Source organism: Nicotiana tomentosiformis, chromosome 5, assembly GCF_000390325.3.
Source record: "Nicotiana tomentosiformis chromosome 5, ASM39032v3, whole genome shotgun sequence".
Lineage (NCBI taxonomy): Eukaryota > Viridiplantae > Streptophyta > Magnoliopsida > Solanales > Solanaceae > Nicotiana > Nicotiana tomentosiformis.
Window position 1 is genome coordinate 131,881,562 of NC_090816.1, and position 72,089 is coordinate 131,953,650.

The 72,089-nt window shown below is 33.3% G+C and overlaps 4 protein-coding genes and 1 pseudogene across 4 annotated transcripts; 2 read left to right on the plus strand and 3 right to left on the minus strand.

The window, feature by feature from the left end:
• The first annotated feature begins 18,695 nt into the window (after positions 1–18,695).
• LOC104087528 (DELLA protein GAI-like) lies at positions 18,696–21,184 on the plus strand. Its single transcript, XM_009592034.4, has one exon. It carries the CDS (start codon positions 19,100–19,102, stop codon positions 20,780–20,782), a length of 1,683 nt encoding a protein of 560 aa, XP_009590329.1. The 5' UTR covers positions 18,696–19,099; the 3' UTR covers positions 20,783–21,184.
• A 14,421-nt stretch (positions 21,185–35,605) lies between these two features.
• Positions 35,606–39,725, plus strand: LOC104112793 (glutathione S-transferase DHAR3, chloroplastic). The gene is made up of 6 exons (XM_009622812.4): positions 35,606–35,925; positions 36,674–36,764; positions 36,887–37,030; positions 37,159–37,276; positions 38,458–38,598; positions 39,455–39,725. Exons 1-6 carry the CDS (start codon positions 35,748–35,750, stop codon positions 39,539–39,541), a joined length of 759 nt encoding a protein of 252 aa, XP_009621107.1. The 5' UTR covers positions 35,606–35,747; the 3' UTR covers positions 39,542–39,725.
• A 1,103-nt stretch (positions 39,726–40,828) lies between these two features.
• LOC104112792 (geranylgeranyl pyrophosphate synthase 7, chloroplastic-like) lies at positions 40,829–42,124 on the minus strand. Its single transcript, XM_009622810.4, has one exon. The coding sequence runs from the start codon at positions 42,063–42,065 to the stop codon at positions 40,968–40,970; it is 1,098 nt and encodes a 365-aa protein (XP_009621105.1). The 5' UTR covers positions 42,066–42,124; the 3' UTR covers positions 40,829–40,967.
• An 822-nt stretch (positions 42,125–42,946) lies between these two features.
• Positions 42,947–45,032, minus strand: LOC138893165 (uncharacterized). Its single transcript, XM_070176940.1, has 2 exons — positions 44,715–45,032; positions 42,947–42,988 (listed from the first exon to the last, which is right to left on the minus strand). Exons 1-2 carry the CDS (start codon positions 45,030–45,032, stop codon positions 42,947–42,949), a joined length of 360 nt encoding a protein of 119 aa, XP_070033041.1.
• Positions 45,033–46,821: 1,789 nt separating this feature from the next.
• LOC104112791 (F-box/FBD/LRR-repeat protein At1g13570-like) lies at positions 46,822–50,506 on the minus strand (annotated as a pseudogene).
• Positions 50,507–72,089: the final 21,583 nt, after the last annotated feature.

Genomic DNA, 72,089 nt, shown 5'->3' on the forward strand with positions numbered 1-72,089 from the left:
GGCTGACGGCTCTACCAGCGCCTTATCATCAGACAGCCGTGAGGAAGAGGCTTTTTCCTTCTGAGGTACAGTTTTGGAAGTTTTCGCCATTGATTTGAAAGGAAAGAGTACAAGGGAAGAAATGGACAGCACCAAAATTATGGTATGAACGGCCCCGTAGCAGCAAAGTAGAGAGGATAAATAGGAAAGTCTGGAGGAAGAGAAGGCGCAAAAATAGTAAAAGTTGTGTGGAAAGATTATTTATAGACTAAGGCCTGACGGTTCGGTATCCGCGGTGGCCGACCACCGTCTGACACACATTAAATACCTAAGTAAAACCGAGCCGATGGGACAGCCATCGCATACGTCGAGATCGGGTTCGATAGAAACGTCGGCATAAATTTGATCGAGCCGCAGGAAAATCATATCGTTCCTCGCCACATCCTTTCTGAGAAACGAGGGGACTATCTGTGTACGGTCAAAACCGATTCTCAGTCATAAAGACCGGTCGAGATAATAACGTTTCAATCGAAGGGTATCCGCATGGCAGCTCGGACAAATTTCGAAGTAGAGACGTCGAGTTTCGAGAAATAAGAATCAACTGCAAAACTCGATATCATTATCGAACCCGTGTCCGGATCGGACTACGGGGTAACGACGACCGATGCGGGCTCCGAATATCGATGCTCCAAGGCAGAACCGAGCTCGAATTAAGACCGGGGATTCGATCTAGCACCAAGCTTGAGTCAGTACCGAGCTCGCAAGACAAGAGCCGTTACAACTGCACCCAGGGAAAGAATCTTGGCGAGAATCGAGAGAGAGACAAATCATCATGGGTTCTCCACTATATGTATTATTTTATGTTGTTACTAATAAAGTAGTGACCCTCTACTATAAAAGCAAAGATAGACTGCAATAGGAGAGGAGCTCAAGATTTCATTGCGCTTGTTCTTCTAATATTTTTCACTTTTTCCTTCCATTATTTTTCATTTACACAGCAAAATACTTGTATTGTCATTTATATCAAAGAAATTTGCATACCCTTAGAATCATATTTAAATTTAACGTTATTCGATTTTTCGGGTAAACAAATATAAAAGTAATTAAACGACAAGCTCATTAGCAACTTAAACTAACCACCTTAGACATTCAATCAACTCTCAAAGTTAGAGCTGCAACTAAACATAAATTTTGCAAACCAGCTTATAGATATCCAATATAACTCATGAGATCGCCAGCAGTACTCTTAATGCTAAAGAAAAGAAAATCAAATATCAATGGAGATATTAAGTTGACCATAATTAAAGCATTAAAATATTTGAATCTACTAACCATTCCTAGATAATTAATGCATGAACCTTAAAAATAAATCAAAGAAAAGATACCAAACAAACACACATACTCAAAGATCGGTATTATTAATTCCCTGTTTGGTAGTATTTTTAACATATGTATAACTAATACATGTATTAGTTGTATTAGTTATACACTATAATCAGTATTATTTTTATACATAACAAACCATGGCATTAGCAATACCATAAATTTTAATACATTGATAAACATCTATAAAGACAGAACAGTCATTTCAAAACCTATTCAGATCCTTTTCCAAACCGGTGGAGGGTATTTTTATAAATAAAAAATTGTAAAAAAAAAATTATGCAATGCATGTTATTTTCAATACACCAAACTAATCAGTCGATAAGAAATAATCCTTGTATAACTAATCCAAGCATTACTAATTCCAACATTATTAATACATCATATTCAGTATTATTTCGACGGGGAGCCTTGGTGTAACTGGTAATGTTGCTCCCATGTGACCAAGAGGTCATGGGTTCGAGCCGTGGAACAACTTCTTGCAAAAATACAAGGTAAAACTGTGTACAATAGATCCTTGTAGTTCGGCCCTTTCCCGAACCCCGCACATACGACGTAGCGGGAGCTTAATACATCAAACTGCCCTTTTTTTTTATTCAGTATTATTTTTATGCATCCTACCAAACCACCCTAAATGATGTGTTGATGATTCTATATGAGATTTGAACATTGGTAAGACCATTATAAAATTCGTTCTGTAAAGTGTAAAAGATTGATAACTTACAAATAATATTACAAATATTTTCTAAAACTAAAGCATCGATATTATCCAACTAGATTAACTCCCCTGAAAAAGGCAGATAATTAAGGGCGGCCTTTCCAAGTGTTTAATTAAAATAAGATCTTTCACTTGAACATAACTTCAAAGCTAACACATTTTTATTAATGGCTCTGAATTTCTCAATGAATTTATTCCCTTGATGATTTTGTATCTAAAAAAACAAAACATTTACATGCACAAATGCACGAGTTTACAAAAAAAAATAACTGAAATTAGAATAGTAACTTTCTTTTTTCTCCCTTTCTTTTTTTCCTTTTTTTTCCAGTTAAAGGTGATAACTGAAAAAGGATAAAGTAGAGAATCTCTATGTCCAATTAGTAAGAAAAAGTTTATCCGTATTCAGTATTTATATCAGACTTCACTAAATTATATAGCTAAGTAATAAATTAAAGTATAAATATATTATTAGTTAATTATGATTAAGTAAAAAAATATATTTAAAAAACGTGTCTTTTAATCATTAATTTAGCGTAAACATCTAACATACATAAAGTTTTTTCCCGTGATAGTTGTTATTTTGTTACATCTTTATCTTCCTTCTCTGTTAAAAACCTGCTACCGCAAGTCAAGTGAAACTATCTACATATGTAGGATTTTAGATATTCCTGTGAGAAAAGTTGATTAGAAAAAACAATTGAGTTAAAATGGGAGTGATTATTCCGCTTCAACATCACCCGGTAGAAATTAATCCTTAAACTCCAAACCTTATGGTTCTTCGTAGCACTTCTCCTCCAGCTCTCTCTTCTATCGTTCATATTCGTTGATTCTTCCAAAAATGATAACGCAACCGTGTCGAATCCTTCAAGATGTGCTATTCGTTAATAATATGACATAAATACAGAGACAGTTTTAAAGGATCCGCGCGAGATCGGTACCGATTATTTTAAGATACAATCAATCCATACCCAAAAAGAAGATTGCATGCCCAGAAAATGGAGAACAATTAATCCCAAATGGAATCACATCGATCCAAATAATCCCAAATTTTGTTGCAAAAACCCTTTCAATTGGAAAAATGAGTCTGACAAGGGAGGTCTTGTCATACAGACTGCAGTCCTTAACCAATTGGGCCCTATTTTCATGGCCCATTTTGTTGTTATCAAAATCTGCTTTTAGATTATGCGTATAAATTGATTGGACATTGTGAGGCTAACATATGAGTCCCGGGAGCTCACTAGCTTTTGTTGAGTCTTTGTTTATATATAAAGAAATTTATTAAATATATATATATATAAAATTTAATTGTGAAGCTAGTTATTAGCTTGATATAGTTAAAAAATCATAAACTTTAAATTATGAATCCGCGTATATAACTTGTGATGAGATTCTCAAAGGAAATTGCGGTGGTTATAACTTAATATGATTCGGTGGTAGCTGATAAAGTGATGTGATATTTTGGTTGGCTTTAACAACAAACAGTGACGATTTCCCCCTCAGACTTTTTGGAATAGTGATAACGATAAGGTTTGGTAGTAGTACTCTTTGGATTATATAACCTTTCTAAAAATAGAAAAAGAAAGAATGACGGTTAACAAGTAAAAGTATATAAATATATAGATCATATGTTTACAAATTTTACCACACATAATAATATAGAGTTCAATTATTTGGTTTTGTTTCACCTTATACAGTTTATTTTATTTTTACCGTTCGTCTTGCCAATGGAGCATAAGCACATAGCTTTTTTTCTTTCCTTTTATAATGATGATATCGAGATTAACTTATGGGGCTCTTAACTATTATATCGAATACCTATTATCTCTTACCTTATTTTTTTTGTTATTGAAACCAAAACCTTTTCTTTTTGTTACGGCTATTTCCGCCAAAAAGAAGTTCTCTCTCTTTTTGTCCTCAATATTTTGCCTTGTTCTCTAAAAATAGACCAAACAATATATTCCAAAACCACATGAACATTTTCGTATAAAAATTTTATTCGTCAAAAATGGTGAAATTATTCAAAGATGATCATGCGTGTCTTCTCTTTCCATGGTTTTCCTATTTCAATTGTAAAAACCTTGACAGAATAGACAACTAGTTCTCCTAAAAATATAATTATCTAGGTTAGCAACAATTCTCAATAAATGTTTGGTCCCGCTACAACAGGGGCGACTCAATAAATTTGGTGGTCTAAAGCCAAATTTCAATAATAGGCCTTAGTTTTAAATATACATAAAAATTAAGCACTATTCCAAAAACAAATTTCCCTTTTTTAATAATTTTTTAAGAGTTTTATACCATAGTATTTAATATTTTTTTAAGAAAATAGTAATACAACATATACTATTATTAGGAAATGGACTCTCGCCGGCCTGCGCAAACAGAGGCGGATATAGTGTAATGATTATGGGTTCAACTGAACCCATAACTTTTGACGCGGAGTAAAAATTTGTATGTAAAAATTTATTAAAATTACAAAAATAGTAGATATGAACCCATAACTTTAAAAATTGAACCCATAGGATTTAAATCCTGGATCCGCCTCTGTGCGCAAAGGGGCACCAACTGATACGGATTTTCGGCGTATTGATGTTTTACTCATCTAATTGTAAATCTGTTACATGTACTAACAAAATTTTTGCTAGTGAAATTTCAATTAAAGCTTCATAATGAAAGGGGAGAGAAAATAGAAAGAGAAAAAGAAAAAGTGAATAATTTAGACCTTAGGAAAAGCTCCTTCATATTTTCTTTTTGGGGATTTATTAGTCGCTAATGTTTTCAATTAGTGCATGGAAATGACGTTATGATGGAATCCTTTATTTGAAAATTGGAATGTTCGTCCTAAATTAATGGGTGATTTATAGATGTTCCACTCATAATTAATGAGTGCCATAATGAAATTTAAAAAAATGGACTAAGATAAAAAAAAAATTAATAATTATTAAAATACGTTTAAATCGCTATCACTTCCATTTGCTTGTGGGTCAACTTATTATTTTCAAAGTGATCTTCCCAATCATGTCAATTTGGTATATAGACCAATTCAGGTATATTAATGTACTCATTTAATATAGATTAATTTAATCAAACACCGTTTATAGTTTAATTTTATTTATTCACCACTCATGCATTTGGTGGGGGATATCCTCTGTGCTTCTCTGGAAGTCCAGGCCGGCTAAAATGTTGATGGAACAAATTAATTAACCGAAAGGATATAAAAAGGAATTAAGTAATAAATTATAAAAGTCACATTAATAAAATGATGTGGACATATAGATATATATATATAGTTACGTGCATTAAGCTAAGATGGTGATACAAATTCTTTTTAAAGAGTTAATAATTGAGATACTTAGTTTTTTGTTAAATTTATTGACTTACAAAAGGGACATCCCAATAATAAATTATTATACATATAAACTATAAAGACGGCAGAAAGGTAGAGTAAGTGTTTTTGCATGAAAGTTTATGATAATTTGATTAAGCAACAATTAAACCAAAAAGAAGCTTATAAAGGAGTACTTAATTAATTGATTAATTAAACTAATTAATTTGGTTTGCCGTCCATGTTAAGCCTGCTAAAGTACAAGAAACTACTTTTTACACATTTAAACATAAAACGGAAAAGGTCCAAATACGTCCTTGTACAATACGAAATTGAGCACATTTGCCTTTCGTTGATACTTTAGCTCAAATATGCCCTTACCATCACATAGTTTGTCCATATATGACCTTAGAGTTACACAGTTGGCCCATATATGTCATTTTCGAAACGGAATCCACCCAAACTAATTAGTTCTTTCGTTAATTGTATTAAAGTGTATTACAAACACTATTTCATTTTTATTAGTACTTTTTTTCTTTACCTTTCTCTTTCTTTCTTCTTTTTTCTTTTCTTCTCTTTTTTTTTTCCTTTTTCTTTCTCCCTTATCCGATTTCCTCCTCTACTGATGTCTTCTCCATTTTCGTCAGCAATTTCACTTGACAAAACTCATGAATTCCAATTACTAAGAAAATTCTCCCATAAGAATATTTTTATAGATCATATTTTTGTCAATTTTTAAATTTTTACTGAACATATATTTAGTTCTAAAAATTTTAACAAAGTAAGATTGAAGTAATATTTATGTAACAAAAAGCCAGAAAAATCCAACAAAATCAAACAATCCAAACCGATATAATGATTTGGTTTGGTTTTGATAAAAACCGAACCAACCTGTTCCATGTACACCCCTAATTTATATAGTTAATAAAAAAAATAAAAAATGTACAGCTGAAAGAAGATGAAAAAAGACTAACAACTCAAATTTATAACACTACAACTTCAACTCTAGGCTTTTAATCATTAAATTATCTTTCTGAAAATAATTTAAATATTTTGGTCTTTTGAGTATTGTTAAAGGTTGAGATATTTTTATTATTTTAAAGTTTAAACTATAATTTTAGGAACAATTTAATTTCGTTTATTTAGAAGGCCAATGAAATTGGAACTTGATTACCTTATGGGAGAATTTTCTTAGTAATTGAAATTCATGAGTTTTGTCAAGTGAAATTGGTGACGAAAATGGAGAAGACATCAGTAATGGAGGAAAATGATAAGGGAGAAAGAAAAAAAAAAAAAAAAGAAAAGAAAAAAGAAGAAAGAAAAGAGAAAGGTAAAGAAAAAAAGTACTAATAAAAAGAAAATAATATTTGTAATACACTTTAATACAATTAACGAAAGAGCTAATTAGTTTGGGTGAATTCTGTTTCTAAAAGGGCGTATATGGGTCAACTGTGTAACTCTAAGAGCATATATGGACCAACTATGTGGCGGTAAGGGCATATTTAAGCTAAAGTATTAACGAAGGGCAAATGTGCTCAATTTCGTATAGTACAAGGGCATATTTGGACCTTTGCCCATCATAAAATTAGGTTTTCACAGTCAACATCCCATGTTCCAATTCAGTGTCAACTAAATCCGAATTCGCATCAGAAAATTCTATGTTGTGAGAAAAAAATGCCCCCTAATTCCCGTGTGAGGTCAAGTGATGGTCAACAATTCAGGCAGAAAATGCTAAAAAGCAGCTAACGATGCAAGAAATATTTCCCCCTTATACGCTCCAAAAAATGGGTATGTCGGGTGGCCCCAAAGCGGAATTGACCGGTGGTGCTTGGTCGAAACTCGAGTAGGTAATCATTCCCTTCTTAGAGAAACGTACATGAGACTTTCCCCTCATACTGCTGCCTCCCGAGCTTCCGTAGTCGGCCTTAGCATTAAACCAATATATATGCATGTATTTTCACCTTGGACTGACGATTCTTTTGCTTCTCGGATGGTGTTAAAAATAATTTCATACCCAACACTCCACTCTTAGAAGTAGTATTATTACCAGTTTACCACACCATTGATTATGTCATATGAAGAATACTAGGCTTCTTCTTTTTTTTCTTAGTACAAAGTACAGATTTTTATCCGTCTTAATTTAACTAAGCACATTCATTATGAAGAAAGCAAGTAAAGAAAATCTGCAAACCACGTTCAAATGTCCAAACACATTTTGGCGATTAAGCCGAGGATAATCAATTTCTCTGATTAATTGATTAATTCCAGATGGGCGTGGTTAGCCGTCTTTTATCCTTAGACAAATAATTAATGAATATGAATGAAGTAGACTCACTAACTATAAGAAGATAAGCATGTTTTTTCTTTTAGCAATAATTTAAGTGACATGATCATATTTAGAATTTTCTTTGTATTTATTTGAAGTCCGACCTAAAAATTTATTGAAATTTCCACCAAAAGAATTCAAAGCAATATGATTACGAACCTCATCCAGCCAATTTAATTGCACTAATACTTACCCGTTTGGTACAATGGTAATCGTTTGATATTTAAAAATGTCAAATTTGAGACTTGTATGCGGTGTTTTTATTAGTGTAAAGCATATCTTAAACTATGTTAGTGAAATATTCAGTCTTTTTATATATATATAATCATCAAGTACTCAATATTTATTGGTCACACTAAATCGAAAAAGTATGTGGAACATTAAAGGGGGGTTATATACTTATTATGAAACAAATTTCTATTTTTATAAATCGAACTCGATATTTTAGTTAAGACGGAAGAAATCTGTTTCATTCACGTGTTCTTTATTTAGAATTGTATGGTCTAAACTCCAAATAATCATCTCAACCTACTAGTTCAAAGAGTTCTTTTTAAAATATACTTAAACTTTTTGCAAGTAGGATATATCACCACAGAACTACTTTTTAAATCAATTTTCGAACTCCAAAAAATGTTATTGACTGTCATATTCGAGTTAAGATGAGCCATTACTTGAAAAAAGGTGAGGTGTCAAAATAATTCTAGTAATTTCCAGTACTTTTAATAGATTCCTTTCATGTCATTGTCAAATACGTAAAATAAGCTTATCGGTTCATATTGAATCAGGTGGAGTATATATTCTATTTATAATTTTCACTTTGATCATTACTCTTTTGTGCTTTAGCTAGAGGCCGACATACGCTACATCCCGTGAAGGATTGTGAGGCTCCACAAGGTACAAAGAATGAATTTATATCTGTGCACGAAAGTTGCTGGTAGAGATAAAATTTTTATTTATGTATTTATATATTTTTAAAAAATAGTGATATATAATAATGATATCTATATACTAATTAGATTTTGATTGAGTTCAAAAGTATATCGACGACCTTCAAATCTTAGATCCGCCTATAATTTCAGCGATGCTGCCAATTAACTACACTTATTCCCCCTCTTTAACTCCACTAGTCTTAGGAGTCTCGAAGCAAAGTGTGGTTTTTTTGAACTCAAGCAACCATAATATGTGAAAAAAAAGACTGGGCACTATAATATGTATAGCGCGGTTATTCACCGCGCTATACCTCAATATCACGTTTATCCGTTAAGGTATAGCGCGATCAATAACCGCAATTTATTTAAACTTAAACGGGCGGGAAGATATACCGTCCATATGTACCGCGCTATAGTATAGCATGGTACATATGCATGCTATATCAAGAAAAATAAACAGCCCTGCTCCTTCTCAGCCAAACCAGTCAGCCTTCTTCCCCATTAAAAAAAACAAAAAACCAGTGCCCCCCCCCCCCCCCCCATTTTAACGGAAAAAACTTGGTTGGAGCCCACCAGTCCCATCAAAAGTGTAAACGGTCCCACATTGTATCTAAGGAGTTATTTATTAGTGGGTTGCTCGTGTCGGCTCCAAATCACCAAATCTTCAACTTTCAAAAAAATTTAAATCGATGTATTTTGACTTATTTTTTGTTAAAACTCATGTATAAAAATACATATTAGCTATTTTTATTATGTTCTATGTTATTTCGTGATTGTTTTGCGATTTAATTAATTTGTTATTTTTTATCCGGATTATATTATTAAGGTGCTAAAATAATTAGTAAAATAGAGAAATTGTTATTAGTTGTTATAAACAATATTAATTAGTTATTTTTTATTGTGGTATATGTATTTTTGTGATTGTTTTGTGATTAAATTAATTTGTTATTTTTATCCGGATTAGATTATTTATGTTCTAAAAGATTAGTAAAATAGATAAATTATTATTTTACGAATAATTAATCTTATTTAGAGGTTATTGTTGTACATATATGAATATGTGACTTTAATGTTGTTTAGTTCCCTGTAGTGTTATGTTGTGCCCGTAATTTTAATGTAGTGCTCGTATTTGTAATGTAGTGCCCTTTTAGCGTAGTAAAATGTAGTGCCATGTAGCGTAGTAACCTTGTAGTTATTGAAATTAATCATTTAATTATCTGTTAAACCCGAAAATATCTGAAAAAATGTGATAGTTCAAACACAAACTCTCTCGAATTCTAGTAAACAAATGTAAGAAAATAACATTAGAAAATAACAATATTTGTCAAACTAAGTATTGTTATATGAATATTTAATAATTAAATCTTGTATAGTTATGAAAATTAATTATTTAATTTATTATAGTCAAAAATAGGTGAGCAACAAACAAACATATAAAATAATAAACTAACATATAAAATAAGAAACAAACATATAAAATAATAAACTAACATACTAAATAATAAACAAACATATAAAATAGTAAACTAACATATAAAATAATAAAGTAACATATAAAATGATAAACCAACATATAAAATATACAATTATAATATATAAAATGTATCAACCTAATTAACAATATAGTAAAAATATAGAATAAATTTTAATATTAAACATATTGCAATATATTTAAAGATGTTAAGCAATTAAAAAGAAAAATACTTTAATTAATATTGTTTAATTTACAGTAATCGTCATGGAGGTTCCGCATGTGCATCTCAGACCTGTATCGCTAGAGCTACTATTGCTACAGGCCGAGCATAGGTCTTCATACATATGGGAGGGGCAGTGTTTGTCCCAAACATTCTCGCGCTAGATGGATAGACGATATGTGGGAGTTCATTAGGTCCCACCCACTCCATCCCCGTATGGTTAGACGCCTTCAGGATACGGGTTTCTACAGGATCATAGAGATCGATCGGTTGCAGTTCGACTGGGGTTGATCACGGGCATGACACAACGGTGGCGACCGGAGACGCACACGTTTCATTTAGCCATCGAAGAGGCCACCATCACGCTTCAAGACGTGGAGGTTCTTTTTGGGCTGCCGGTTGATGGATTACCTATAGCTTTACCCCATGCTGTTAGAGAATATACGGGATTGGATTACCTACATATGTTGCAGCGGCTCACCCGTTTCCAACCAGCAGAGGAGACGGCATTGAGTGGGGCCAGTCGTTTGCAGTTGACGCCCGCCCGGCAACATCTGGAGGCGATAGATGCGGACATTGCAGATGATACACCGGATCATCTTTTCGACCGGTCGAGATTGGTGGTGGTGCTGATGTTTGGTTGTGTATTATTCCCGAACACTTCGGAAAACCTAGTGAGCTTGAGATTTCTTCATCATCTTGAGCGGCTAGATGATTTACCTAGTTACAGTTAGGGTGCAGCTGTGTCACGACCCAATTTACGATCTTGACCGGCGCTTAGGGGCAAGTGCCCCCAAGTAAGCCTCATCGGTATTTTACAGAAAATCGGATAGAGTTTTTCCTATTTTTGGAATATTCCAAAAATTTTCTTGTCTCAAATCAACAACCAAACATCCTAATATCAATCCAAACAACAATAACTTTATTAATTAACCCAAACCAATATCTACCATTAATAGTCCACCCACTAACAGTTAGAAATACTAATTTATCTCCGACTTTGATAATAAAGAGTGATACTCAACCTAAGTCTATAATAATAAAAGAATACTCATGACACTAAAAGAATGACTATGGAGTGACTCTAAGAGTTCAAAGAAAAGACCATGACAATAAATAAAATTTTCGCCCACGCGAACAAGTGCGAGGCTCACCAAGAACTATCAACATGTGCGCTCTAATTAATGAGATCCTCGCCCGCGTCAACCGATGTCTCTATAAAAAAAATTAGTGGGGAATGAGTTGCTAGCTTAGTGAGTAATAACACTTAACCACAACCGTTTTTATTGGGAACAGGTCAGAAAATATGCTAGTATATATATTAAACAGAAAATATCATAAGAATGCCCTTTCAGAAACTATAAACAATAATCAGTATCCTCATGTTTTTCATGTAATATAAATAAATTGACAATCGGTAATAAGCTCGGTAAATACTATGTAATATCAATATTTATATTTGGGAGGTTTCAATGAATGGATCATGTAATCGGTATAACTGTAGACTTAATTTAAAGAAGTCAAATATAATGGTAGTCTCTACTCGAGGGAAATCAGTAATGGTATACTAGTTCTACCTTCCCACTAGCGAGAGCTATAACGGTAATCGGTAATTACAAGGTACACTTGGTCTAACAAACCCATTGTTAGCTACGGGATACTTCAAAGTCTCTTCTCATTTATACTTGTCTTTTTAATCCGTCAATACTCATATAAAATACTTTTAAAACAATGTAGGGAATTTCAGTTCTTATCAAATCATGTAATTTCATTCGATAACAGTAATCATATCTAAAGTAACGGTAAAATATATTTAGTAACAGTGCGAATATTTATAACAACAATAATTATTTCAAATAAATATTTAGGTATCATACCGAGAAAGGACTTGTCCCGCATGCAACTCAAAATAATCGGTAATATATTCATATTAAAAATTATATGTAAATCATGCAAGTTGTGAAAACACAAATTACGGTAAGATTACTACTCACCTCTTGATACCTACTAGCCAAAGCTCGACTTCTTATCACTCTAAATGCCCAATTTATGTGAAATCTATAAATCAATATAAATCTAGTGTTACTACCCATCAACTCCATAATCCATTCTCTAAATAAATATCTATAGCACTTTAATTCTACTTTTATATTCTCAAACCCTTCCAACTTTTTTACCAAGTATTCTGGAGCTTCAGGGGAATGGCTAACAATAAGGTTATATTCCCTTATCCTTTTAATAGTTAAAATAGGCACAACTGATTAAGTTGGCATCTTGACTTCCAACTCAAACAATTGTAAGTGTAAATATGATATTGATTTGTAAATCTGATATGAATAGAAAACTCAAATATAAATTTGTTCCCTTTACCTAGTGCTACAAAACAGTCTAATAGATTGTTCAATAGTAGTTATAAGAATACCTTAAAAAGGAGTCTGCCAACAAAATTTTAGATGGAGGGTTCACGTAATACTCGAAAGAAGTAAAAGAGTTTTTGTCCAGGCTTCGAGTACAGTGTTGGTATGGTTCCAAGAAACTGTATGAGCTGCTCCCAAAGCCTAGCACTTGTGCATCCTTCACTGGTACGAATTTGATCTCTTAATTCTCGAATTACTCCTGTTAAGTTTTTGTTTTCTCTTTCCAATTCAACAATTCAATTGCTAGTGTATTAGGACTCTTTCTTTCTTTCTCTGCTTTTGTTTTTTTTTTCGTTTTCTCCAGAAGCCAAAAGCTTCGTTTCTTTTGCTAACCCTTTTCAAAACCTTGGCACGTTATTTTCCTAATGGGCTTCAACCCTTTTATTTTTATCCTTTCCTTTTCTTTTTTTTGTTTTGTTTTGTTTTGTTTATTGTTTTTTTTGATTAAATTACCAATATGTCCTTGTTTGAAATTTATGGACTATTACAAGCTGTATAGGTTACCTTTATAGGCATATGCGCCGGACGAGCATGGGCACCCAAAGAGACGTTGCCGGATTTTTGCCGTTGCTGCAGGTGAAAACATAGTCAATTTTTTTCATGATTATAACATACATAGTAAAATAATAACATAAATTTTACGTCCTCAATGTATATTAGGTTTGGTACCGATAGCGATTCCTGCAGTTCCAGCCACCTCTACCACCCATCGCTCCGGATGTACCATCTCCACCGTTTCTCCCTTTAGCTAGGAGGTGGAGCATGCTCCCTCGTCAAATCAGGTTCAGCATTCCCGTCCTCATCATCATCACCCTCATCAGAGAAGGGTGTGTCATCTCCAGACTTATTAGCATTGTTGTCATAATCACTATTCTCTTCCTCACTCTCCGCATCTTCTAGTCCCGATTAAATATGTCATCTTCGGGCTATTGAGTAAGGACAGGGCCTTCAAGTTGCTCGTTTTCACTGCACAACCATTAAAATAATGAGTTTCTCAAATCTATCCAAACTTTACATATAAACTTTATCACTTCACTTACAAAATCATAATGTGTTGATATTCCATGATACACATTATCCTGTTGATGATGACTCCCGGATGGACCATAATAATCCAACACATCAAAATTAGGCATATTCCAATTGGTCGTTGGTTCATAACTTGTAAAATTCATATCTCGCATGTACCCCCTGGGGAATATATGAATGTTAATACAAATTCAATACATAAAAATAAATATCGTAACACAGAGAAAAATTAAAGTTTACCACTTTGCTTGTGGATTATGTAAACTTGGGAAGAAATATTTCCTCGCTCCTCATTCGCCCGTGGAGATAAGTTTAGATCAGGCCAAACTCTTTCACCTAGAACCTGTTCAGCTAAAACTGCTCCAAAACAACTACCCGATGATTGAGGGATATCCCTATTTTGCGGAACCTCATTATTACGAACGTCTTCAGCATTGACGTACATTTTCAACATTTTTATCACAAGAAATTTCCGGTATTCATCCGGAGTCCTCAAAAAATCTCTCATAGTTACATCGTCTTCGATGTTAAACTCAGCATAACAAGCAACCACTTGTGGAGTAACAGAATACAGATATCTTCCGATTACTTTAATATTCATCGAACGTTTGCTCACACTCATTTTTGTTTTACATAACAACGATACCAATGTATCGTACTCCATTGTAAGTGGCAACTTAACATGACACTGTGGAGAACAACTATAGCGTACTGAGTTATTCTCCACCACAGCCTCACCCCCAATATAATGAAACCCTAATTCTCTGCTCTTTAGACATTATGACAAAATGCAAAATAACTTAACGAACAAATATTTAGAAAAACTTGAAGGATCCTGAATGGATTTTTACAAAATCCTGAAACTTTTTAAATAAGGAAAAAAGTAGTGAGGGGGTACATTTATTTGATGCATAGCGCCTTAAATATGCGCGCTATACCCCTATGAATTATTTGTGTATCAGTTAAGTACAGAAAAATTATTGGTGGGCCCAACTTTTATGTATAGTGCGGTTATCGACCGCGCTACACCTTATGAATTATTGGTGTATTAGTTAATTCAATACAAGAAATATTGGTGGGCCCAACTTTATGTATAGCGCGGTTATTGACTGCGCTATACCTTAACGGACAAACGTGTCGTTAAGGTATAGCGCGGTGAATAACCGCACCATACATATTATGGTGCCAGGTCTTTTTTTCACATATTATGGTTGCTTGAGTCCAAAAGAATCGCACTTTGATTTTGAACTCCTAGTCTTAGCGTACACGCATTGTGCGTGTACCCTATATAAATGAGGAAAATTTTTTTAAATTAGCATAATTAATTATTCAAAAGATGTATTTGTATTACATCTCTTTATTTTCACTGTCTCAATTCGGTTATGAAGCCAAATTATTTGATAGCTTGCGGTCTTAGATAATGAGGATAATGGTCGTCGCGTGAACCTCTATAAGAAGTTAAAACAATTCTTTCATGTAAAATGATTTTTTTTCTTTGGTTTTTTAGTTCGGTCACACTAAGTTTATTTCTTTTGTCATTAAAAAAGAATATTTCTTTTGTCGATTGGAATTGAGATCATTATGGCGCAAGCAGTCATGTAGCCATGTATTTTGTGATTTGGTTCATAGTATATTCTAACTTCTAATAAATATTTTTTTAAATATATTTGCATGCAATAAAAATATAATTTGATTATTCATTGTACGGTCATGCATGCTTTGAATATTCTTGGCTTATTGTTTTGGAGAAAATTGGCAAATAAGTATATTTTTATAATTTTCTAAATTTTTGAGCACGCGCACCAAAAATAAAGCTACATATCAATTGTGAGATTACTTCATATCAATAATATTTTGAATGAGCAACCGAATTGCTTTGTATATTTTTACTTTGTGTCTAATTTTTGGAGCATGCTCCAAAAAGATTCATCAATGATATTTAAACAATGATAATAATAATAATATTTAAACAAGTAAACTTTTGTAGTATTACTTCGCGTTGATGATGGTAAGGTTTTGTGGCGTTAGTTTTTTTTGTGGCTTTTTAGCTTCGTGTGAGATTTGCAGCTTTAAAATATTTGTTATATTGCTTAAGGAAGAGAGAAAATCTAAGTTGAAGAATTTATTATACATTGTAGTGCAAAATATTAGGCTAAGTATTAATTGAAGTTTATTTGAAAATTCAAATATTAGGAAGTTAATTTAAATTAAAATTTAACCCCTTTTGAAATCTATTTTCAAAGGGTAAAAAAGATGAACGACATTTCGCTAAGGACGTTTTTGCTTTTAATATAGTGTATAGATATAAGTATTTGTATAAAAAAATTAAAAAACAGAAAAACAAATATTCAATTTTGAGTGGTATGATGATTCTTAAAACATGAGAAATGTAGCTATAATTACGAAGAAATTAAAGAGATCACGATATGCTTAAGATCATACGTTTCAAGTAATTTTATCTTGTATTAAAAAGTCTTTCTTTATATTTCTTAAATCGATATACAGTCAAAATTGAAACAAATATAGTACTCTAATTTTGCGTTATAAAATAAACAATTATTTATGAAATTTAGGGACAGTAACCTGGGGAAGAGGGACCAGAATAAGAAAGGAGGGAATCGAAAAATAGCAGAATCACATGGTGAATGGACCAATGTATTAGTAGAGGTGTCAGTACGGCGTCGTTCCCTGCAGTTTTTCCCTTCCCAATAATCCTTTGCACGGCCCTATGCGTCACATTTCATTTTGCAGTTAGCAGTGGCAGTGGCCCTCACTTTCTCCTTTTTTTTAACTTCACCGTTCCCTTGTCCCAAGCCCCAGCCGCAGGCCTAGGCTTTTTCCCCCCTTTGCTTTTTCTTCTTTTTTTACTTTTCTTCCTCTTCTTTGGTTTAGTATAACTAGAGCCTCATGTAATGTATCGGTACTGAACTCAATACTTTTGACGCGAATGATAAATTTATATATAAAAATTTACTGATATTATTATATATTATAATGAGAATCATAATTTTAAAAATACAATTGGTTCAATACTAAAAATTTTAAAAATTAAACTCATAAAAATTCAATCCTAAATCAGCCTCTCCGTATAACATTAGATGTGTGCTTTATGTGTTATATGTGACAGGGGGATTGAAGGACACATAGGCATCAGAGTAATTTTAAATATATTTGGGTGTCTAGACAGGCCAAGTAATCGAACATCTATCAGAAATAATTTTTCTATCTCGTACAAGGGATGCAATATCTATCAAAAATAATTTTTCTATCTCGTATAAGGTATGCATAAAGTTTACGTACAATTCACCTTCATTAGTCTCCACTTGTAAAATTCATAAAAATATTAACAAATACTACATCTTAACTTATAACTTTAAAAATATAACTAATAGAATATTAAAGTCTTTACAAAAAAATATAATAGCTAATACATCTAGTTTGTTAAATATTTTTCTTTTTCTTATCATTAAAAAAAAAAAGAGTGGGGAATTGGCCCGTCAGCAACATAAAAGGCAACAAAGAGAGCCGTGGCAGCACCGCAAATGAGTTAAAAAAAAAAGATGCGCACAGCCCACAAATAGATGCTCCTAATTTGTATAAAGGAATAGTTAGAGATCACCTATCCCAAAAGCATATAAAAGTGTATTCAAGATTTTAACTTTATTTGTTTTGAATTTTAAAATGATGACTTTAATTATTAATGATTGAATTTTAAATTAATTTTTTATATATATATTAAATAATTTTTTTAATATAAATATATTACTGAGTTCAAGTATTAAAAAAATTATTGAGTTCGACGGAATATGTGTTTGGCTTCTGCAGTACCAAGGTTCATGTATACTTCCACATCAGAGACAGAGCTCATGGGTTCACCTTTGCTACTGTGTCTTAAGCACCAGAGAATTTGTGGGCCCCTTGATTAGATCGTCCATTTATACTTAACCCAAGCGCTCGTCAGGCGAGTTGGTACACCTCTACAAATAATTTAGGTGATTTTTTTTTAAAAAAGGTTTTTTGGTTTTCATAAGAAAGAAAAGAACAATTCTTTCTTAGAGGGCGTTTGGACATAAGAATTATAAAATTCTAAAATAGTGAAAAAAAAAATTCAAGTAAAAATATTATTTAAAATTTAGAGTTGTGTTTGAATATGAATATAATTTTGGGTTGTTTTTGAAGTTTTGTGAGTGATTTGAGTAAAAATTTTGAAAAATAACTTTTAGGAGTTTTTTTTAAATTTTTTTAAATTTTTAAAATGCATTTTAAAGTAAAAATTAGAAATTTTAGGAACAAATGTTGATTTCGATTATTTTATTTTATTTTATTTTACAAAAAGAGAATTTTTTTTATGTCCAAACGGGCTCTTAGTGTTTGATAGATAAATACTCTCTTTTCAGTTCACAATGCACTAATTGCCTAGGCACAAAATTAAAGAAGAAAAGAGATTTTTTACACACACTAATGATGTATTTATGATTTTAAATAAACTATGATATTTTTACAGTTAACATAAAAGTATTAAAAAAATAATAAGTAGTTAAAAGTTAAAATATTTTCTAAATATAGGATTATATTATTTCTTTTTTAACCTTTTAAATAAAAAAATTATCATATAATATAAAATAAATAGCATCTGACAGAAATATAAGATAAGATCGCGTACAATAAATATCGTCGGACAAAAGATACTTATGACCTTGTTTAAAAGTAACTAAGTACTAAGCAGAAGTTTTTACTGTGATTGGGAAAATGGTTGACAAACTTTTCTCAAAATTCTTTTCATAAAAAATTTCCACCACTTTTTCATCCCGTTACTGGTTTATACTTTATAGTATCTCATAAAATAAGACATAAAGTAATTTTTTTATATATTTAATAAATGTGTGAAAAAAGAAAAATAAAGCTCATATTATTGCTAGCCTCCTCTCATCCTTATCTTCTCCAGTTCCCCTCCTGTTCCTCTCTTGGAGCTCGCGCCCTCTTCACGAGCACTTCCTCTTACAACTCCTCTCCTCTACCTCACAACTCCCAAAAAAGAAAAAGAAATATTCAAAACAAAAGGAAACAAAGCAGTCCCTAAAAATCTGAAAGTTGATACAAAAAACCAAGCAAAAAAATCAGACCTTTTTCTTCTTCAAACTTCCCCATTCATCATCCCACATGAAAAATCATCCCACTTTCTTGAAAACCATTTCCTTGTCAAAATTCAGCACTTGTCACACAAACCCAATAATCTGAAAAAAAAAAACCACCAAAAAAAAAGAAGAAAAGAAACCCCATCAGAGAAAATCCCAAGAAAATGAAGAGAGATCGTGATAGAGAAAAATCCCAAGATGGTTCTTCTTCTGGTAAATCTAAGATTTTTGAAGAACAACCAGATGCTGGAATGGATGAGCTTTTAGCTGTTTTGGGCTATAAGGTTAAATATTCAGATATGGCTGAAGTTGCACAAAAACTTGAACAACTTGAGATGGCTATGTGTACAACATTAGAAGATGGAATTTCTCATCTTTCTACTGATACAGTTCACAAGAATCCTTCTGATCTTTCTGGTTGGGTACAAAGCATGTTATCTGAGCTCAACAACACTTCTGTTCCCTCTAATTTCGACTTGATTGGTAGTATTGAAGAAAAAGATTTAGGTGAATCTTCTAGTAGTATTGTTATCAATGAGCAGAACAGAATTATTTCTGATGACGATTTGAGAGCAATTCCAGGGGGAGCTGTTTTTGCAACAGAAAGTAATAAAAGACAGAGATGTTGTGTTCCACTAACAGCAGATGCAACAACAAGGCCAGTTGTACTTGTAGATTCACAAGAAACTGGTGTTAGACTTGTGCACACATTAATGGCATGTGCTGAAGCTGTCCAACAAGAGAATTTTAATGTTGCTGATGCACTTGTTAGACACATTGGAATTCTTGCTGTTTCACAATCTGGTGCTATGAGAAAAGTTGCTACTTATTTCGCAGAAGCATTAGCTCGACGAATCTATAAAATTTACCCACAAGATTCAATTGAATCATCTTATACTGATGTGTTACAGATGCACTTTTACGAAACTTGTCCGTATCTCAAATTTGCTCATTTTACAGCAAATCAAGCAATTCTTGAAGCTTTTACAAATTGCAATAAAGTCCATGTGATTGATTTCAGTTTAAAACAAGGGATGCAATGGCCAGCACTTATTCAAGCTTTAGCTTTACGTCCAGGTGGACCACCAGCATTTAGGCTTACTGGAATTGGGCCTCCGCAACCAGATAACACTGATGCATTACAACAAGTTGGGTGGAAGTTGGCTCAGTTAGCTGAAACTATTGGGGTCGAATTCGAATTTCGGGGATTTGTAACAAACTCATTAGCAGATCTTGATGCTGAGATTCTTGATTTAAGGTCAAGTACTGAAACAGAAGTGGTGGCTGTTAATTCAGTTTTCGAGCTACACAGATTATTGGCAAGACCTGGGGCTGTAGAAAAAGTGTTGAATTCGATCAAACAAATGAACCCGAAAATCGTGACGATTGTTGAACAAGAAGCGAATCATAACGCTAGTGTTTTTTTGGACAGGTTTAATGAGGCATTACATTATTATTCAACAATGTTTGATTCGTTAGAGAGTTCAGTATCAACATCATCTACTGGGTCGACTCAGCCGATTGTTAACAATCACGATTTAGTTATGTCTGAGGTGTATTTAGGGAGACAGATTTGTAACGTCGTGGCTTGTGAAGGTGCGGACCGAGTTGAACGACACGAGACGCTGAGTCAGTGGCGAGTTAGGATGAACTCGGCCGGGTTCGATCCGGTTCATCTCGGTTCGAATGCGTTTAAGCAAGCGAGTATGCTGTTGGCGTTGTTCGCGGGCGGCGATGGCTACAGAGTTGAAGAAAACGATGGGTGTCTTATGTTGGGTTGGCATACTCGGCCACTCATCGCCACCTCCGCGTGGCGGTTCAAGGCGCCCGGCGACGCCGAGTTGTAGTTAGTCAACTCAGCGAGTAGACTGAGTCAACTCGGTACCCCCAACCCCCTAGACACCTCACCCACATGGTCAATTATCAGTGATGTTGATGAGGAGAGTGGGTGGGTGGGTGGGGATTGAAATGTTAGGGACAATGAGAGGGACGTGCCTAAAAATGGGTCAAATCATGTCTTTTACTTTTTAACCTCTTTATAAGTCAGCCTTTTTTATTTTTACTTTTAATCACTCTATATTTTGTTGTAGTATTTATTGTTTTTTCTTTTCGTTTTTGCCTTTTGTGGGTTGGTTAGATTTTTCCCTTTTTACTTGGCCGCAATAAAAAGGCAAGTGCGCGGTGTGTTGGGGAGAACTTTGATTTAATTTGGCTGATTGGGAGTTGTGAAATAAATAATCATTTTCCAAGTTTCTTTATCTTATTTATATTGTCTTAATTTATTTTAATTTACTTTTCTCATTTAAATTTGAGCATTATAGTGAAATTCACTTTTTACGTTGATTAAAATATAAAACAAAATACTTTGTTGATAAACACATGGCTTTAGCTAATTTCACACTTCACTGGATATCCCTTATCTCCCAGCAGATCACGATACCGAATAATTCTGAAACTATAATTGACTAGAAAAGTAGCGAGCACCACTCTTTCCTATCATTTTGTTTAAATATAGCGAATAAGTTACCCAATACTCTTAAAGAAAGATAGAATTTTTTTATACAACCAAAATCCATTAAGAACATGTGGTCTTAAATAATCGATAATATTTTGGTGACTATATAAATATTAAAAATAAAATAAAAATTATATCATTTTAAAAAAGTAAAGTATAGGAAGTGTCATCTTTATAACAGAGTAAAAAGAATATTGTCTCAATGAAACATATAAAGAACAGATTAGGAAAAAGTTTTACAAAGAGCGAATATTCACTTGAACACGTGAGTAATAAAAAGTTAAACAAGTTAAACAGTGGTTAATACATTCAACTCAAGTCTTACTGTTTGGTGGTTTTTCTTCTTCTTTTCTTCTTCTTTTCATTTTCTTTACATCTTTGTCAATGAATGTACTACTACTTTTTCTCAACGATCTAAGATAGCTTATCAAAATCACACGCACGCCTCAATAAATTCTTTTATTTAGTACTTATTATGCCACAATTGTCAACGTTATACCCGTAAAGTCTTTGTCATAGTCGTATTATATTAATATGGACACATTATTTTATTTTTTAATTCCTTCAAGAATCATGCATAAATAGTAGTCTGCCCTTTCATTATATCTAATTACCAGTAAAAACTGACTCAAATCATAGTTTATGTTATAATCCATTTACTTTGCATAAGTAGCAACCTATACGAATGTGTAATGAGTAATGATTATTTCACTGTTTACATAGATTCGGTGAAATTGAATTCTCAGTAAAGATTTTGAGTATCAAACAGCTAGACCAAGGTCCAAACGGATGAATGCTACTAGGAGAGTGCAAAATAGATTAATTGCGGGGAAGAAAACGGGCCTGATCGAATCGGGTCGCGGGTCATAGGTTATTCCGGATTGAATTTTTCGTTAATTATTTAATTAATTAATTAAATAATTGAAAGGAATTTTGTTCAAAAAGATTAATCAATCAATCTTTGACCGAAGCCGAAGCCGAGCTGAGCAAGCGACGACGACGACGGCGTGAGGCTTGCCTTTTTCTTAACTCTTTAAGAGCTAGAAGAAGAGCAATTATATATATATATCCATCAAAAGCCTTTTCTTCCTCCGATATGGGACAATGTCCCTTTCCAAGGGAAACTCAAATATTTCATTTTCCCTCAATTTCTCATTCACCCACTGTAAGCTACACAAGCTTAAAATCCCAACAGTAATCGGAACGAGCAAAACCCGTCCTCTGGAATGGAAGTCGAAACCAGTGTTCAAGTAACGGAGATTAAAGGGTAGCCCGGTGCACTAAGTTTCCGTTGTGCGCGAGGTCCGGGGAAGGACCAGACCACTAAGGTCTATTGTACGCAGACTTGCCCTGCATTTCTCCAAGAGGCTTTTTCCACGTCTCGAACTCGTGACCTCCTGGTCACATGGAATTAACTTTACCAGTTACGCCAAGGCTACCCTTCCAAGTAACGGAGATACTGATCCCTTAATGAAATTTTTTTAATTGAGCAGCTCCAAGAAAATAAAGTTTTTAGTTGAAAATGAATTTGTTTGTCTGCCATTAATATCTTGTATAAATATTGACATGTGACCTGCTTAAAATAGCAAAATGACCTTGAAGATAAGTATTACATTTGTGTCATCAAGACAGAGAAATGGTCAGTATTTTGTTCATATAACCATATTGGGTAGTTTGGTGGTTAACAAATCGCATTTTAAGTCTAAGTTTAGTTCTTTTTTCACGTTACTACATCTGCAAATCTTGTTAAGAGCTTGATTCACTTGGTACTTCTAAATATAGTAATTTGTACCTTAAAAGTAGAATCTCCTTTTCTCCTATTAAAAATAATAATTAATTGAAACAGATTGACCTTTTTTTGGTGTGCTGCCGAAACTTATCTTTCTTTTTTGTTTTTCTTTTATTTCTATCCAAATAGTCTTGTCTAAAAATCTAAAACTAAAAAATATAGAAATGAAGAAAAATCATGTCCAAGAAATGAATAGTTCCATCCAAAAGATACACTTTCATCTTCTGAACTAGATTCATCGAACCCAAAATTTAAAACTTAATTAATATGAGTATAATGTTTTGATTTTTTTTAAAAGCATGAGTACTTCAATACTTTATATATATATATGTGTATATATATATATATATATATATATATATATATATATATATACTGAAAATGACGGGTTCAAATGCATCAATTCACCATATTCTAGACCCGCAAATTGAACACCATAGAACAATCCTCCTTTTTAGATACTTTACCCTTCCAATTGACTGAATATTCAAAAATTACATATTCCTACGTTAAACCTTTTTCTGTTAAGCAGAGGCGGATCCAGGATTTAAATCTTGTGAGTTCAGCTTTAAAAGTTTTAGTATTGACCTATTATATTTGTAAAATTTTGAGTTCATATCTACTATTTTGCAAGTTTAATAAATTTTTACATGTAAATTTTTACTCCGCATCAAAAGTTATGTGTCCAATTGAATCCGTCGTTAATACGCTAGGTCCGCCCTTGCTCAAAAGAAAATGCAAGACTTATTACGATAATATAGCTTAATAATGGATTAAAAATGTGATAAGCTCATATCGATAATATAACCAAATTCAGTTTTGCCTTTCGAAGATACTTTAGTCATATTTTAATTCATGGTTGAGAAATGAAGTGATTCAGAATGTTAATTAGATTTCACTATAATTCCTGTGCAAGTTTGATAGACAGAGTTATTGAATATCTATGTTGGTGGGAGATATCAGTTATTTTATAGTATTTCGATATGCATATAAACTTATTCGGACATCACAATTATTTATAATAAAAAAAAAAGAACTCACTATATTTCTATCGATTAACATCCACAAAAGAATTTCCATAATTGGAGAAAGAGAAATGAAGGAAAGAGAAATAAAGTAGAGAGGTCCTCATTTACACCATTTATACTATTTAGGTACAACATGCCCTCCAAATAGGAATCTTCAAGGGCAATGAACCATGCTCTTCCCATGTGCACCATGTTCCTTATGTGATTAATTGTTGAGACATCAAAATTGGACTTAAAAAGGCATTAATTTCCATTTCTTTTTTTCTTGTAATGTGACTTTTGAGGGTCCCCTCCAACAAAAAAAGAGAAAGGTGGGATTGGAAGTGGGCATACATTTGAGTGTTCACTTGTACATATTTGTCTATCACATTTATTTTTGCCTCTCATGTGCTTCTAAGAAAGTTAGTAACATTTTTCGGTCGCCTATCACTCAAGGAGATAATAAGATAATATATTTATTTCATACAAGAATAGAGAGTAAAACGCTCAATCTGAACCTCCTGAATCCTCTCCGTCGCCTAGGTGTGTGGCAGGAATATCCTGATCCAGTGATCAGATCGGATCTGCCGCATGCTTTTTAAGCGTTGGATTGTGTCGGATAATTTGTTTCAGGGAGGAATATGTATTTTCTCATAAGGTCAACTATTGAGACATCAAAATGGAACTTAAAAGTCATTAACTTCATTTTCTTTCTTTGTAATGTGACCTAATTTTAAGGTCCACAAAACATAAAAAAGCAAAGGGTGGAGGGGTGGGGGGCACATATTTGAGTGTTCACTGTTGTCCAGGCAACATTTAGCCATGGCAATAAAGAGAAGGATATAATGTAATGGAATGTGGGGGCTCTATAAAATACTATTTGGGTTACAAAATTTGGGATATCCCCACATTAAACAAATTGCACATGCTTTTTCTTGTGTGATTTTGGACATTTGGGGTCCCCTAACACACTTCTCAAGATCTACATGATATATTTTGTTGCCTCCAAAAGTTTACCTTGATATGATAAATTTTGCCTAGTTAGAATAGGTAACAAGTCACATCTCAATTCATAAATTTGAATTGCTCAAATACTTTCTAATCCACTAAAGTATACTTCCACTTATATGGTATAATTACTATTCATGAAGTTAAATAATTCTCACTATGATTTTTCAACACCTTAAGATACTTTTAACTATGGCATTGTATTTTGTAATGCTTTTATAATTTTTTATGTTAAAATTTTATCTCAAAATTAGATAGGTTGGCGCTCATACTCTAAAAGCTATACTAATTCTTTTTAGACGAAGGTAAGTATCACTCTAGTCCCTAGGCATGTGAGTAAACTACGATATGTAAAGCTTAACAACGGTTTATTATTATATAGCTAGCACTAACATGGGTTGTTATGTGCAGAAGTATATACAAAATTTAAATATTTATGAGTTAAATAATTAATATTTTACTACTGAAATCATCACACGTTTAAAATTATTTCAAATTTTAATACTTCTTTAAATTTTAAAAAATTTATGCACAATTATATTTACGTTATGTATTGAAAGTACTGGCTCAGTTAACTCATTGCCATGAGCTTCATCCGCTTTGGTTATATGGAGATGGAGCTCTTATTTTTTTTTTCTTAGATATGCAATGTAAAGTACTATTTTTTCTACACAATATTTACATGTTTGTCGAAGAGGAACCTTGGAGCAACGTTAATGTTATCTTTCTGTGATCTATATGTTACGGGTTAGAGACGTGGAAGCAGCGACTAATATGCTTGCATTATAATAGAATGTCTATATCACACCGCTTGCAATGCGGCCCTTCTCTGAACTCTGCGTGAACACGAGATGTCTTGTGCACCGGGATACCCTTAATATTTAATATGTTTTTTAACCTTTGGAAAGAATTTTTTAATCTTTTTTGTCATCCTTGAACAGTCCAAAGTAAAAGTTACAAGCTGTAATTACAGTGTTGGATCCAAGAAGTTTTGAATGTGGACCCACCATTTGCTTTTATCAAACAGATTTGGTAAATTCTTTTAACTGTTGACAGGTAGATAGAAATGAATGAATGAATGAAAATTGGCCGGAACTGTCAAACTTTTACTGAAGTAATTTTCTTTTCTTTTTTTAAACTTCATGAAGTGTCAAACTTTTACTGAAGTAATTTCTTTCCAAACTTCATGTTATGCCCTACCATAATTATTGACTTTGGACTTTAGACTAAAAAGTTAGGCTTAGACAATAATTAATACTATTAAATTGTGCATGTGTAGTTAAGTAGTTGCCTAGCAGGCTAATCAAAGAACTTACAACTTTAATTATGGCCTAAGTTATCATAGGATAAGATCAATGGATCATCTGACCTTATCTTATTTTATCCTATTAAATTGTGGTAATAGAGTAAAGTTTTTTTTTTTCCCACTTGAGTAGAGTTCTTGTTATATCCTTCTTTTGGAGGTTAAAATATGAGACTTCACTATTCCTAATTGTGTTAGCTTATATTACGTATTCTCGCCAACTTTTTTTTTTTTTTTATTCGTAGAGGTAGAGGGCGACCTAAGAGAGCTAATCAGGCAGGAGTACATAGCATGATTGTAGATTTACGAGAACATGGTCCTTGATAGGAAGAAGTGTAGGACGAGCATTAGGGTTGTAGGCTAGGAGAAAATCAAGCTTTTTTCTGCTTTCGTACCGGGGGTGAGGCAAGTTTGATAGGGATGATCTTAGACGGCTAGTGGTTAAGGTTGTGTCCATACTATCCTTCTGTTTTTCATAGTTTCGTGCCTTAATTACTGGTTATTGTTATTTTATGTTATCTATTTTATGGTTTTATGATGCTGCTATTATTTTTATGGTTTTTGTTGACGGTACTGATATATTATCTCTTCTCGTTTTCTTTCCGCCTTCCTGAGCCGAAGATCTATCGAAAACAGCCCTATCAAGGTAGTGGTAAGGTCTGCGTATTCACTACTCTTTTCAAACCCCACTTATGTAATTTTACTGGGTCGTTGTTATTGTATTTGTGATTCTTCTATGGACAGTGAGAAACTGAGAATTGAACTTATATTTTTTTTTGTGGAAAACTTCCGTTAGATTAGAAGCCTTGGTCTTTCACTTTTTTGTTTATTGAATTAGGTAGTTAGTGTGCCAATACTTTAGCACATCATCTTAAAATAACATTTGACTTTATAAACACATAAATCTCCAAGGGACCTTGATGGTTTGGATTATGACTTTTTTGGTCAAACTGTTGATTATTCGTGTTAACATTAGTTGATAATAGACCATATATAATCACTTGTATTGAAGATCATTTATGTGTTTATTAAGTTGAATTTGATATTATTACATAAAATCAAATACCAAATGCCTAGATAAAACCAGTTCCAAGAAAAGTAATTAATAAATTATATAAAGTAATCTAATCTGCACTCCAAAATTAAATATTTTTCTTTTCCTTCAAATATTCTTGTTTGGTAAACTGAAAACCAAGCTATCCTTCTATTGATTTTGAGCCCGTTTGGACATAAAATTTGATGGAAGTTTTTTCCAAAAAAAATTTAATTTTTTCGAAATCAGCGTTTGTTCATAAAATCTCCAATTTTCACTTGAAGATGCATTTTGAAAATTTTCGAAAATTTTTAAAACTCCAAAAAGCTATTTTTCAAAATTTTCACTCAAATCACTCGCAAAACTTCAAAAACAACCCAAACTGAAATTTATGTCCAAACACAACTCTAAATTTCAAATACCATTTTCACTTGAAATTGTTTTTCACTATTTTTTTGAATTTTACAGTTCTTATGTCCAAACGCCTAATATATATCTAATGAGTAATTTGCTTTTAAATTTTAACCTTCATAACCTAAACTAGTAGCCATATTTAAAAAGTGGTACTTATTTCCTTTTCATTACGTTCATTTGTTTTCGATGGAAAAAAAAAGGTTCGTTTGTTTACAAATTAATTGAAATCAACAGAGTATTATGTCACAACACAATTTAGGATCATGACCGGCGCCCGGAAGAAAATGCCTCCAAGTAAGCTTCATCGATATTTTACAGAAAATCGGATAGAGTTTCTCCTATTTTAAAACTATCCAAAGATAAACCTATCTTAGAAATCAACAACTCAACCAATCAATATCCACCAAACAAGTTATAGTCCCTGTTCACGAAGTATTTCCAATACAATGATTATAACTTTATCTCCAAGTATACGATAGGAAAGTTTAATATGAGTCACAAGTCTATATCGGTAAAAGAATACTTATGACACTCATAAAAATGACTTTGGAGTGACTTTAAGAGTTTCGAGAAAGAGACTATAACAAATAGTAGGTAATAATTTTTACCCACACGAATAAATGCGGGGCCTCACCAGGAGTTGTCAACTCGTGTATTCTAATTAACGGAATCCTCGTCTGCATCTACTGTTGTCTCTGTAAAAAAAAATAGCGGAGAGTGAGTCGCTAGCTCGGTGAGTAATAATACTTAACCACAACCGTTTTTAATGGGGACAAGTCAGAAGGCATGCCTCTATAATAATATTTAGAAACTATTATAAAAATAAATTGCCCTGACAAAACGGTAAATATAATCAGTCTATTCATGTGTTTTCTGTAACATAAATTAATTTAACTAATCGGTAATAAACTCGGTAAATACTATCTCATAGCAAATCTTTATGTTAGGGAGGATTTTCAAGAAATGATCATGTAATCTGTATCATTGTGAGGACCCTTTTTTTAAAGGAGTCAAATATAACTGTAGGTCCCTACTCGAGAGAAAACTGTAACTGTATGCTAGTTCTACTTTCCACTAGCAAGGGCTATAACTGTAATCGGCAATCTGTAAATACAAGGTACACTAGGTCTAACGAACATGCCGTTAGCTACGGGATCCTTCAAGGTCTCCTCTCATTTATACTTTTCTTTGTAAGCAGTAAATATTCACATGAAAGCATTTTCAAAATACTACAGGGCATTTCAGTTCTTATCAAATCATGTAATCCAATTTCAGTAACGGTAATCATATCTCAAATAATAGTAAAGTATGTCTAGTAACAGTGAGAGCATTTTTAATAACTGTAAACATATCAAGTAAACTATTCAGTACCATATCAAGTAAATGACTTGTCCCACATGCAATTTCAAATATTCAGTAATACATTTTATTTTCAAAATAATGTATAAACCATGCAGGTTATGAAAACACAAATTGCGGTAAGATTACTACTCACAGTACTCGTACCGAAATATCAAGCTTGTCCCCTCGAGCAATCCGTATGGCTTCATTCAATCAATCTATAATCACATCATATTGATCTCGTGTAAATTTTTTTAGTCATGCTAATCCATAACTAATCTAGAAAACTCCACCCTCGGGATTTCATGTTTAATTTTAATTTCGTCAAATTATATTAATCCATGCTACGGATAACTTAAACCAATCTATAATCTTCTAAATAGAAAGCATGCATACAGTCTATTCATTGTACTATTAAATCTCCTTAACCATATGAATAAGATGAAACTTAAATAACCTTGCTCTGCTTATGATGTCTTAATGGTATAAATTTTTCAATACCAAATGGAATCCTATAAACAATGTGTAACAAAATTATAATCTAAAAGAACTCAGAAGAGAAGTTCAAGTCATACCCCTAAGAATCAAAGTGCTTAAGTTTTGTTTTTTCTTCTTGCTATTGATATGGCTCCAAAGCACTGCGTAAGCTTCCCTGTTTTACCCCAAAATTTGCAGAACCATAAGTTACTCCCTATTATAATTTCACTATAATCTTGATTGCTGCAGAGACTCTTGTGTTTTTCGTTTTTTGTTTTGTTTGTTTGACTTTTATTTTCTTCTTTCTTTCTTTTTTTGGCTAAAGACTTATATGACCTTATTTAAATATAGGGCATTACATATTAAGATGGACCCTATAACGCTATTGGGTAGACAATGAGGTCAAAACCCCGAGGGAAAAGGAATCTTTATACAAATAGCCGATTATATTCATAATTTACTTTATATATATATATATATATATATATATATATATATATATATATATTGTATGTTATATATAAAAATTATATAAATTTTATACACATTTTTGACTAATGAATATAAATAGTTTTTGACGCGGGCTAAAAATAATAATACCCCGAACCCAAAACATAGATTGCCGGTTTGGATATGGACATAAGAATGGGCCTTTCGCGGCATCCAACCCAAATTTTCGGGAAGCGTTCAAAATAGTTATTTTTTTCGTATTTGTAATTGAATCTTAAGTTCATTGAAAAATAGCTAATTTATGAAATTTAAAAAAGTCATGATAGTGTTATTGATTTCGAACTTAAAGAAGTTAAACTCCGTAATAGCATCTTGGACAAAACTCATTCTCAACCTTCCCACCAACCCACCCCCCACCCACCCCGAATTTATTTTTTTACTCGCCCCACCCCCACTTACCCACCCCACCCTTTCCATCCCATTTTCACCCTAAATAAAAATATTATAAATAGTACTTTCTTTTCATGTTAAGATAAAAAAAATTTCATTTCAACAAATGCTTTTTTTTTTTTTCATGATATAAAAAAGTACTTTTTTCATTTTAACCAAAAAAATACTTTCTTTTTATGTAGAAAAAATATTTTTTTCATTTCAACAAAAAAAATATTTTTTTTCATTTCAACAAAATGAACATTTTCTTTTCATGATGTAGAAAAAGTATTTTCTTTTATTTCAATAAAATAAGTACTTTATTTTCATGTTAAACAAAGAGTACTTTCTTTTTCAACCAAAAAATAGTGTTTTCTTTTTAGTTATGAAGCACAAATTTCAATGTTATTTTTGCATAAAAAAGTAAAGCAACACATTAGTTCCTTTGGTTTGTGTGAATTTTTAAAAACTTGGGGGAAGAGGGGTGAGGAGAGTAGCATAAATCTTTTTTTTTTAACTCTCTAACCAAACACTAGAAAATATTTTCCGGAAATTATTTTTCACTCACCAACCAAACAAGGGAAAATAAGTGATAAAACTACTCATTTTTAATGAAAACATTTTCTTGGAAAACATTTTCCTTCGTACCAAACACACCCTAAAAGTAGCTATCTTTTCAATAAATTTTCAAATACTAATTATTTATTTTAGTCCAAAAATGGTTAGCACGAACAACTTTTAACAAATTTTCTTGAGAATGAGAAGCCCAATATTCTAACTTGTAGAAACTCATATTGAAGTTTGGACGCAAACTACGCTGGATGGATATATTTGGATCCCACTAAAAAGATTTTTGAGAAAATAAAATCTCGAACCATCAGGAATTATGACGATTACTATAAGCACTCGACTTTTTATCACAAATTTTGACGATCACCTTTAGAGCTTGGCGATTGCTTAGAGCATACTTACAAATTCTTATGCCGAGGTAACGCTGGCAAGTGGGTCGTCCATGCTCGGGACCGCGGGCCAAATAGGCTAAACGGGTCAGGACCGTTTGAGCCGATTTTAGTGGGTCTTGGCCGATTCTATGTTTTGGGCCCGTTAGATCCGAGACCGGTCCCTTAGCGGGACAAACGGTCCCAACGACTATATTTTTTAAAAAAGTTTAAAAAATATAGCCGTTTGACTGTCAAAAATAGATGTTGGCTATTTATAAAATAGTCATTTAACCTCCCCCTCCCCCCCCCCAAACTTTGTTTTAATCCCAAACTTTTTATAATTACAGTTTTTCCTATTTTCAACTATAAATACCCCCTCATTCTTTCATTTTTCTTACAAAATCATCAATTTATCACAATCTCTCTCTAATTTTCTTCTATAATTGCTACTATTGCTTATTTTATTGTTACAATTCGTGAAACAATTGTGAAGTTGGTGAATTGAAATCTTCAACGAAAATCAATTTTCATTTGTCAATTCGGTAAACTCGTTTCAACTCTTAAATTTTAATATTATAGTTTTATTTGTTTTATTTATTTTCTATTACTTTATTAATTAAGATGGCTTCCTTAAAAAAATATTTTGGTAAAAATAAGGGAAAATTCAAGAGTGACGAATCTAGTGCTCAATTTGTTCCCACTGCCCCGGGCTCCCCGAACCAAACTCCATATCCGTCCTACACCTGCTATTCTTGATAGCGATAATAGTTCATTACTACAATTTACTGAAAGTCAATTTTGCCATAATAGTAGAGCTTGTGAACAATTAGACCATGAAATAATGAATGCTCTTTATTCTAATCCAACTATTGATGAAAATGATGACGAGAAAATAGATTTTGATGAAACTCAACCGGATGATGATACACCAACTAGTCCTGCTCCTGATGTTAACCCAACTAGTGATAACCCTGCTAATCCAAATAATACCCCATATGATACTCTTGTTACTACCACTACTTTTTCTAGACAACCTAGCAAACGGACAGAAACATCTCCCGTTTGGCCATTTTTTACTCAACTAAATCCAGAAAATAAGGCTAAGTGTAAAACTTGTGGCACGAAGTTAGTTTTTAAATATTTTGGATCGCGGGGGAGGGGGACGGGAACTTTGGCTAGACACATATTGAAAAGACACATATTGAAATACTCTCAAGATAGAGTGAAATATCTTCGTCTGAAAGCTTTGGCCGAGGGGAAAAGTCTACCTACTCCTAGTCAGGTTGACCCTATTACCGGTTCAAATCAATTTCAACCGGGAATTAACAGGAATTAACACTGTTACCGGTGGTATTTTATATTATGATCCAAAAAAAGATCGGGAATAATTGGCAAAAATGATACCTGTTATGTGTTTACCCTATAGTTTTCCTTCTGACCCTAACTTTGTGCATTATATTAAAAAATTATTTAATCCTACTTATAAAGGTTTTTCTCGCACAACCGTAAAGAGCGATATTTATAAATATAAACATGAATATGAACAATATTTGCGCTATTTATTTACTCATATAAATTATCGTGTTGCTATTACAACTGATATTGGTAGAAGTGGTAACGACTGTGATTATCTTATTGTTACCAGTCATTGGATTGATGAGGATTGGATAATGCAAAAGCACATTATTTCTTATAGAATAATTAATTCACGTCACACAAGGCAGTTTATTGCTAGCACTGTTACAGATATTTGTAGATATATTTGCATTAGTGATAAAATAATGTCAATTTCAATGGATAATGCTACTAGTAACACAAGTGCTATAGCCTTGCTTACCACAACGCTAAATCCTGCATTTAGTGACATTTTTCATGTTAGATGTATTTGTTATATTTACCATTTAATTGTGGGTGATGATATGAGAATTTTAAATATTGAAATTGAAAAGGTTAAAATGGCTCTTAACTGGCTTTTTTATTCAAACCGTAGAAGTAGACTTAGAGAATATTTTAAAAGATGCGATGAATTTTGCCTAAGAGAAAGAAAGGTTCCTAAACCTTGTCCAACTAGATGGAATTACATGTATGAAAGTTTGGTTGTTGCATATGAATATAGAAACCCCATAAACTCAACATTTAATGCACATGTAAATGATGATGATGAGCACCTTACAAATGGGGATTGGGCTAATATTAAAATACTTGTAGATTTTTTAGAAAAATTTAATATTGCTACAAATAAATTTTCTGGGCAATATTATCCTACTATTTCTAACTTTTTAGTTTATATTGCAGAACTTGTAAATTTGTTTGGTCATTTTTCAGAGGGTGAAAAAATTTATAAATTTGCTATTGATTCTATGAGAAAAAAGTTTAAAAATTATTTTTTCCCTATTCCCCATATTTATGGTGTTTCTGCTTTGTTAAATCCTTATATGAAATTAGGAGGTCCTCATTTTTGGTATGAAAGTGTTTATAATGGTTTAACACTTGAAGATGAGGAATTGTCTCAACTTCCGGAAGCAATAGCCACAATTAGAATAAATGCTCAAACTATTTTTAATACTTATCTAGTTGCATTAAATCATGCTAGACCAAATGTTCCAACTCCTTCTTCTTCTGATTCTCAATCATCTAAAAGAACTGCGGGAGTAAGAGCACTTAGTACTTGGGCGGGGTTTAGGGGTTCTCAAGATTCTAGCAGTTGTGATTTTTCACAATTAAATGAGCTTGAAGTTTATTTGTCGCAGGGAATTAAGGAAGTGAATCCCGACGGCTCCTTTAATCTTTTGGAATGGTGGAAGGACAAACAAAAATACTTTCCGGTTCTTTCAAGGATGGCCCGAGACATTTTAACTATTCAAGCTTCAACAGTGGTATCAGAGAGCGCTTTCAGTCAAGCAAGACTTCAACTCGGTGATTATAGAGCGTCTATGAGGGAGAGCTTGGAAAAATCAGTACTTTTGAGAGATTGGATCCGGTCGGAAAGAAGAAATTTTGCACTTGTTGAATCACAACCAGATGAAAACGAAGCTTACGAAGAAATGCTAGCTGAACTTGCGGAGAATGTTGCTTTGCCCGGAAGTGGCGATTACCAAGCTACTTTTCTGCCACCACCAACGGAAATTCCTCCGGACCTTGATAGATTTATGAAGTTTGTAAGAGATACCATGTAACTTGTATGAACAAAAATTAGTATGTATTATGTAACTTATATTTTGGCATATCTTGATTAGTTTCTTTTTCTTCTCAATGGTGGTATTAGCACCTTGTTGTGCTCATCCATAGGGGGATGAAGACTAAGAAAGATATTACCATATTTTTTAATGCTATAATAAAATTACAAGGCATTGCTTTGAATATCTCTTTACAATATTTTTGTAAATAGACTTTAAATTTGAATTAAAAAATATTTAAAAATTTAGGTCACAATTCTATAATAAATTTTACAAGGCATTTCCTTAGATATTATTTTTAACATCCTTTTGTCTCTAATTTCTATTTATTTTTTTTAAAAAAATTATTGGGCCCACTTAGCCCATTTAGCCCGGGACCAAACGGTTCCGGTCCCGAACCAGTCTTTACAAAAAGACCGTTTAACCCGGGACCGTTTGACCCGTTTAATTTGGGACCGGACCGGGACCGTTTGAACCGGACCACTTAGCCCGTTTAGGCTCAGGACCGGCCCACTTGTCACCCTTATACCGAGGCAAATTCCCAAGACTTTTCTTAGGGAAATCAAAATCTAAATAGTAACCCCAAAAGTTCTTATTTATGCAAATTGCCCCAAGGCTAATTAAGGGTAAAACATAACTCTTATTCAATCCAACTAATCATGTCTAGATTCATCTTTATAGAGCCCTTATATTTTGTGTGTTATATATAATAATTATATAAATTTTTTTTTTATTTTTATTTTTTCGACTATCAAATATAAATATAATATCACTAAAATTGAATTTCACACCACACCATATCTTGGGCTCTCTCACCTACAATTGCTAATTGCCACACGTCCACTCATCAAAAAACAACAGTGTCACTTCTTTCCCGTTGCTAAATTTTAGGCCTAGAGGCTTCTGCAGCAAAAATACCAGTGTGCAAAATGTCGACAGTGAAGATAACACCATCGGCAGCTGCACTTTCAACCTCTATCAAACACTTTGCCAACATCCAACGCCCCAAATTTATAGCCCCAAGAAGAGCTTTCACTATAATATCAATGGCCCCTCTTGAAATTTGTGTCAAACAATCAATTACTACCCCGAACAAGCTCGGCGACTGTATGTCAAAATTCCTCAATTGCTAACCCTTATTTCATTGTTAATCTTTATTAGTTCTGATAATGATATTCTTGGTGTTTATTGCTTAATGCTTATTCATTTGTGGTACAGTAAAGTCTCAGAGGGCAGTTCTTGATTATACTAAAATTTAGTATTTATGAGAATATTATCATTCCTAAGAATAATTTTGCCACTGATAAAATGTTGGAACTCCAAAAGTTAAATTTTTTTGTTAGAAATTTTGTTTTACTGGGCAGATATGGTATGTGAAGTATTTACTGGGAACATTTTAGTTGATTAGCCTTCTTTCTGGACTAGCTTGTTACACATTATAGCATTAGTGGCATTAGTAAAAGACGGTATTGCTATAATAATTGTATTGTTATCATTATTATCGCTATGATTTATATACATTTAACTTAATTTTTTCACTTTTATTTTTATCACCTTTCCTCGTGCCGAGGGTCTACTGGGAACAAACTCTGTACATTCACTGTAGGGGCAAGGTCTGCGTACTATCTACCCTCCCCATACCTCACTTGTGGGACTATACTGGATTTTTTTTTTTTGTTGTTGTTGTATAATGATGATATGGGATTGAGCTAAAATGGAAAAGTGATGATTCATATAGCCGACCCCAGTTTGTTTGGGTCTGTGGCGTAGTCATAGTTCTTGTTGGCATTTGTAAAAGAGCAACATTTTGAATTGAAATTTTGGAGTCACATTGTTCCCTTTTTTTCTCGTTTAGGCCCGTTTACGCAGAGGGTTTTGCTGACTTTGGAGGAAAAGAACCTTCCATATGACATGAAGTATGTTGATTTGAGAAACAAGCCTGAATGGTTAGTTTTTAACATCCTTATACCTAAGTTAGTTGTTTCCATATAGGTGATAATTTAGTATTATTATTTTCAAGTTGTACATTTTTAAGTAACTGAAGTTCTTTATATAACAATTTATCTAGGTTTTTGAAGATAAGTCCTGAAGGTAAAGTTCCACTTATAAAGCTTGATGAGAAATGGGTTCCGGATTCAGATGTCATTACACAGGCACTCGAGGAGAAATTCCCTCAACCTCCGCTGACAACTCCTCCCGAGAAGGCTTCCGTGTAGGTTTTACCTGTCGTGATCATTGATGTGCAGTTTTCATATTATGTTTGCCTATGAAGAATCTAATTACTAATTATTTGGCATTTTAATGCACAATTGTATCTCATTATGTTTCATATTCTTGTAGTGGATCAAAGATCTTTCCAAAGTTTGTTGCTTTTCTGAAAAGCAAAGACCCGAGTGATGGAGCAGAGCAAGAATTACTTGATGAGCTGACAGCTTTTAATGATTACCTTAAAGAAAATGTAAGTGATTGAATTTTATCTGTATATGTGCGTGATGCTTGTGTTTATATTATGCTGTTTATGAATTTTAGGGTGAGAAGAGCATACCCTACATTTTGAACAATCAAGTACTTTTGGTTGTCTACGGTCTTAGGGGTCGTTTGGTACAAGGGATAAGGATAATAATCTCAGGATAGAATTTGGGATTGTATTTATCCCATGTTTGTTATAGGTATTAGCTAATCCCGAGATAAATTTTCTACTGAAATGGTGGGGTTAGCTATCCCATATTAAAGGTAGGATAGCTAATCCCATGGGACATCCTGGTTTATCCCACCATTATACCAAACGACCCATTCGGCTACCACAGTGAGCGACAGGCCTGAATTTGAGAATACAGAGGTGGTCAAGCTTTAAAATTCATCATATGAAAGGCATAACATGACATTTTGGTGCTTATGGAAATGATGGAGAGTAATTCAATTGAGATTTTGTAAAATATGCTCTTCTCCCGGTTGAACTGGTGCCATTTTGGTCTATCATTTATTTCTCTAGTTGCCATTGCAGCTACATTTTCTACAGCTTACACTTAACTGTGCTGAAGTTAGATAGAAGTGGTTTTCCCTCTTGTTTTAGCTGCAATCTCTTCGGTTTATGTAGGTCGGGCAAATACTTAGATTGGTTTTGGCCTAGTTTGGCAAATGCAGGAAAATCAATAAACCAGTATGCCCTATCAAATTGGTCTGAGACATACTACAACAACAACAAAAAACCTAGTGTAATCCCACAAGTGGAGTGTAGGGATGATTGGATACATACACGTTTCATTTTTTCTTACCTAATTTTGTTTTCTTTTAATCTTCTCCAAATCAAAGTCAAGTTTTCACCAACACTGCTAAAATCTCTAAGAGTGGTATAACAGCAAGAAAGTTACGGAGAAAGACGGAGAAAAAGAAGAAGCCAAAATGACGTTTTCTTCATTCGCCCTTTTGTGTGAAAGACAAAAGATCCTTTTAATGAAATGCCCTTGTTATTGAGGAAAAACTATTTCCTGGCTTGTGTGAATTTTGAATTTGCTTTATTACACAAATGTGCTTTGACTTATGAGTTATGCCCATGTTTTTCAAACAGGTTACTTCTAATTGTATTCCTTCCAGCTTCTAGCAACTGTTGACGAAGTTTTTCTTTGTATTTGCTTGAAGGGCCCATTTATAAATGGAAATGAGGTATCTGCCGGGGATCTGTCGCTTGGACCAAAGCTATACCATTTAGAAATAGCTTTGGGGCATTATAAGAATTGGTCTGTTCCATATTCATTTCCCTACGTGAAGTCGTACATGAAGGTACACAAAGTTTCTCTTTAGGTTATCTTCATTATCTTTTTAAGTAATTATATTGATCCTTGTTCAGTTCATGCAGCATCTAGTAACAGTATCAGGCGTTAGTTGCTGAACCTGGCTTCTTATTGCAATAATTCCTCAACATAGCCTCTGATACCCAGTGAATGTTATAGGAAGTTCACACATCTTGACTTTGTTGCTATATTCTTTTGTTTGTCAGTCTCAAAAGTTGAGATTTTGGCCTAAGAAATAGTCATTGTCTGGGTTGGTAGATTTTTATAAAAATAAAACGGCAGGCAGTTTCTATTAATAAAAAATCGATCTCCAGCCCAGTTTTATAGGCTATGAATAATTTCAATTCCTGACCGTCTGATGTATCTGTATATGTGCTATGCACTCTCTTAGTATCTCTTGTTGAATTTGTGTCATGCACTCTCTTAGTATCTCTTGTTGAATTTGTGTCATACACTCTCTGAGTATGTGTTTTTGCTTTGTCTTTAAGTTGAAGATCCTAAAGTCACATTGAAACATAAAATTTGCTTTGGCTTTGATTCACAAGTATTTGGAGGTGTATCGAGAAAGAGAATTAGGACTTATAGAATGAGGATTTAGGGTTCCTCTAAGTTATTATGTTTTCATTACACTCTCTTGTCTCCCTATACCTCCTAAGATTCTCTTCTTCTCACAAATCCTAACAAATACTAAAAAAGAAGGATAAATAGAGAAATAAGACAAGATCAAAGATGAAAGATAAAGAAATTTCTTTTCCAGTAGAAAATACTTATTCATGCATTTGTCTGTCTGGTGAGATAGTTGCCAACTGAATAGATTCTTATACCTTGATTTGTTTTGTGCTCAGAGTATATTCTCCAGGGAATCATTCATCAACACGCGGGCGCTAAAAGAGGATGTCATTGAGGGTTGGCGACCAAAAGTCATGGGTTAGACAAACGATATCATCATCTTTTGCACTTTTGAGGATTAGGTTTTTGTTGCAAGGTATATATAGTAAGCAAGCATTTGGAAGTCTCTATGACTGTTCTTTGCCATGTATACTTTGATTAAAAACACATACTCGTCCTTATTTGACTGAATGATAGCATGAATTATATAAGTAACACATACTTCCAGATGCTTGTGTGTATGCAAAAGTTGTAATTTTGTCAGGTAAGGAAACATTAATGTTGGCCACTTGGTGCAGCATCCTTGTTAAAAACACCTTCTCTGCTTGTGAATCCTTTAGCACTTGCATTCTGGAACTGCTTCGTGCCACCTCTATTAATACCATGTGGTGCAAGAAATATTTTAGAAGATTCCGATATAGTGCTAAACCTTCTGATATCCTCTGTCAAGAGATCTATTTTACTATTGGATTAGTTGTTTCTAGTGGAAACTGTTCCTCAATCAAAAGAGACACTGGGAACTTGCAATTGGTTGGAATTTACGCCTTCCCTAATGCATAGTACCTGAGGAAAAATATGATAAGAGTTTGTTCAGCCAAGGGTAATTTTTTGAGCTGTGATAATTTGTATTTTACATGTAACTTTTCATGGTTATCAAAAAGAATTAAAAATTCTATTAATTGTAGTCATACTTGATTAATGTGCACTTTCATTCGGTGCAAATAGTCTGCTATCAAGCTTTCGAGCTACGTATAGGATGATCCATGAATTGAAATTCCATATTATATTGGCAAAATCTGGTGACTATCACTAGTGGTTATTAATATAGCAACGATAAAGGCAGTTGAGCTAAAGCCTATACCTATGACATCTAATTTGATCAATGTTTAATTCACTGAACTTACCCTTAGTTTTCATTGATGGTTTCATGTTTCTAATTTTGCTGCACCACATTTTCCTTATCCACTGCTTTAGATGATACAATAGCTTGCTTCCCTGTATTGGTAGAAGGTAGCACGTATCCCACTAGAATAGTCGAATTGTGCCAAGTTGGCTTGGACACGAACGTTATAAAAAGAATGAGACAAGTAGAGAGCATCTGTCATTAAATCGCAGGAAGATCAAAATTCTTGGTGAGAAGTTCTTGTTGAATGATGCTGCAAAATGCAGAATTATTTTGTGATTAAAGCATGTAGAATGATCTGATATATCTTTTCCGTGCATACTCCTAGCTAGTTTGAATTTCTGTATAGTGAAAATACTATTGAATCTGATAACTTCAAAAGCTCTATGTGATCCCTGAATCCGCACATAAAAGGTGTCCCACTTAGTTACCAGGTAAAAGTTTAGGTCTCCCTATTACCCATGTTTCATTTTCTTTTACTTGGTCCCATAAGTAGAAATATGACATGAAGTTCAGTACTATTACATTTATGTATACAGTGTCTTCACCATGAACTTTTCAGTCAATCAATTCTGGCGATGTGCAATATAATTAGCAAAATGATAAAGAGGTGCCGCCTTGGCGGCATCAAAGTAGCTCAGCTCATCCATGGCCTTAGCCACCAGCTCTCCGACGAGATCCCGAGCTTTTTCAAGCCCCATCAACTTAGGATATGTAGCCTTATCAGTCACTAGGTCCTTACCAGCTGTCTTTCCCAACTCTTCTGATGATTTAGTAACATCAAGAATATCATCTACCACTTGAAACAACAGTCCAAGGCATCTAGCATAGTTCCTCATTCTCTCCACATCAATCTCATTCCCTCCCCCAATTATTGCCCCACAAACCACAGCAGCCTCCAAAAGTTTCCCTGTTTTATGGTGGTGAATGTACTCTAATTCAGTTAGGCTCACTTGTTTTCCCTCACTAGCTAAGTCCACAATCTGCCCTGCCACAAGCCCTTTCGAGCCAACTGCTGAACCCAATTCGCCAACGGCTTGAACCATTCTTTGGGGTGTCACATCTTTAGTCTTGGTAGCTACATGTTCAAAGGCCAAAGACAAAAGTGCATCCCCTGTTAGAACTGCAGTGTCTTCCCCGAAAACCTTGTGGTTCGTGGGCTTGCCACGACGTAGATCATCGTTGTCCATGCAAGGAAGATCGTCGTGGATGAGTGACATGGTGTGGATCATCTCAACCGCGCAAGCTGCAGGAATAGCTAAGGATTCATCCCCTCCTACTACTTCACAAGAAGCCATGCAAAGGATCGGCCGGACACGTTTTCCACCAGCTAGAAGTGAGTATCTCATGGCTTCATGAATTTTCATAGGCTCTTGCATTGGTATTGCATCATCTAGTTCTTTGTTTACCTTAATTGCCTTCATTTTCATGTATTCTTTAAAGTCAAACTCAGGCAAGATGAATTTCTCTGTTTTGGATGAGAATTCTTCTTCTTTGAATTGAAATGTTTTGGATGAGTTTGCAACACTGCTAGCCTGGATTTTCTTGGGGAGGAAACTATAAGAATGTCTATGTGGAGGTTTTCCACTAAAAATAAAGCTATTGTTTAGGGTATTGGTAAGGAGCAAATTTTCATGGCCAGAAATGGTAGCCAAAAATGCCATTGCTATGAACTTTTAAGAATACTGAAGAAAGTTTTTATGTCAATGGTGTCGGTGGTGAAGGAACAAGGCCATTCTTATATACTCTTGCTTTTATAGGTAAGTGATGCTTTGATTCCTCTTGCATAAGATTTATAATTATTCCCTCAATTACGGCTTGGATTTTAGCGAGTTTTCTAGTGTTTTATTCAACAAAATTTATTATGATTTGTGTCTACAAGCTTTAAATTAGAAAAAAGAGAAGCAAACCCGGTACACTAAATTTCAACCTATGCGCGGGGTCGAAGGATGGCCGAATCACATCGAGCCTTATGTATACATTATTATCTTGCATTTATGTAAGAGGTTGTTATCGCAACTGAATCCATAATTTCCTGCATCGCCACAATTTTTACCATTGTGCCCAGGATCAACTTGTTCAATACAAGCTTTCAATATGTTAGGCTAAAAGTCTGTACCTAAAATCTGCAATTCTTTGACTAATAGCTAAAACTATCAATTCTACTTTTTCTTGGGAGTATCTTTAGAATAAAGTTCTTGGCCAAACTCGAAGGCTAGCTATTGCATCATTTAATATCATGGACCAGAAATTCAAGGCCAAGGGATTTGTTTTTTTATTTATTTATATATATGTCCAGTTTGGCAAGGAATTTGTTTTTGTAGTCATGCTCATAAGTAACATTCAAAGCAGGAGGCTATCAAGAATAAATTTGGTATTTACACCAATTCAGTAAATATATACTGTGTGTCTTTACATATTAAGCCATAGTTAATTAATTTATCTTCTCAATTCGTTCCTAAATTAATATGATTTTGGTGTAAATACCGGATGTTCTTGAGTTCTTTTAAGAGGATATTAGCAGCTAATGAAAAGCAAAACTCATTTAAAATAGAAAGGAAGCAGCAATATCCAGAGATTCCATAGCCTGCAGAGACAAACTAAATAATGGATTAAAATTCAGAAACTCCCAAACTACATAGATGCTACTTTGGAGACATCAGACTTTAGAATCCTAAGGAGACAGGTTCTAAAGAAAAGCACAAAAAAGGTATATACTGTTTTAATAAGTGGAATTGTAACAGGGTTCTCTTTTGGTTATACTACCGTAAGGAGACAAGAGTGAGTTGTTCTAGTGGTGAGCACTCTTCACTTCCAACCAAGAGGTTGTAAGTTCGAGTCACCCCAAGAGCAAGGTGGGGAGTTCTTGGATGGAGGAAGCCGATGGTCTATCGGAAACAGCCTCTCTACCCCAGGGTAGAGGTAAGGTCTGTATATACACTATCTTTCTCATACCCCACTAATAAAATTATACTGGGTTGTTGTTGTTGTACCATATCATGTAATGACTCTAAGGGGACCTTGGTTTGGATGGAAAGAAAATTAAAGTTAGAGTTTAGACCATTTAAGAAGTTTCAATTGATTAAGACGTTTGGATGGAGGAAGGGGAGCCTTGGAGCAGCCACCGATCCTTGCATCAGGGTAGGCTGCATATATTGCACTTTTTACGGTGCGACCTTTTTCCGAATCCTGTATAAACATATGATGCTTCGTATACCAGGCTGATTTTTTTTAAAAAAAAAGAAGTTTGAATTGATTTATGCACATAGTTACACTTGGATAAGAAGGAAAAGACGGAAAGAAAACAATCCACGATTTTGAATTGATTTGATCAACTCCATTCATTCAATAAAGGTGTCAATTTGACTTTGTGTATAAATTAATTGTGTCACTCTAAGGGGTCGCTTTGTAGGGTATATAAGAATAGTGCGGAATAAGGTGTATTAGTAATGCATGGGTAAGCAATACAAGCATTAGTTATGCAGATATTATTTCTTATCTATTATTTGGTGTGGTGTACTAAAATTATAATGCATTGTATAATTTTTAAGAAAAATAGTTGTTTACAAAAATGCCCTCCATATTCTCAAGTTTTAAGGGACTTTAAAGATAATTTTATCTTTAACCAACTTAATGCATGCATTAGTACCCTTGGTATTACTTATGCCATGGTTTTCTATACATTACTTATACATATGATAATATTAAGTATGATGTATAACTAATACACATGTTAAAAAAATGTACCTAACAAAATATTAGTAATGCATAGAGCTAATGCTTGCATTATTTTTTCTAATACCTCTTACCAAACCACCCTAAGTGAATGACTAACTACATTAAAAACTTATAAGTTGAAGATAGTGATCAAACTTAATTTGATCAACTCCATGCACAGTAGTGGAGCTAGGTGGTTGGAAGGGGTGCAGCTGAACCAAGGGTTCATTCGAAAATTATACGTTGTATACAACAATAATATACCCAGTATTATCTCACACTGTGGGGTCTGGAGAGGGTAGTGTGTACGCAGACCTTACCCCTACCTTGTGAGGATAGAGAAATTGTTTTCAATAGACCATCGGCTCAGAAAAGCATAAGCACCACATTAATGAAAATATAGACAAGAAGGGACAGTACCAAAAAGTCATATAAAAGCAAAATAAAAACAAGATATTAAGGTGATCAACAATGAAAGAAAACAACGGTTAGTCATAAAAACCTACTACCAACAGAAAGCGAGACTGCGTATCAATACTACTATTATGAACACTCTAGACTACCTACTCTACTACCTAAATTCCCGATCTCCATACCTTCCTATCAAGAGTCATGTCCCCGGTCAACTGAAGTTGCGCCATGTCTTGCCTAATCACCTCTCCCCACCTCTTCTTTGGCCTACCTCTACCTCTCTGTAGGCCCTCCACGGTCAACCGCTCACACCTCCTTACCGGGGCGTCTGTGTTCCTCCTCCTCACATGACTAAACCACCTAATCCGCGCTTCCCACATCTTGTCCTCAACAGGGGCCACACACACCTTGTCGCGAATAACCTCATTTCTGATCCTATCTAACTTGATGTGCTCGCACATCCATTTCAACATTCTCATCTCTGCTACCTTTCTTCTGGACATGAACGATCTTGACGGCCAACACTCAATCCCATACAAAGCCAAAAAAAAATTCATGTACTCATATTAGATTTTGCTTCCCCTGCTTCTCTTTTGATCAGGTATCAGGTACCCTCGCGTGTTTATCCTCTTGTTTTTTTTTTTGAATCCTCATGAAAACTCATGCGTTTATTGTTTAGGGTATTAGAAAGGAGCAAATACGGCCAGAAATGGTAACCAAAAATGCCATTGATATGAGCTTTAAGGAACAGTAAAGAAAGTTGTTATGGCAATGATGTTGGTTGTGATTTTACAAGGTCATTCTTATAAACATATTTTTATAGGTAAGTGATGCTTTTATTCCTTTGGACTTTACTAAGTTTTCTAGTGTTTTATTCAACCAAAAATATTATAATGTGTCTCTACAAGCTTTCAATTAAATAAAAAAAAAAAAAAAAGAAACCCACTGCACGAAACTTCAACTATACACGAAGTAGTTTTATCTTGCATCTGTGCAATAACTTCCTAGTCATATAAGCGACAATTTTTACCATTACGCCAAGAATCTTCTAGTGAAAGACTTCAAGCTCAATCCCTTACGTCTAGCCTTTTCCGCTCTTTGGGATAACAAGAATACTAAAGATCGTGGCATCTCTCAATTCCTTTAGCGCAAGCCATCACTTAACAACATTACTTCTTCAATACAAGCTTCCAATATGTTAGGCTAAAAGTCAGTTGTACCTAAAATCTAGAGTTCTTTGACCAATAGGAGTAGTTAAGACACTATCAATTCTACTTTTTTTTGAGAGTATCTTCATAAAGTGGGTAATTAAAGATCCAACAACAACAACAACAACAACAGAGACCCAGAGTAACCCATAAGTGGGGTCTGAGGAGGATAGTATGTACGCAAATCTTACCCCTACCTTCAAGAAGGCAGAGAGGTTGTTTCCGAAAGATCCTCAACTTAGGAAAAATGAAAGGAAGGGTAGCAGCAAGCACACCAATTAGAAAACCGAAGCAAAAATACAAATATACAAAACTAAAACTAAGTATTGTAATCAGAAGGTCGGGATGAAAACAACAACAAATAATCACATAAGTCAAGGAATACAAAAATACATAAAGATCATTAGAGTTAGAGCCGCACAATAATAAACTTCAATTTAACAACCCCCCCCCCCCCCCCCAAAACCCCTTGCTCCACTCACTTTTGAACTTCTAATCAGACACCTGGCTGAACTTTACACACCATAGATCAACGGATGTGCAGAGTGGCACTGTTTCTATTACAGTCCAGATTCTATATTCAGAATAAAGTTCCTTGCTGCCAAAACATGAAAGAACATATTTCTCAATAGCCAGGCAACTTTAATAGAAGTAGACAACAGAGCAATATAGCAAAAGACTGCTAATCTTATCATACGCATCGACACAGACTCGGACATATTTAACGCCACAGATCATTGAGAACAGATAATGCATCAATCTGCATTCCTACCCTTGAATCACAGATCAACTGAGTTAAAATCCTAATCCTAAGGTAGAACATACAACAGCTCTGCCCTGGGAGAAGCTCTAGGAAAACGCATCAACTCTAAGGCGATATCAATGTCTATGTCTGCCTCCTGACTAATGCGCATCTTTAGCAGAGATATCAATGCGCATCCAATAGCAAGTCCGTTTACCCAAAAGTCAATCCCAAGATTACGTCAGTAATTCCTACAAATCTACTGACTTCTTTTTCTACCAATTTTAAAAACCAAAACAAGCAATCGGAACATGACAAGGTCCTCACATGTACATAGGCAGATTCAAGATTGTAATTTGATGGATTCAACATTAAGGTTTTTACACTTGAACCCATTACTGAGGATTCAAAATGTAATACTTTTCTAACGGATTCCCACATATGTATCTATACTCCTATGTCAAAAAGGCTGGGTTCGGCTAAACCGTTGCTTACATGCTCCATCCGCCACACAGATAATGCATCAATCTGCATTCCTACCCTTGAATCACATAGATCAACTAAGTTAAAATCCTAATCCTAACATAAAAAATACAACAGCTCTGCCCTGGGAGAAGCTCTGGGAAAACGCAGCAACTCTAAGGCGATATCAATGTCTATGTCTGTCTCCTGACTAATGCACATTCTTAGCAGAGATGGAGTGCGACAAAGCAATAGCTTTGCAAAACGCAGTTCAACTTTTGAGCCCTCAAAATATCTGATGGTCACATACTCGAGCTTGTTGAGTGGCTGTTCCAAGCAAGACGGCATGTCCAGATACTTCAAAACTGCTTCGACATTATCGGTGGTAGATAATACCTAATGGTACAAAAAGAAAACACCAACACGTTTTAGCTTTTCATGTTCACAAATAAAAGGGCATCCCGGTGCACAAAGCATCCTGCATTCACGCGGAGTCCGAGGAAGGATCGCACCTCAAGGATGTGATGTAGACATATATCCCTAATGCAAGCATTAGTGGTTGTTTCCACGGCTCAAACCCGTGACTTATAGGTCACACAGAGACAACTTTACCGTTGCTCCAAGGCTCCCTTTCCATGTTCACAAATATGAAGTGCAAAAATGAACCAGATTATACACATATCAAGTTCAAGACTGCATAATTTACTACTATTACTTACCGAGATCTCAAGTTTACTCAAATTGGGGGAATTCTTAATTAACTGTAGAGCATAAGGAGTCTGACCCAGATGGTCAAAGGCTACACATAGCGACAGATGCCTCAAAAAGTTGAGCGTAAAAGGAAGCCCATTTGGAACTACATCTGCACTCAAAATCTATGAAGCAAATATTAATCAGAACCACATGAATTTACAATCACTATAAGCAAATATTCAAGTGAAAAAACAAATAATGAGTTTCTTACCTCAAGGAAATATGAACTCAAATAAAGTACCTCAAGTGCAGGCAAGCTAATAAGAAGCTTCTCCAAAGTTGATTTTTCATCATGATTTGATTATCAACCGCTTCGTTATAGTCAAGTTCGAAGACACTCAAATTCTTGCAGTTCATAAAACAATTTAGTACGAGATAGTAGTGATTATCTCGAACATATAAGGATTTCAACCCTGGTGAAATAATGTTGAGGTATTGAGTACCATAACACATGGACAAGGACAAGTTCTCAAGAAGGGGGACTCGGATAACGCAAAATGATGTGGTTGGCACAAAGGTTGTACGTTGCAGATCAAGGGAGATAAGATTCGGAAAACCAAGAAAAGAACTGGGTGGTTTGAAGACACAGTTGGTGAGTTCCAAGTGTGTCAATATTGAACATTTAAAAATAGAAGACGGCAGAGTATAGGTATTGAGATTTGAAATGCGAAGGGTTAGCTTCTTGACGCCATTTCTGGTGACATAAAGCACCCATCTATCAATATCTGGACACGAAGAGAAATGTGCTCCTCTGGTGTCGAGAATGAACTTCACAATGTCCCCCATATGCAGTAGCAGGATCTCATCTACTACTTGTTTGAGCTTGGATTCGGGCTCTTCTATTAACTCGTGAAAGAACTGGTAATCCAGCACCAGATTTGGAAGAGTAGCCCAAATATATCTCCAGTTCCTTGACAAAATACTAGTTCTTGCAGCATCTTGAGCAGGTAAAAGCTCAAGGATACGATCTGTAACATTTCTTGGTAAACCACTGATCCTATCTTCTCTATCCCCTTCAACATCAGCTCTTTCACCATCTGTTTTGGAGAAGAAAAAAAAATAGAACAGTCCTTTAAGTATAGTGGTTGATGTTTTTTTTTGTATGATAATGGTGTTCGAGTACCGGTTATTCTTGTTCATAGTGGTTGAGAGAGTCCTCTTCATGCCACTAGGTCAAGAGTTCGAACCTGGTACCCTGACAAACAAAAAGACAGTGGCGATCGGAGCTAACTTTCGCGCACCTTGACTATTCCACTGGCTACGTAATACCTCCCACCAGTACAGGTACCGGGTAACTCAACCCGGCAAAGCTTAGGTAGATAGGTAGAAATTACCTAGTATTTTTTTATCTCCTCTGAAATTTGAACCTAAGACCTCGTGGTTCTCCTCTTATTTCATCGACCACTAAGCCATACCCTACGGTGCACGAAATGACCAGACTAAAAGTGCTTCTACTCAGAAGGGTTTGAAACCTAATTCTCTCAGAATGTTCCTTTTTCTTCATTTTTGACTTCTTCTTCTTCGACTACTTAATAGGAGTAAAATAAAACATTTTCATTTTTGGATCAGTTGACAGATAGAAGTTATAAATTGAGGAATCTGAGTTGCTTTGTCAAATTTTAAAACTTCAAATTTCATCACTAAACAGTAAAATTTCCAATTCATTGTAGCAAACAACTAGAGAAAAACACACTACTACTACTACTACTATTTTTCCTTCAAGCATAGACTCAAACTACATTTACAACCTTAGGATTACAACAACCATACATACACTAAGCAGAAGAATTTGAATACTAATTTTTAGGCTTAAAATTTATGAAAAGAAGAAAGAAAAAAAAGGAAAGAGAGAAGTCAATACCTTGAGTCATGTTGATTAGCAAATGTTTCCACTCTTCAAAAAAGACTTCGCACGATATTTGGCTCTGGATTTCTTTATCTAACTCTCTTTCACCTTCTCAATAGAGCTTATTAGCACCAGATTTGGAAAAAGAATACTTAATATAATACTCCCTCCGTCCCAATTTCAGCAAAACCGAAAACACTTTTTTTGTGTTTGGGCTGGGCCTTAAATAGTACTCTCTGGAGAAAAAAAATAGGAAATAGTTTGATTTACAACTGTTAATATTAATTGAAAATTAGCAGAAAATTTATATGGTGTATAACTAACTTATACACTATCTTTATCACAAAAAAAAAATTAAAATAATTATAATACATAGCTACAATTTAGGTTTTATAGTAGCAAATAGCCTCTAAGAAGATTTTCAACCCTAAAGTCAGTTCTTCTGGCCAAATTGCACTCTGTTTCCCAAATCACTCATACCAAAACTCCTCAAAATTTATAAATCGTCAACCCCATCCCCTTTGTCCCAACGATTGAGTCGAATTGGTACTTGAATTTCACTGTATCAAACCAGAATCCAGCTTAATCCTTTAAAATTCAAGAAAATCAAAGTGAAGTAAAGCAAATATTGATGTTGATTCATGGAGTGCTCGTCTTTCTTCTGCTTCCAGACCCTTCTTCTCCTTCTTTCTTTCTCTTTCTTTTTCTCTTCTGCCCCTATCACTTTCCCCTTTTCTGCCCCTTTTTTCTGGTCGAAGTCCGGCGCCGGCCATCTGCGCTGATGAGAGTCTTTGTTTCTCTCGAATCGAAAACACACTTCACGGATCTAAGTCGTCTTCTTCTTCTTTGTATGTATCTATACTGTATTTTGTTGTATGAGATACAATACAATTGATACGTCTTTTTCATCAAACTTGTATTTATTGATACAATTATTACGCGCTAATAGATATATGAAACTTTCTTCTATTATTTGTTATTGAGTTACATAAGATAAGATGATACAAATATATTGTATTTTGTACAAATACACCCGAATTTGAGTGTCTTCTATACAGTCGAATATCACTATTTTTTGTGATTTTTTATTATTTGAATACAATATAAAATAGTTAAGAATGAATATAGCCGAATTGAATACAGTGTATACAATCAAAATTGATAGAGGGGTATACATCATATTTCTTAATTTTTTATTGTTTGAATATAACTGAATTTAATATAGTAAAATTAAATATAATGTAAAATATATAAGAACGAATATATCCGAATTGAATACAGTGCATACAATTGAATTGAATACATCGACATACTATATCTCATGGCAAGCAATTAGCAGCTACAGAATGTAATTAGTTAAATTATAGGGGAGAAATTCAAAAATAGTCATATTTACAAGTGGTTATTCAAAAATAGTCACGGTTTCAAAAGTAATCGAAATTTAGCCACTTTTTATATAAAGATAAATTTGAACGAAAACACTGTTCAAAATCCGGAAAATACTCCAGCATAATATACTGGAATTCTAGCATATTATATTGGAGTTCCAGCATAAGTATACTGGAACTCCAGCATATTATATTGGAGTTCCAACATAAGTATACTAGAACTACAGCATAAGTATATTGGACTTCCAGCATAAGTATACCGGACTTCCAGCATAATATACTGGAGTTCCAGTATAATATACTGGTCCAGTATAATATGCTGGAAGTTCATACATAGGTGCACCGATCTTCAGTATATTATACCGGAACTTTCCGTGTTGCAGCAAAATAATGGCTATTTTTCAATGACTTTGCAAACGCTGGCTATTTTTGAATGATCAGTCCGAAAACTGGCTAGTTCGTGCTATTTTTACAAATTATAGTTACGCCCATCAATAAGCCTCCAAACAACAGTTATTTCTGAAAGTTCCCAAAATTAGTCATAGTTTCAAAAGTAATCGAAATTTAATCAATTTTTCATGTGAAAATAAAATATAAACAAAATACCCTTAAAGTACGTAAAGATTTTAGCATAATATGTTGGAGTTCGAACTTTTTACATATGAGATTCTTGCATAATGTGTTATAGTTCCAACTTAATATACTGGAAGTTTATATACAAGAGTTCCATAATTCAGCATATTATGCTAGAATTTTTCGTGTTTCAGCTATGGTACTTTTGTCCGGATTTTATCTTCGTCTTAATACTGCTATTTTTCAATAACTTAGCAAACACCGACTATTTTTCAATAACCACCTCTAAAAATGGCCATGCCATGCCATCTTGACTACTCTCTTGCATATTCTTAAACTAGTAATTTTATGCCCGGGCTATGCCCGGGCCCAATGGCTATGTGATTAATTTGTGTCTAAATATATTTTGATTTAACAATTATCATTTTAAGTACCATTCAGAAAACCCTTAAATGATTTAAAAGGACCTTAGAGTTAGCTATAGACACCTAATTGTATGAGACAACTTAAGTGATGGAATATTTTTAGCTCCACTCTTCTACAATCGTCTATGTTGTGTGATTTTCCAAAAAACTTTTAGCCAAAATACTGATTGTTGTCAACTTTTGAACTGGTGCATATGCAACATCGGAGTAGAAAGCCGAAGTTTATGGAGTAAATTGTTGATTCAATAACTCTTTTTACACTAGTGCTCTGATCCCCCATAAATTAGTGTATCAGTGACAATGCAAATTTTGGGATATAACCAAGAAATTAAAAAATTGCACTCACAACCTTTTTTCTTAAATGTTAGTATAATTTCGGTTTTATTATTAAAAATCACTTAAAATCATTAATAAGATAAGAATATCACAATTTTTTCGAATGAATGTAAAATGTCATTGTTAGATAAAAGGTAATTCTTGTATATCACAATATTTGAACCCTTTCTTTTCTTATTCTCAGTAAAAAGGTGAAATTTTTAGAAGATTTTCCATCTAAATTTACCTTTAGTTATTTGACTCTAACTTATATAATAGACTACCTATACTTTTGTAGAATATGGTGACTTCATTTTAGTTTGTATTAGTTATTAACGCTATCCTAAATGTAACGTTTATATCAATATAAGATAAACTTGTAATTCTTTTCTATGTACCTAGTGTTAGTTGTTTTACCAGTGTTTTCTAATTTATGATTTGCAGCAGTAAAAAGCAAATATATTTTCTCTCCAAAAGTTTTTATGTTCCCAATTTTTTTCTTTTAATGATAATTGCTTGTAATTCCTCAAGCACAACTACAGAAGTTATCCATCCATTATTTTTATCAATCTTTTCTAAAATAATGGACAATTTACTTTCTTCTAACTTTTACCAATTACCTATATAAAGAATTGTATGTTCTAATTAGATCATTGTAATAGTTAGTTTATGCACTTACAAATTTATTTTATTGGTTTCTTGATAAATATAACACTATCTTACTTGTTTTGTGAACACATGATATTAACTTGCGATAATGATAATTTGCTTTGGAAATAAAAAAAATAGATAATCGACGCAATTTAGTTTAGACATATAGCTATCAGCAAAATCACCATTTTTGTATCTGCAAGTATATTACACCACTCAAGAGAAATACAAATTATTACTCCGATCGTTTCATTTTATGTATTACTATTTTTATTTTAATATATTTTGAAAAAATGTGACATTTCATACATGTAAATATTTTTAATCTTAAGCATCTTTTTTTTTACTTTTAATGATAAACTTTTATAGTTATAAAGTTATTAAGGTTGCAAGTTTTTAAAAAGTACCACATAATCAAAGCAATTTACAATCAAGGAAAAGAAAGGTCAAATTTAAGTTACTAAAATGAACTCCCTTTTTTGTTATACTGCGAATGATATTTACATTAAAAAAGAAAAAATCTATATCACACACGACGTAAATGTTAATTCCAGGAGGCACACACGACGACCATGAGGTGCTTTCCTTTCCTTTATGTATAGTAGACAAAATACAAAAGATGTTAGTGAGTTCGAGTCAACCCAAGAGCAAGTTGGAGAGTTCTTGAATGAAGAGAGTCGAGGGTCTACCTCAGGGTAGGGGTAAGGTCTGCGTACACACTATCCTCCCCAGACCCCACTTGTAAGATTTAACTGGGTTGTTGTTGTAGACAAAATACAAAAGAGTACACTCTAATTTAATGGAGTATACAAATATTTCAATGCTAATTTATATTAAAAGAGCTTATTAGCACCAGATTTGGAAAGAGATAATATCTTTTTAATTTTCCAAAGCGGAACTTATTTTGAATCAAATTGATGTAACAGAAAAGAATACTAATTTTTTCTCCGCTATAAGGAAAAAATTTGCTTATCCTTTGGAAGTTATAGAGGTGATCAAGAATCCTATTAGCAAAAAATAAAAAAACAGTAGGGTGGGGTAGAAATGACACCAGTTAGCCACTTTAAAGGGCTGCTATTTAGGAATTAGTCAGTACGTCCTGAATTTCAGTTTTTTAGTTCAATTTTTCAGGACAAAAATGTTCTGAATTCTCCTGAAGTAAAAATTTTTAGTTTAAAATTTCAGAACAAAATAAATATTGCCTAATCTCTAGATAGTATCTTTGAGAATGGCTATTTGTGCACTTGCCCCTGGGTAGGTAGTGATGTATATTGGGATTGGGCTTCAATATAATTGGCATTGAATTGTAAGGCAAATCCAGTCCTTTTTCCTGCTTGCAATTTTTTGGAGCAAATCATTTTATTTTTGGGAGTTAATTGTGTTGCTTGTTGTATTTTCTCTCATCTGTAGAATATTTGTAATAGATGGAATTGTATCTGGTACACCTTTTAGCTATGTGCAAATATCTAGTATTGTGACTTGTATAATAAAAAATTATTAGTACCCGTTAATTAAAGAAAGAATTATAAAAAAATACACGTGACTTCACACCATAACAAAAAATGGCTCATGTTTTTAAGTTTTACCCGACCTAACCCATATTGTACATATTTTGAAAGCACTAGCAAATTCAAAATTTATGTTCTTACAACCATTGCTTCTAAAAGCTATGAAGTTAAATCTGTATTCTCACAACCATTGCTTTCACTTTCTCTTCTTCTCACATCTTTTACATATGCTTCAAGGGGCCGTATATTTTCTGCTCCACCCCCGTGTCACCTGATTACAATGTAAGAAAATTGAAGAGTAGAAGTCCACCATTGAAGGCCATTCAAAGTTTTGCTTTTGAAAATAGAATTTTTTGAGTTTGCTAGTTGTTTGGATTGGGTGTTGTTCCAATTGATTGAAAATATCAAAATGAGTTCAAAATTTAAATTTGAAGTGATTTGGAGTAGATTTGAGTTAAATTTCAGAAAAGACGCAAGGAAGAAAACGAAGTCAGTTTTTTGTATAATTATATATAATCTTGTATAATAGTGTATATGAGTATATAAACACATCTTATATATTATTATACACTTTTATACACATTTATACAAGCGTATGTAGACGAACTTCTTTCACGATTTTCAGTTGCAATTCTTGTTCAAAACTAGTCCAAATCTCCATTAAATGACTTCAAATTTTATATACAACATCCTTACACTATTTTTAACAAGTCTAAATAACACCCACTCCAAATTTCTCATAAAAATCAAATTCAAAATTTAAACCCACATATTTAAGCTTGTTAAAAATCTAATTTTTACCACCCAAATGGATTTGGTTTGTTGAACTAATATTTGAGTTACAGTTATTGATTCGAAAATTAACTTAAAAGCTTGAGCAATCTTTTTTAAAAATTAAATAGTAATTTCGAGAACCTATTGGAGTTGGATGTTGAATCTTAGCCTATTATTTTTGGGCTAGTTGGCTGTAAATTAAAATGTAGGCTATAAAATTGAAAAGTAAGAAACCCAGTTATTCTTATGTAAAATTTTTCCTTAATTAAATCATACTAATTTATCATGGTAATCACATGTATGCTAACGAAGGGTCTCAAATAATTGAGAAAGATATTGATCAATTGGAAGAGAAGTGTGCTATCTTTCCGGTGATACCTAATAAATTATTGTGACTTGTTATCAACCATCTATGTTTACATTAAATTATATTGTCATAGTTAAGACATGAATTAAGGTGAGAATTTGTAATAATTAACTGCTATAATTTAGTGGTAAAAGTGTATGTGAGACATGTACTTTTCATTGTGACTTGGTTAGTTGGTTTTACATATTTCAAGATTTTTTTCATAACCAGCCAACATCATTTTTCTTGCCAATAAACATAGGATTCTCTTAAATTTTGACTGGTCCAAAGTCCAAACCTTGCACCCTAACCTGGACTTTTTGTTTTTCTTCGGGGCGGAGCTAGCCCATTGAGTGCGGATTCGGCCGAACTCAGTCGCCTTGGTCCAATCTATGTATTTGTCTTAAAAAAATCTATTGAATATGTATAAATTATTAATTTAGAATCCAGTAACTTAAAAAGATTAGAACCCCAACCCATAAATTTCAAATCCTGACTCCGCGTTTTTCTTCCAAAGACCAATTATAGGAGAATTATAGAGTATTACTATTACATGCCATAGTAGCATAAAACATACAATAATAGTAGAAACTATAAATCTAACCTATCGTCAAGTCCAAATTGAACCGTCCAAACATTATCCAAGCAAATATTGGACGAGTTATAATTTGTCTCGTTTATTAATTCCATCCATTTTAACTCGCGCAAATATAATCAAATCCGTCTATTTGCGTGTTACAGTGTTACGCCTACTGGAGTGGACATGTTTATAGCTTTTTCTGAGTTAATTTTTTCTGTTTGTTGTCTAACTATGGCTTTTTTAAAAATAAATCAGTTTTTGCTATTGACTATTTCTCTATGCCAACTTTCTTTTCTATACCATCTTTTCTATTCTTGACAAAATATTATGTTGTAACAGTCATTTAACCATTGCATATGTCTCTTGTTTCACACACAAATTTTAATTGCCATAGTCAAAAGGACCATTATAATTGATAAGAAATCACTATCTGGTGTCCCTAAATTAGCTATTGAAGTATACTGCTCAAAGTGGGCTATTACTTGGAGCAAGATTTACCCTTTGCGCACCTGAAGAATAGCGGTTCCTGATTTTCTTATTAAAAAAAATTATTTTTAATTAATTTCTTAACATAGATAAATTGGAATACCATCGACAACTAACAAATAAAGAAAATTGTGTTCTAACTTCAAACATGTTTGACAATTGCATTCGAAATATACATCGGGATGATATTTCATCCATTATTTGTTCTCGAAATCTAAGTCTAGTTCAACCATAGAGGACTTGCCATTTATCTTCGACAAACCTCAAACGGACGACAATAGCAAATGCGAATTTTATTTATTTAGCTTGCTTTTTCTTTAATTTTCAACACGAGTCTTTCACACATATGTGAATTCGTTTATTATTGCTCCATTTCCCTTTTTTCCATCTTTCCCTGTCCACGGATGTAATAAATACGAAAAATAGTTTCGAAAATAGAGACGTGGGTCGTTTTCTTTAATTAAATGACCGTCTCTAAATTCTGTTGATGATAAAGACGAAACAAAACAGAAAAAAAGCCTACGATCCAAAAACTTTTGGCAAAATATAGTCAGTGTCTCACTTTCTGTTACTAGGTATCACGACCTTATTGGAAATAAAAAGTATCTTTTAACCAGGACTTGTATGTTTTTTCCAATTTCCAATAAAACGAGGACTTTTTTTTTCTATATACTTTATTAAGCACTTTCAGTTTTAGATTCCCTGGTATTAAAAATTTATGGAAAATGTAGATTAGATCAAGAATCCAAAGGGCCTGACTTCATGTCATCATTACTTTTGTTCACTTTATATTATAGACCTTTTACTAACTTTTGTATCACATCATGTTTTGTGGGTGTGGTTATGAGGTCTATTTTATCCAATATAATTATTCTTTAAAAATGTAGGCAAGTGTATGTCAATTTCTTCAAAAGCTATTCATTTTTAATGCATAATTAATCTATTAGAAAATTATGAATATATTTCTAATGGATTCGAACAACATAAGTATTTAGTACCTTCAACTGTAATTTTTTTTGTTTTTTACTAAAATTTACACGAGGTATCACTTAAGAACCATCTTAGGTCAGGGGCAAAGCTAGGTGAACGAAAGGAGGTTCGTTGAAAATTACACTGTGTATATAAGTTTATTTTAAATATATATATATTAGATATTGAATTCTCTTAGTTTCTCCGTGTGTATTTTTTTTAAAATTTCCCTAATGGAGATCATGCTTAGCTTCCGCCATTATTTTCAATCCCCAAAGAGAAAAACATGGTCAGTTGAAGACTCCATTCAGGAATCCACTTTCTTAAATACTTGTAATTCAGCCTTAAATTGTCACAATTTTACCATATGGTCTCATATTATTAAAAAACTTTCCACAAAAACTTCATTTATATTCTATGGTCTAATAATACAGTAAGAGGATTGTGTGATTGACCACTCTAAAACTACGTGCGGTCATATGGTCCAAAATAGTAGTAAGCCATTTACGCATGATTGTCACATCCACATCCAAAAGTATATTAGAGAAAGAAAGCGACCCATCTTCTTTATTTATTTCCAATTAGGTCCACAAATAAAATACAACATTCCAACCTGATATCCAGTGCAAACAATTGCTTTTAAAAGCTCTTTTAAGAATCATTTCGGTCTTTATTCATCCGTTTTAGGACACTAAACCAGTTTTGGAATTTGATTAAAAGCTTATAAAAGCGTGTAGTACTACAATTGATTAAGTCAAAAAGGCTAAATTAGTGAAACTAGTTAAGGTGTTTCTTTTTTAATCCATTTCTTTTATGTGATACTATTCATCACTTGTTATGTGACACTAAACTATTTTTAGAACAAGGAAAATGATGGAACTTGTAAACCAAATAATGTTGCGTTTGATTGAAGTTGGTATTGAAGAATTTGGTGATATGGATTCATTACGAGTGTGGTTATCTATTTAACTATCACATGTCATATGTCATATATGAATTTTAAATGTTAGCAGATAAAACAAGATTTAAAGTGATAGCTTCACAAAAAATATTAGTATATATGGAAGATAAAATGAGAGAAGGCTGTTTAAGATAATTTGATCGTGTCTTAGTGTGCTAGTCTCTAAATGCACCTGTCTATAGGTATAAAACTATGTAAGTAAAAGTATTAAAAGGGTGACGGCGTGGACCTAAAACTACATAGAAATTATCTCAAATATCTACGTACAATCTCATGAAATCCATACAAACCTAAACAGAATTATGGAACAATGGGAAACAAAAGATCTTTATATGTTATATACATCCACCTAGTTAAATTAAGATTTTAGTTATGTTAATACATTTAATATAGGTCTAATACTCTTTAAAAGTCTTCTAATTTTGTCAAAAAATTATATATCAGCGAACAATATGAAAAACGTCTAATAATTTTTATTTCATTCATATTTGATTGAAAAGAGTTTGAATAAAGTGATATCAACAGTGAGTATGCATATAGCAGATCCCAATTTAATTGGAATTGAAGTGTAGTTATTATTTAGTAACGAAAATAATACAATATTAAATTGTGATCTTAGGCAAAGAAGTGTGTCAGATTTGAAATTAATTATAACTAAGGCTTATGTTTGATGGTAGTAATGTTCTTAAATTGTTACTAGTATTAGTACCCGCGCGGATGCGCGGACACTAATCATGTCAAATGTTGAAATTATTTGGATTATATGTAAATAATATTAAAATTTAAACTTTCTCGGTAAATATAGATAGTCATTGGATATTAATAAAAAATATTACATGAAAAAAAACTAACCATTTCTTCTATTTTTCTTTTTTTTTTGATACCATTCTCGCCGGTGTCATTGGATCCTAAAAATAGCCGGAAAGCAAAATAATAACTCATATTTATGGCAAAACAATCAAATGTTGAGACTATGAATGACTCTTTGGATACGACTTAACTTTTTTACTACTACTTGAACTCTTATTTGGTGTGATGATATTATTTTTAAAATATTTATTTTTAATTTAGTTTCTAAAACTTTATTTTTCAAGAATAATTACTTTTATAATAATGTAAGTGAACATATTATCCTTAATTCAAACTCATCTTAGTTGGCTATCTAAAAATTTAAAAAATTCTTTAGCCAGTGATTTTTTTTTTCCAGTATGACTCCATTTTGATATTTGACATTAACCATGTTAAATATCTGAGTTATTTGAATTATATGTTAATAACCTTAAAATTTAAACCTTCTAAATAATTATAGATAATCGTTAGATATTAATTAAGAAAAACTACATGAAAAAAGACTAACATTTTCTCAAATCTCATAGTGATAATTTTATTTTTGCACTATTCTCATTGGTGTCATTGGAACCTAAAAATAGGCATAAAGAGAAATAATAACTCATATTTATGGCAAATCACAAAGGTTGACACAATATAAACGATTATTTGATTACGACGTGACTCTTTTACTACGACTTGAACTCTTATTTGGTATGATATTATCTTTCAATAAATATTTCTATTTTGAAATTCGAATATCTCTCTCTCTCTCTCTCTCTCTCTCTCTCTCTCTCTCTATATATATATATATATATATATATATATATATATATATATATATATATATATATATATATTTCAATAATGATTATCTTTATAATGACGCAAGTAAAGATATTATCCTTAATTTAAAATTTACTTTAATCGGCTATCTAAAAATTTAAATGATTCTTTAGCCGGAAAAACTTTATTTTAGTATGACTTCATTTTAAGTTTATCGATATCTCTAAACACTGATTTTAAATTTTAATACCATATATATACAAAAATTTTATTCGTTGAATCATTAAATGTTAAATTAGTTAATTGCTATTATATAACAATGCATATATTCTCTTAAAATTGTCAAGTAGTTTATTTTCGACACCATACTTGGCTTAACCTCAATGCAAACTACTCAAATTGTATTTAAATTCAAATTCGAATATCATATCAGTTTGTTAGTAATAGTGATTTTTTAAAAACACACACAATATAAATAAAAAATATATTCTAAGATACCCTTATCTTATAATATATGTATTTGAGTTGAAAAAATATTTGAAATCGATGAGATTATCTTCCAAATTTTTTATACTCAACAAAGATGAAACACAAGAAAATATATATATATATATATATATATATATATATATATATATATATATATATATATATATATATATATATATATATTTGTATTTGACTAACATAGACAAATAAAGAATAAAGTTAGCATATACTATTGACATTTATTAGATTTTCACTTGGCTTAACCATAATGTCAATTATATATGTGTCATGACCCAAAATCCCACCACAGGAGTTGTGATGGCACCTAATCTCTAAGACTAGGTAAGCCGATTTCAATTATATTTTTGAAGCCATTTTTTTGATCACGATGACCGAATGTACTGTTTGATTATAAATTAACAGTACAATAAAATGAAATGACTCTACGGGACTGCGGTGACCAAGAAGCTCTACCTTGAATCCATACGATCCCGCTTTAATTCTGCTCAAGCCCGATATCTCCAATACCTGGCTCTGCAAAAAAATATGCAGAAGTGTAGTATGAGTACACCACAGTCGGTACCTAGTAAGTATCAAAACTAACCTCAGTGGAGTAGAGACGAGGTACAGTCAAGACACTCACTAGTCTAATAACCTATGCAATAGAATATACAAAATAATAGGAAACAAATAGCAATAAGGGCAACATAAAACAACCAGTGGTATGCACAACAGACAACAATAATACCATTAATATCGTTCAATAATTAATAAATATAATTATACCCAATTAAATCAAAATTTTTAAATAAATGTCTTTCACATATAATTCTTTCGAATAACTCCCTTTCAAATATAATTTTCTCAAATAATTACCTTTCAAATATAATTCTTTCAATAAAACTCTTCAAATATAATTTTTCTCAAATAAATATTTTTCAAATACAATTCTATCATATAATACTTTCTAAATAAAAATCCTTGCAAATAAATATTTTAAAATAAAATTCTTTCAATTAAAAAGTCACCGTGTGACACCTCATTTCATAATTATAAAAAATATGGGTGTCAGTCCATTTTCATATTTTTCGTAAACACGAGTCTCACCCCATTTTTCATATTTTCACGGTACCTCGTGCCCATAATTAAATCATCATATTTTTCCGGCACCTCGTGCCCTCATTTCATATAACAACTGTACGGATAATTCACGTGCCAAAAATCATTATCATTTAATCACAGCACCTCGTGCCCACATTTCATATTACAACTGCACGGACAATTCACGTGCCAATATCCTCATTATTTACTCACGGCACATCGTGCCTACATTTCATTTTATAATCCGCCTGGCAATAGCCACAAACTCTCAATTTCAACATAAATCAGATTGTTATCAATTTATCAACAACAAGACAAATTGCACAAGGTATAAAAATAAACACAAGAAAATCACAACATCACATGAAAATCACCAACACCACAACTCCCTATCATCACATATCGTCCCTCACAATAGCCACCCTTATCTCTCCTATAGCCACCCTTATCCTTCCGCCCTGACAATATCAATAGCCACCCCTATCACTCCTATATCCACCCTTATCTCTCTTATAACAACCCTTATCCCTCCGCCTTGACAATACCAATAGCCACCTTTATCGATCCTATAGTCGCCCTTATCACTCCGCCCAGACAATATTCCAACAAACATAACAACAGTGAAATGCCACCCTTATACCCACATAATATCAACGGTGAAATGCCACCCTTATCTCCTAAAAATAATAACTCACAAAATACAACAATTTACACGGAAAATTATCACAGCAACATAACAAAATCAATTCATATCACAATTTGCCCAATGACCACAACCAAAATTTCAAGGATACAACCAAGTCAATAAATTTCACAACAAATAGCTGAAGGCTCCACACAATGTGTATAACACTCCAAAATAATCAACAGAGATAGAAAATTACTCAGCATAAAGCAAAGCCTTCATTAATCCAAATTCTCAATAATTATATAAACACCTCTTCTTAAGCTCATTTAATTAATTATTTGAAGAGGAAAAATCCATAATGAAATTAAGTTCCAATAATTATAAAACCAACAAATTCACGGAATCACATAAATAATCAAGTAAGAGTCACATCAAATTGTCATATAACAACTGATTCAACAATAAGAATTTAGGCATGACAAATAGATGATTAAATATATGCCAACAATTATCCAATTTACTACACAATATGCCTAAGACTTTAAGTCAATGAATTTTGCACATATAAGCCCGAGTACGTACTCGTCACCTCGCGTACACGGCTTTTCACATTTCACAAATGGCACATAAGACGCGATGCCTAAGGGGTAATTCCTCCACTCGAGGTTAAGCAAGACACTTACCTCGACGAAACTAAACTGAGTCTTTTAAATGATCTTCATGAGTGAAGCCACCTCCGGACGGCTCAAATCTGAAATTCGCCCCTTCATAAATACTACGATGGTCCACCACACTAAACAAATTTCAATCTACAACAATGCAACACAATTGCGCCAATATTAGCAAGATTTCTATACTTTAAGTCATTTAGACAATTTATCAAACATCTAATATGTATATTTTTCTACAACCTCCTTCAATGGAATTTCTTCACCTAACAATCACCTTCCACACAAATGATTGATCTCACAATCGTCTCTGGGTCATCCACAACTTCCCTTAGCACATGCATGCCCAACAACTCACTCCCAACTCACACATCTTATCAATTAATTCATTTTACAATCTCTACAATACCAACACACCTAGGTTGGACACTTATTACTTTCAATCACCATCCCATAAGTCCTAACACATATTTCGTACATAAATAATCACCATAGATTAGTTAGAGATGGTAGACATACCTCTTATAGTGAAACTCTTGAGAATTCCAACTTGTAGTGTTCTTGACCAATTTGGGGATTTAAATGGAAATCTATGGATCTTCAAGATTAATCCTTTTTAATACAAGTATTTAGAAGTAGTAATCAACTCAAAATTACTCCAAAAACATTACCTTGGATCATGGGAGGGAGGTGTTGGACGGATTCCCCTTGATATGCAAGCCCTAGCTCAAAGAAATGATTTACCTCTCTCTCTACCCGGCCTTAGGGGGTATTTAATGGGTTCCTACGTGCGCGGCCGCGCACCAGGTCAAGTGGCCGCGCATCCGGCCGCGCACCTGAGGCAGAAAGTCTCAAATATGCGCGGTCGTGCATCTGGGCGCGCATATGATACAGGTCCAGTAAAATGGTCATAACTTTCTGTATACTTATCCAAATGATGAACGGTTTAATTCATTGGAAACTAGACTCAAAGAGCTTTAATTTGATAGGTTGTACGCCATATAACTCTGTATATATTAAGAGTTATGCTCATTGACAGTTAGGTCTTGTGCAAACTCACTTGAAACTTTAGTCTATTATGAAATTTTCAACTTCTACATTCGATGCCAAAACCTATCGAATCAAGTCCGATTGACCTCAAAATCTGTACACAAGTCATAAATGATATAACGAACCTATTTAAATTTTCAGAATCGAATTCCAAACTCGTTATAAAAAATTCAACCTTCGATCGAACTTTCCGAAAATTGTCTATTTTCCAACTTTCGCCAAAATACGTTGAATTGTCCTACGGACTTCCAAATTTAAATCCGGAGATACACCTAAGTCCGAAATCATCATACGAAACTATTGACATAACCAAAATTCCATTCCGGGGTCGTTTGCTCAAAAGTCAACTCTCCGATCAACTCTTTCCATTTAAGCTTCTAAATAAGAATTGTTCTTTCAATTTATTTCTGAATCTTCCGAAAATCAAACTCGACCACACCCGCGAGTCATAATACATATTACGAAATTGTTCGAGACCTTAAGTCACTAAACGGGACGTTAATTCTTAAAACGACAAATCGGATCGTTATAATATGGTAATTTTATTCCTTTAATATATATATAGATTCTAGCCACCATAGTAGCTTTTAGTAATTTTTACAGACAATGTTTTTCCTTCAAAAGTTTGAAGATTTTGCAGTTGTTTCCTTCAAAAGTTTGAAGATTTTGCAATTGCCCACTAATGTTATTTCAAACATCTTCTACACTACCTATTTTAATCTACACACAGCCCGCAGTATAAAATATACTTTGGCCAAATAGGTGTACGACCCCTTAAACTTGGCTTCAGTTTCTATTTTGACACCTTAACTTAGCTTTTTTCCTATTAAACACTTTAACTGTACTTTGGACTATACCATTTAAACACAATGCATGACCGGGTTGTAAAAACTTAAGCGCGTGTTTTTAAACGCTTCCCATGTGGAATAACATACCAATAATAATCTCACACATGTTTATTTATCCAGGTCGGATAAAAAATCCCGTTTTTACCTTACCCACATACCTCGCCTCACTTAATCGATCTTCCACCCAAAATCCCCTTTCTTTAGCCTAATAAACCCTAATAAACTACATTGAGACCGATTTCCGGTGGAATCTTCATCGATTTTGAGTTAGATTCAACTACCCGTCAACTATTTGGCCATTATATTACTAATACGGGTAATCATTTGCTTCTTTTGATCGTGGTGGTGAGTGGAGTTGGTCGTAATTAGAGCTGGTCGTGACTAGAGTTGGTCGTGACTGAAGTTTCAAGGGTCTAGACATGTCTGTAGACGAATATATTCTTGTTGATTTTCACTATGGTGGATATATTGTCAAGGATCCTGTCCCAAGATATGTAGGAGAGAGGGGTGAGGATGGTCACATGATAGACAATGACCACTTTTCTCTTTTTGAGCTTTTGTCCTAGATAAAGGATATGGGGTATGCTGAGGTAGAGGGTTTTTATTTAATTAATCCTAAATCTAATGACTTTGTCTTGATTGAAAATGATGAACAACTGTATAATATAGTTTGTCACCTTAATCATCTTGATCATTTAGATTTGTATATTAAGCATGTAGTTAATGAGCCTGTGTTGCTTGATGAGACTGTCCCATGTGGCCTTTTATGTGGGCCAGAAGTTGTTGAACCAAGTGAAAATACATTAAATAAAGAGGCTAGGGCAACATCTACTGTTCCAGAGGATATAAATGTCCAAGAAAGTGCTGCAAATAACACATCTGTGCCTGAGGAAAATCTAGCTGATGTTGGGGTTGCAGGTGAGAATTTACAAGGGGCCGAAGAAACAACAAACATAGATGCTAGTTTGGCATCAGATCTGTCAAGTAGTGAGTCTGAATTAGATAACATTCCTGATGAAGATGATAGTGATGTGAATGAAGAGCTCACTTCATTAAGGCATGAAAGAAGAAAGAAGAAAAAACAGAAGAAACAAAGAAAGAAACCTACTCCAACTGAAGAGATTATTCTGGGAGAAGCTGGAATAGATAAAGGCTTTGAGGATATTGACAGACCATCTAAGGAGGACAGGTTTGCTGGAAAATTAGGAGGGGATGAAGACTACTACACCATTTATGATATTGGAAGTGATGATAGCACAGATGAGTTAGATGTTTTAGCTGAACGAGGCATTGACTTACCTCCTAGAAGGAGAAGTAAAAAGGTAAGGTTTGATCCTGACTATTACCTTGCTATTTTTGAGCTTGGTATGGTATTTAAAAATGCTGTAGAGTTTAGAAAAGCAGTAGCCTCATATGCTGTGGAGAACAAAGTGCAACTAACAATTAGGCCTAATAAAAAGGATAGGGTTAGAGTTAAGTGTAAAGGAGCCAAGTGTAACTGAGAATTGTATGCAAGCAATTATGGAGATTCATGTGACTTTACTGTGAAGAAGTACCATCCAGCTCATAAGTGCAACACCAAAAATAAGAAGAAATTATGTACTTCTAAGTACATTGCCAATAAGTATAAAGATAGGATTATTTCCCAGCCATATATTAAGTTGTAGGAGATTCAGGATTTGGTCAGGGATAAGTTAGGTTTGTATGTTGGAAGGACTGTTTGTTATAGGGCTAAGTGTAGGGTGATAAGTCAATTCATGGGTGACTGGAGGATGGAATTTAACAGACTTGCTGATTATGCTGAATTTAACAGACTTCTAAGTACATTGCCAATAAGTATAAAGATAGGATTATTTTCCAGCCATATATTAAGTTGTAAGAGATTCAGGATTTGGTCAGGGATAAGTTAGGTTTGTATGTTGGAAGGACTATTTGTTATAGGGCTAAGTGTAGGGTGATAAGTCAATTCATGGGTGACTGGAGGATGGAATTTAACAGACTTGCTGATTATGCTGATATTATTAAGCAAACAAATCCTGGGAGTTCATGCTGGATTAGAGCAGATAGTGAGACTATTCCTGGAAAGAATATGTTTGTCTATTTCTATCTATGTTTAGATGCTTGGAAAAGAGGACAGTTAGAAGGATGCAGAAGGATTATAGGATTTGATAGTTGTTTTCTAAAGGGAATCTGCAAGGGTGAGTTACTTGTTGTAGTTGGTAAAAATGGGAACAATCAAATGTTTCCTATTTCATGGGTTGTAGTTGATCAAGAGACAAAACACTCCTGGAGCTGGTTCATCACATATTTGATTGCAGATTTACAGTTGGGAGATGGTGTTGGCTTAACTGTTATGTCAGATATGCAAAAGGTAAAGTTACAATCAACTTTTAATTTTTCTTTTTCCTGCTTTATATATACTGTCCACTAACATTTATTACTATTTTTTTGTAGGGATTAGTACCAACTATAAGGGAATTACTACCAATGGCAGAACACAGAATGTGTGCTAGACATATTTGGTCTAACTGGTCCAAGAACTGGAGAGGTAAAGAAATAAGGAAATAATTCTGGAGATGTGCCAAAGCATCTTATGAAGTAAAATTCAAGGAAGAACTAGAAGCAATGAATAAGCTTGGTTATAAGATATGTGAAGACTTGTTGAAGTATGATAAAGAGTATTGGTGTAGGGCATACTTTAGAGAAGATTCAAAGTGTGATGTCATTGAGAATAACATGTGTGAAACATTCAATTCTTAGATAGTAGGTCCTAGGCACAAGTATGTTATAACTATGTTGGAAGAAATTAGACATAAAATCATGAATGAGACCATTGGAATGAGGAAGTTTGCTGAGACTTGGGGTTACTGACATTGCACCAATGGCTAGGATGATACTGGAAGAGAACAAAGCCCTTTCTAGGAGGTGTAAGGTTATGTGGAATACAGAATATGGGTTTGAAGTTGATGAAGGTGTGTACATATTCATTGTTGATTTTAGGACCATGACATGTACTTGTAGATCATGTATGTTGAGGGGCATTCCATGCCAACATGCAGTATGTGCATTCTATGATAGAGAAATGGACCCAGATGATTATGTTGCCCACTGGTATAGGAAGGAAACTTTCCTTAAAGCTTACCAGTATTTCATTCAACCAATTCCCAACATGAACATGTGGTCGGATTCAACAAATCCATCTATAGAGTCTCCAGAGCCTAAATCTATGTCAGGTAGACCAAAGAGATGTAGGAGAAAAGTCAAGAATGAACCAAGAAAAAGGCATGGTAAACTATCAAAGAAAGGGGTAAAAATGACTTGTTCAAATTGCCAACAAACATGACACAACAAATCTGGATGCAGGAAAGGGGTAAGTTCTGATATTTGTAATTCTGTCTTTTACATTCTTTTTTTGCAATTCTGATATTCTTTTCTTTTACTTCTGTCAGCATGTTCCAAGAAGTGCTACTCAACAAAGTCAAAATATGTCACCACCTCCACCAAGATCATCTCAGGAAATACCATCTCAACAAAGCAATCCATCCTATATATGTGAGGATACAAATGTTGTCAAAAGACAAAGCAACAACCAATCAATTGGGCTTGGTAGAGGAGGAGGAAGAGGAAGAGGAAGAGGCCATGAACTAGGTAGGGGAAAAGGAAGAGGAACTACACTAGGAGGAGGCTCGGCTAATGCAGCAACCATTGGACATAAAAGGCCAAGGCATACTGATTTTGGGATTTTCACTGACACTATGACTGGAACTACTATCCTGAATGTAAGAGTGTATAGTTTATTATAATACAGTTTTGTGGGCTGAAATTGTTCTATTTTTTACTAATTCATTGTATTTTACAGCCTGGTATATCATTTGAGAGAGTCATATCAGGTGGGACATTCAAGGATACATCTGCAACTAATATAGACATTGGATTTAAGCCCCCCGGATTGAAGTTTAAAGGAAGAAATGCAGTGATAAGGTCACAACTTCAGCAAATGAGTGCAGCAAGGAAAAAAGGTTCTTCAAGTCAAACAAGTTCAGCTGCATCTACACTGTGAAACAGACCAGTTTTTATTTATGTTATCTAAGATGTCACTATCAGTTTTTTTGTTTGGGCAGTTATGCTCTATTAGAGTTTACTAGTTTGGGCAGTTATATGTTTGGGAAAACAATGCTCTATTTTTTTTGTAATTTGTAGACCAAAATAATGCTCTATTTTTGAGCTTGGATGTAATGCTAGTCCATCACATTATGCAATGGAATGTTTAGGCAGTTATGTTTTCAATTCATGAATATGAATTTGCATTTCATTCATAACACATTATGGAAGTGCAGCTGAACTTAAATTTGCATTAAAAATTGATCATTTCCATTTCATTCATAACAGGATAATGTACATTAATAAAAGGCCAAATTCCTAGTACCTACTTCCAACATACTACATTTTTCTTGAACTAATAGCAGCAACTACAACACTATTAGCACCAGCATATCATAAAAATACTACATTGTTCTTCAAACCACTAGCATCACCAAAGCCAAATCCATAGAAACACCACCACCACCACAACAACAAATAACCACTTCAATCGCGCAACTGTTTTCTCAGTTCTTTCGACTCTCTTCAACAGACCCTGTATAACCCTCTTAGCTTGGTCAGGCATTTCATCATCATGCCATCTGAAATATTTGCAGCCATCTCGACCCTACAAAATTCAAAAAGAAATGCAGCCAAAAAAAATTAAAAACAAATTTCTTTATTAAGAAATTCAAGAGTCTAACAAAAATAATACGATCGACTTATCAATTTACAACCATAAAATCGGCGACCTGGGTTTGCAGATGACCATGATATAGTCAGTGGCGCATTAAATCCACTGTGGCAAATTTTCATTCCATTGCGAGAAGTTGTTGATTTTTGTGACATGGAACTGATAAATGAAAAAGATGAGGAAGAAATCAAATCAAGATTCAAGCTTGAGCACCTAAGCTTCAGTAGAATGGAAAAATGGCGAATTTGCAAGGGAAGAAGACAAAAGAGGAATTAGTGCATTCTTGAGAGAAAAAATGGGAAAATCGGATATTTTAAAATGGGTCTAACGGGTGAGTTTTATTTTTACCGTTGGAATATCCACCTAAGCAAATATTAATAACATTCACGCGCTTATCATGTGTGGGCACAATGCTCCTTTGGCCGGACATGCGTTGTGTTTAAATGGTATACACCAAAATAGAATTAAAATGGAAAAATGCTAAATTAAGGTGTCAAAATAAAAATTGGAGCCAAGTTTAAGGGGCCGTCTATATATTTGCCCTACTTTTAATTTGCCAAGTTAGACGTAAATGGAAATGAAAATGAATTACTCACCAAAAGATTGTTACAAAAAACGGAAGTCTTTATTCAAAATCAAATTATTGATACTAACTACTCCAGAATATATCACATCAGCGTTGGAAAGGAATATGTAGTAAAAAGAATTTGAGAGATTTAGTTATAATCACTTGCTTAATTATATTTCTTTTTCCTTTTTTGTTATCTATTTATTTGGATATGAGATATATATCTTATAACTAAAGTATTTTAAAATGTGTTACTCTTTGTTCTTTCCAAGATTGTCCAAATTCAAGTGTTAGAGTAATGTATACAAGACAAATTAAATTTAATTTTTTCCTTTTTCTTGAAAAAAGAAAAGTTCGTTAAATAAAAATATATTAACAAAAATTTGGCAAAACTCATGGATTTCACCTTTGTTACAAATGAACCACTTCTTTGTTTTTTGTTTTTTTTAAAATTTTTTTTGGGTCAAAGACCACTTCTTTATATTCCTAAACAGTTGTGATGCATGCAATCAATATTAATTACTCTTTGCTCTATCATAGTATGCTGTTATTTCAAATTTCAAAATTCTAACAAACTATAAATATGAGATTTTACTGAATTTACTCTAGGATTACAAATATCTCTTCACCCAAACATTAAGTTCAGAATTATCTCAAAAACTACCAATATGATATTTTAGTGAATTTATTCTAACATGAAGTGAAATTATTTCAAACTTTCGTTGAGCTTACCTAAGTAATATCGAATTATAGGATTTAACATAACAGTGAACATTTTAAACCATCGAACCATAGTAAAACATACTACTCTAATAAATATTTGTTTGCTATTCCATACTTGTGCCGTGTACTAGCTATTGAAATGTAACAAATATTCGATGGAATAGTCGAGATACGTTTCAATGTTTTGAAAAAAATATTTCTCTAAATTTAATTATATTAATACTAAATAGTGAGATATAGCTTTCAATTTGCTTTCTAGACAAACATCAATTTTTTTTTCCTTAAGAGAACGATAAAAATTAGGAAAAATTTATCACTTTTCCTTTGATACAAGAGGACCACTTCTTTATTTTGCTAAACAGTGTTGATGTCATGCCCACATCAAATAGAAAAACTAAATTTTCCCTCTATATAGATTTAGGCAATCAATATTAATTACTTTTTGCCCTTAAATGGAGTAGGCTTTTTTGTTTCAATTTTTTGAATTCCAACAAACTGCCAATATGAGAATTAGGAGAATTTGTGATAAGATTACAAAATTCTCCTCACCAACGTTAATTTTTTAATGTTATAATTTTAGTGTGTTTTTGAAAAGTATGTCAATGGAATGTGATAAAATATTATTGTTTTTTCATATCAAACATCTAAAATAATTACAATTGTGATAGGATATTAAGTATCAATTTAAATTTTCAGTATGAATTTTCTAAATTACTTATACATTATTGATGACGCTAAAATTTTATTATATTAATAATATTTTAAAATTTCACATAGATATTATTTTTTCATAATATCGACCATGCATCGGGCTGATGTTAATATTAGTTTTTCCCTGTATAGAGATTTAGGCAATCAATATTAATTACTCATTTCCCATAAATAGTATATAGTAGGTTTTTCATTTCAATTTTTAAAATTCTAACAAACTGCCAATATTATGAGATTTAATGAATTTGTTATAAGATTACGAAAATATCCTCACCAAACATTAATTTCAAATTTATCTTAAAACTACTACCCATTACTAGGCCCCACAAGGGATGGGATAAAGTCTTTGCAAATATCGCACTTTTTGTTCTTCCAATTTTGTCCCTATAATGTATGTTT

Bases quoted from the DNA above. Each gene is read 5' to 3' on its own strand.
- LOC138893165 (XM_070176940.1), bottom strand. From the start codon at position 45,032: ATGTCCAGAAGAAAGGTAGCAGAGATGAGAATGTTGAAATGGATGTGC. The intron at 42,989-44,714 runs GTATGGAGATCG...TTGTCTCTGCAG, and splicing joins ACATGACTCTTGATAGGAAG to GCTATGGAATCTCTGGATAT.
- LOC104112792 (XM_009622810.4), bottom strand. From the start codon at position 42,065: ATGGCATTTTTGGCTACCATTTCTGGCCATGAAAATTTGCTCCTTACC.
- LOC104112793 (XM_009622812.4), top strand. From the start codon at position 35,748: ATGTCGACAGTGAAGATAACACCATCGGCAGCTGCACTTTCAACCTCT. The intron at 37,031-37,158 runs GTAGGTTTTACC...ATATTCTTGTAG, and splicing joins CCTCCCGAGAAGGCTTCCGT to TGGATCAAAGATCTTTCCAA. The intron at 37,277-38,457 runs GTAAGTGATTGA...ATTTGCTTGAAG, and splicing joins ATGATTACCTTAAAGAAAAT to GGCCCATTTATAAATGGAAA.
- LOC104087528 (XM_009592034.4), top strand. From the start codon at position 19,100: ATGAAGAGAGATCGTGATAGAGAAAAATCCCAAGATGGTTCTTCTTCT.